A 72,089-nucleotide genomic window follows, 5' to 3' on the forward strand; every position below is an offset into this window, starting at 1 on the left:
GGCCCCCCTTAGTTGCTAGATTATCCCTTGCCAACCCAACACATTTGACCATTTCTTTGTATTTAATTAGTAGGATAATTCTTTTATTTTTGGGAGCACCTTTTAATTAATGATCAACCTTATCCTCACCTAGTCTAGATGGTATTGGATCGGCCACCTCACCCCAACATGCACCAACAAATCATTTGATATCAAACTAGAATTCAAAATTCAAAAGAATGGTAGACTTGGTCACCCTTTGTATCCCTTTATTATGGGATCTCCCCTCACTCCCCCAACCACTTAATCCCCTCCTCCATCACCGAAATCAGCATCCATTTCAGATTAAAAATCGTGACCTTCACAGCCTAGAACAAGAGAGAAAAGTCGAGAGCAAGAAAGAAAAGGAAAGAAGCGCTCCACCTCCTCCGCGCCGAGTCGTCGTATTCTTTTCGTTTTTATTTCAAACGATAACCAAGGCATGTCTAGATTCTTTCAAACCTCAATCAAGTCATATTAGCAATTATTTTTCAGTATGTGATCATGTTTTATCAAGAAAAAAATCGAGATGCATGTCCAAATATTTTCGAAACCATGGTGCAGATTTTTTTGACTTTCCTTGGCAAGCTTCACGTTTCCTCTTGTTTAGTGGTTTCAGGTGGATGGTTCGACTCCAGGCTCCCAAGGCGACATCTAAACACGTAATAGGGTGCATTAGGACCATGTTGGTCCATTCAAATCAGCCCCATGCATGATGGAACCGAAAATGACAGCAGCATTCCTCCACTGCCATTTTGTGCTTCGAAATTTCAGACTTTTCTATCAAGGGATTGAATCTGATCTTGGCTACCCCAAGGGTCTATAGCCATGGTTAGATCACTCCCCTAGCATGTCTAAGACGTGACTAAGTCACCCTTTTGGTGGCTTGGTCCATGGCTCATCGGTTTTTACATAAAACATCAAGAACAGCCCCCTCCCCTCTCGGCCCCTTCGGTTTTGACAGCACATGTACTTCGAGTTGGTTGGTTTGGTGTGGATCTTGGTTGGCCTATGGCCCTTAGCCACGGGTCATACCATGACCCTAGATGTCTAGATCGTGCCATAATCAATCAAATGGCCACTGGAACGACACGAGACAGCAATCAAAACAAAACACTACACACGCACGCATGAGGGCCCTCGGTAAGAGCTTTTGGTTGGTTGCTAGAATGGTGAGGATTGTGGCTGGCCTAGGGCCCTTAGCCATGGTTCAAATCATTCCTTGGGATGTTGGTAAGAGTCTCTGGTTGGTGGTTCATGCACCAATGGCCGGTAGTCTCGAAAACAACACAAGATACGCGATGGTATAGCTGCTGGAAATTTACAGCAAGTTGCTGTGTTGGTTCGGAGGCTCGTTTGAGTTCTTGATTGGCTTTTAGCCTGTGGCCTTGGACTGGACAGTGCCTCATCGAGTTAGGAAGGTCATGTTTTTGACCGTTTGTGATTCGGATCATTTTTGAGGTCGTACGAGAATTTACGGTGCGATGTGCCAAATTGACTCTCGAAAGAGCGTTTCTTATTTTGGCCTCCATTTCACCTAGATTTCGACCCTCATCATTTTAGGAGCATTAGTTAATAATTTTAAGCGTATTTTAATCATGACTATACGTCGGTTCAGTGTTGGTTCGGGTTGGTTTGGAGTCATGATTAAATACGAAGTCGTTAGACGTAATTGTCGCATTTTCAAACGTAAATTGCATAGTTGGTCAAGTTTAAGCTATTGCATATTTTTCATGACAGTTAGGTTGCAGCGAGCCTGGGGACGATCCAATCCAATCCAGTTGGTAAAATTACAGGATTTTTCATTATGCCAGTTAATTATATTACGTGCATGAAAATAGAAAATACTTATTTTTGAGATTTATGCGATATGGCTTGTGGTCAATTCACTATTATGGGAGCATTATTTTATACGGTCGCCAGTGACCGATCAGTTCAGTCTGGTACCACCCGGTCGCCAGTGACCGGCCAGCTCAATTCAGTTTTATACTCCCCGGTAGCCAGTTACCGATCAGTTCAGTTCAGTGCAGAGGCCACAGGCGTAGACCATAATCTCAACAGAAAATTTTTACTAGTTATTTCAGTACAGGGCTCCAAGGAGCAAACATTTTTACTATGATTTCAGTTCACTTATGCACATATTATAATTGCTCAGTACAAGTTATTTTCAGTATGCCTCATGACATGATATTTTATCCCATGCACATTTTACTTCAGTATTTACTCGTTACCTACGATATTTGCATGCTGAGTCTTTAGGCTCACTAGACTTGATTGTTGTAGGTAGTGATGAGGCCAGGGCCGAGGGCGGGGACTAGTGAGCCAGCTTGGGTCGGCAGTAGTGGCACCCGAGGAGCTCAGTTTCAGCACTTGCCATTTTTTTTTATGCTCAGACATTTTATCAGCTGTTGAATATTTTTAAATGGTTATTTTCGGCAAACTTTATTTTCTTCCGCTGCTATATTTTTTTTAAAAAACATTGAACTTGATTCATCAGTTGATTTTATGGTTGAGGCACTCCATTTATTATAAAAGAAAAATTTTTAATTTTCCGCAAATTTTCAAGCAAGGATTTTCGGGCCTCGACAGAGCATCTAACTGATTTAAAAGAATGATAGAAACTGATTTAATATATGCAACTATCGGAAGACAACTTGTAGAGCCCAAAATCAGTACACGTAAAACCCATGCATTCATTTAATTGTTAAATTATTTATTTAAGTTTAAAATGATTTTTGTGGTCATGATTTATTTAAAATGAGTTTTAGCGATGCATATATTTAAATTGCATTATTTTAATGTTTATGAGATGCACGTTAAAATGTTTTCTCGAGTTTCATGTTTCAAGCGATTATTCGATGTGAGATCGAGGAAAAGAGACCGGTGACGATTTTGACAATTTTAAAATGTGGTATTTTATTTTTAGTTAATGTTGAGGCATTTTAAATGAATTATTAATTTTTATCTTTTTAAAATCTAAATTATTTATTTAGGGATGTTAGAATTTTAAAACTTTTAAATTTTAGCAAGTGTGAATTTCATTTTAATTTAAGGGTTTTATTAAGTTAAATGTGGGTTAGTATTTTTTTAATTAGTTGTTAATTACCAATTTAGCACAAAATTACCCCTAATTACCTACACTAACTCACGCACACACCAACTAACACACACACACACACATTCTCGGTTACACACACACACAATTCCCTTTCTTTCTTCATTTCATTTTTAAAGAAAATATTAGGGTTCTTGGAGAGGGAGAGTAGCCGCCCCTATTCCCTTCAGTTTTCCAGCAATTTTCGTTGGCTTTTATTGCAAGAAAATCTTGTCACGTTCGTCCCGGATCGTCTCTCGCATCCTTCCGCTTCGGTGTCGTCGTTCGGTAACGTTAATTATCAAAAGGAATGTATATTCTGTTTTTCCTGCGTCGATCTAGTCATATTATGTATTGCGATGTTTTTATGCGAGAAAATTCATGTATGATGTTCATAATTTGAGCAGAAAATTGGTTGGATCAGTTTTGAAATAATTTTTATATCTAAATTTTTGTTTTTCATTGTATTTTGAAAACTGCGATTTTTCGGTCGAGAATTTGGGAAAACATTCAACATATGAAATGTAGAATTATTCGATACCTTCGATTTGATATAAAATTCGAAATATTTAAATAAAAATTGAGTGAGTTATGGTATTTTCGTGGGGCTGCTCAAACTGCGTTTTCTGAAAATTATGCTATTGATGTGCTCTTGAAGTTTATTTGTTGCAGGCTTCGTTGGGAACCGTCGGGTGATCGCTGCTGTGTTTAGGTATATGGGGTATGAGTTTGGATGAGTTTTGATGCTTCGTTTCGTGTCGATAGTCATTGGTTGCATTAGAAATCGTAGGAAACAATTGGTGTCAAAATTTGAGTTTACGGATTTGTTGCTTGTTTGGTGTGCGTCGTCGTTTGGGACGTTTTGTGGAGTCGAGTCAGTGCCGTAGTGTCCTAGGATGAGTCTCGAGGCGTTGTTCACTGTCTGTGTAATCGAATTTGGAGAGTATAAGTTTCTGAGTTGCGGAGTCCAGAAGACTCGGCGCCCGAGCGATAATATTTTAGCGCCCGAGCGCCATTCTTTCTGTCCGATGGTAAATTTCCAGACGACCTGGAGCTCGAGCGATAATTTGTTACCACCCGAGCGTGGACCCTTCTTTAAGAAATGTTTGGTTTCCACTTATTTTCAAGTTCCAATAGTGAGTTCATGTCTATTATTTTTGGGAAATGTTCATCACTTTAGGGATTTTTCGGGGTTTGATGTCATGGGTTAATACGATGATTTAACGATGTCAAGTCCCGAGTGATCTAAAATGTCATAAGCTATTTAGTTACTTCGGTGGTGAGCACGAGTACCTACGTCTAAGCTATGAAAGTTAAGTGCATGTAATCATGTTAGTATGTGCAACAGTGACCCCAAGAGAGATCCAACGAATCCCTCAATGCCAAATAAGTAAGTATGTTCGACGTGCAAATAACATACTTTTATGTTTTTGAGGCATGTTAAATGTCTTGTGACCAATTTATGTACGGGATTGGAAAGCGGTAAAGAATGACCAGGGACCAATCCACCCTGTTAAATCATGAACGAGTTTAGATCAGGATTGGAAAGCGGTAAAGCATGACCAGGGACCAATCCACCCGTTAAAGCATGAACGGGGATCTCATGTATGTGGCAGTGAATCTTCCCCGTCAGCCCAGTACTGTGGTTTAGTCTGATCAGACGTATTTATGTATGGGTCACTTGCTTTGAAACATGCCTCTACGCAAAATGATGAAGTTATGTATGTTCAAGTATGTACAAGTATGCAAGCATGTTTAAGAAAAATTTCACGTTATGGCACGTCTATGTAATGTATGTAAGATCAAGCTTTTACACGCAAGTTAAAGTTCAAGTATGTATGTTCTATTTTAAAGTTGCATGTGATTTTATTACGTATTACTTGCTACTTCCAGTTTATATGTGTTGAGTCTTTAGACTCACTATACTTGATCGATGCAGGTGCGGATGCATTTGAGGAGACGAGGGGTAAGGACCAGTGAGCTGGCTTGGACTGAGCTGGAGGCTAAACCCGAGGACCGCCATGTTTTTAAGAATTTATGAAAGTTTCAAATACTCTGATTTCATGTTTGTTTACGATGTTCTAAAACAAGTATTTTCGTTAGCAAAATTTCTATGGTGATCTTTTATTGCAAATACTTTTAGATGGTTGGCAAACTTGAGTATGGTTGGTTTATGGCAAATGTTTTTAGACGAACGAGTCATTTTAATGCAAATTCGAAAGTTTATTTTATATTTAAGAAAATTTTTATTTTTCCGCAAATTTTCAGTAGTGTAAAATACGGTACGTTACACAACTGAACCAGAAACTGAACTGAACTAAGAAGACAATTGACTGATCAATTAGAACTGGTCAGTTACTACAAACAGTTGTGAGCTTATCGACTACAATCAATCAGCTGATCCCTCAGCTGTACAAGTCAATAGTTAAGACATTCAACCGACAAAAGCTGACTGCAACAAGTAGTGGGATCACAACACTTCAGAAAAGCTGCAGTGTACGACTCTCAGAAGAATGTTGACGTGGCAAGCAACAGATAGAATTGTTCAAATTGTATTTAATATTACCGTTGGAGGGAAGCCTATAAATAGCAGAGAAGAGCAGCTGCAGAACAACTCTTGAACTTTTGAATCTTTGAACAACTATCGTTTTAAATACTCTGTTGAAATCCTTACAGACATCAAAGCTCACGCTTATTGCATACATTCATAGCTTTCAGGCTATACTTCGAGCTTTCAAACACAAGATGTATTACTTGATCTTGAAGAGATCAGTCGTGTTAGATTATTTCAGATCTTTTGTGTACTGTAAACAAGTTTGTTACTAAGAGTTTCAGTTTGGCATTGTTAAGTCCAAAACTGAAGTGAGTCTGTACAACTGATTGTATCGATCAAAGTCTTTTAGTGTATATCCTATCTTTGAGATAGAAGGGGTGACGTAGGAGTATGTGAAATCTCCAAACATCCATAAAATCTTGTGTCCTCGTATTTCAGTTTATATTCTATCTATCAGTCAGTTTGTTTCCGCACACTATTTGTTAACTGATTGATATTGACTTGCAAGATTCTTGAGTATCAGTTTATCACTAAACTGACTCATCAGTGGAAAAGGTTTTGAAAATCGTAAGTGTTTATTCAACCCCCCCTTCTAAACATTTTTCCACCTTTAACCGATCCTATCAATTTATATGAGAATCCATTTGAATTATGTTATTTTCAGACAGAAATACGCTTGGTATTTGTTGTTTTTGTCTAGTGCAGGAGTTGAATAACTATTGAATGTTGGATGGAAATTAGAGCTATTTTTGATCGTGGGTTGTTGGTGAACAAGGGCCGCAGCGCCAAGGATCAAGCACTGTAGCGCTAAGGCTTGAAGGACCAGAACAAGCGTGGCCGCAGCGCCTGAATTGCCGAGAAATGAGCGCCTAGGCACTGACCATCAGCGTCGCAGCGCTTGACTGCCGAACTATGAGCGCCTAGGCGATAAGAAACAAGCGTCGTGGCGCCACACTCTCGACACACGGGCGCCTAAGCAGAGCCACGGCGCTAATGGGTGCGAGAATCAGAATTGGGCTTTAAACTCATGGGCTCGGATGAAAAAATAAAAAGTAAAACCTAAGGAATAAGACGAGCAGTCGTTTTTGGAGAGAATTCGTGTGAGAGACGAGATCAAACGCTAGAGAAGAATAATCGGAGCAAAAAGATCGATCACGAAGACAAAGAACGACGAATCGAATATGGGGACAGAGACGCCACTTTTGATTTGTTATCTGATTCCTTCACCTTTATTTTCTTCACCTAATAAATAAATTAGACTTTAAAAATGCTAACAACTTAATAAATCATTTAAAATACCTCAACCCTAATTTTAAAATAAAATACCACAATTTAAAATTGCCAAAATCGTCGTCGGTCTCTTTTCCTCGATCTCGTATCGAATAATCGCCTAAAACATGAAACTCAAGAAACATTTTAACGTGCATCACAAAACATAAATAAATTAAATAATGCAAAGAAATAAATCATGCATTGCTAAAAAATCATTTTAAACTTGAATAAATAATTTAACAATTAAATAATGCATGAGTTTTACGTGTATTGAATTTGGGCTCTACAGCTGATCTGCATAACTCTTATATCGGCTCCGAGCAATTTTCATCATGTCTCGGATCTTGACCACTAACTCTGTAGTCTGACTGACAATATCCGGCCCCAACTCTGCCCTCTCTCCTACCTCATCCCAATAAACTGGTGACCTACACTTCCTCCTGTACAATGCCTCATATGGAGCCATTGTTAGAGTAGGTGCCCGACAAGCCAATTTATGGCTCGGGCTTTATTGACTCTAATGTAAAACAATCTTTATTTTAATAATATTTTACGATTTTATTCGATTATGGCATTATACTTTATCTGTATACCCATGAAATCAGCATAGATAAAGTCCTTGATTATACTTTAATATAAATGAATCGTAATTCGATGTTGAAACTCATTTGTAAACACTGTATAATTTAAATTTGTTCCTAGTCGATTCAGCCGCCTAAAACATGGATAAAGGTCGCTTGAGATCGAGACTATCATCTGTGATGTTGTGTATCACATTTCTTGGTAAGGGCACAGAGATGTCCAATCATGCAGATGAATAGTCATATGATGATTATACCGAACTACCCTCCCTCGGACTTTCCAAGTGGTTATCATTTATCGAGTAGAATAGTCCGCAGTTATGGTTGTACACCATTAGTCCTTTGACCCGGGACAATGTATGGGCTATACGTACTAGCATGCACTTTGATCCGTTTACCGACTCCATCGAGGGTCATCAGGTGGCAAAGTTGGGTGTAGTTTCGAAATTCGTAAGAGCAAATGAATTGTAGTCGGGGATTCATCGTTTGCCTACGGGTGAAGATATCCTATGTGATCTGATGAGTTAATAGTACAAGGAGTCTCTGACCAGAGCAAGAAATGTGCTTTAGGGAAATGTGTTTTCCTAGTTGCACATGCCATGCTACTATTAGTACTCAAAGATAAATCACATCGTTATCGAATTCATATGCAACTCTCGATATACCAATGGTTGCAGATTCGATCGGGATATATGTGTTGAAGGGACCGTACTGTACGCTAACCATGACTAATGGTTCTTATAGGCACTATCAGTGATACCTAGGGGATCATGGGGCGATGCTACTAAACGCTCTTACCATGATCCGATGGGTGCAATCAGAAATGAGTTCTGACATTTTTGATCAAGGAGTTGATGAAAAGAATGGGGTTAACTAGGGTAAACCCGAATAAGAATAAATGATATTCTGAATCACATGGAGATGTGAACACACGGCTAGCTGCTTCTCTGAACCATTGAGGGTCACACAAGTATCGGATTCTGTGTTTCCGTTGAGATAGTCAAATTTCAAGGAGTTGGAATTTTGCGACTATAGTTTGATGGAGATCAAACAGGAAGCTTATAAAGGAGTTTATGAGCTGATTCCATAGGATGTAAGAAATGGAAGTTAGAATGATTGCTAAATAAGGAAGGAGAGTGGAACTGCCTGTTTTGTGAAGGAGTTCACTAAAACTGGCAGCTGCCTAATATGATAAGTTCTAAATTTGGTAAGAGAAAATTTTGATCTTCGAAATTTTCGACTTTCATTATATGAACAAGAATTGTATCCTTGATACATCGGCGCTTTCGGATCGTCGATCGGGGTTATAATGAGTTCGAAATCATTTTTTTAGTGAATTTGAAATTTACTAATTAAATGATTGTGCTAGTAGTGTTGACTACTAAAATGCACAAATTTCCATAAATATTCTAGAGAAGTCTAGAATTATAAATTAACCAATGAGATAGTTTATAAATTAAATAATGGTTATTTAATTTAATATATATAATTTTATATGGTGATATAAAATATGTGTATATGATATTATTATATCATGTATTATTAAAGGTTAATAAATACGTTATATATTAATTATATGAGAGTTTAAAAATAATAAAATTATTAGAGTCCTTGTGGTAGAGGTACTCCTAATTAGATTGGGAGTCCCACTCTATTTATACACCACAAAGATTCATAATTAAAAACCCTAATTTTGCACAACAAAATCTCTCCTCCCTCTTCATTGAAACACACGGCCACCTCATGGAATTTGGAAAGAAAATTTGGTCAAAAGCAAATTAGATTTGCTTAATTATGGATTAAGAATCAATTAACAAAATATCCTCATCTTTTTGATGGAGAACTCTCGGCCATACTTTAAAGAAGTTGGGAAATTTTGGCCAAGTTATTTTTTCCTTCCACCACAGCGCTGTCAACGCTACACCATCTCCGGATTTTGGAAATTCGGAGGCTACAGTCTCAACGCACAAATCATTTGTGATTTCTAGTGCAATTCAAGCGAGGAACAAAGTTTCTTATCGTGAACCTAATTAGGCGATCAAAGGAGAAGAGTCATTCGTAGAAAATTACAAGAAGGACTATATCCGCCTCAAAATCGGAATAGATTAGAGTCCAGCGTTAAGAACGCAAAAGTATAATTCTAAACACCCTATGGATATTTTTAGACACACGAATCCCAAGAACAAAATTTTTAAACTTCAGCCGCGTCTTGGGTACGAGAAAATGATGTCCCAACAGCCATACAGATATACGTGAATTCCACGAGAGGTAGCTTCATCTCCCAGCTGCCCTGGAAGTCGATCATGCAACCTTTGAGTAGGTCCTCCGATATCTGAATCACCCTCTTTTGACTGACTGTCGGTCTGAGGATGGAAGGCAGTACTGAATAGTAGCTTAGTACCCAATGCCTGATGCAAACTCTTCCAGAATATAGACGTGAACCTCGTATCCCTATCTGACACGATAGATCCCATGCAGTCTGACTATCTCCCTGATATACAACTCTACGTATTGTCATGTTGAAAGTCTTCCTAAACGGTAGAAAGTGTGCTGACTTAGTGAGACGATAAACTATCACCCAAATGACATTATATCCTCCAGCTATCCTCGGTAGCCCAGCCACAAAGTCCATGGTAATGTTCTCTCATTTTCACTCGGGAATAGGGAGTGGTCTCAGCTTTCCTGCAGGAATCTAATGTTCTGTCTTGACCTGCTGACACGTCAAACACTTGGAGACGAAACCCAGAATATCTTGTTTAAAGCTCGGCTACCAATAAATAGTCTGTTGATCTTTATACATCTTTGTACTCCCTGGATGAATGGAGTACGGGGTGCTGTGGACCTCACTAATGATATCTGCTCTCAGGGAATCACTGCTAGGAACCCACAGTCGGTCATGATATCTGAGTATGTCATCCTCAACTGTATACAATCTCAGGCCCTTAGACTCATCCCTCTATCTCCACTTTTGTAACTGCTCGTCAGAAGTCTACCCCGCTTGGATCATGTCTCTCAGTGTCGACTGTACTGTTAGGGTAGAAAGACTAGGGGCATGAACCCTAGCATAAACTGCAAGCTCAAACATCTGAATCTCTGTCTGCAATGGTCTCTATACCGACAACTGAGTGATCACTGCATTCTTCCTGCTCAAGGCATCCACAACTACATTAGCCTTACACGGATGGTAGCTAATGTCACAGTCGTAATCCTTCACTAGTTCCAGCCACCACCGTTGTCTCATGTTCAGCTCTTTCTGTGCGATGAAGTACTTAGGCTCTTGTGATCAGTGAAAATCCTGCACTTCTCCCAATACAGATAATGTCTCCATATCTTCAGGGCTAATACCACTGCTGCTAGCTCGAGATCATGAGTCGTATAATTCTCTCATGGACCTTCAACTCTCTGGATGCGTAGGCTATAACTCTGTCATGCTACATCAGAACCACGTCCAAACCAAGCTTCGAAGCATCCGTGTAAAGCACAAACTCTCCTTGCCCTATGGCATAGCTAGAACTGGCGCTGAAGTCAATGCCTGCTTCAACTTGTCAAAACTCTCCTTGCACTCTGTTCCCAAAACGAATTTGACATTCTTCTTCGTCAAGGCAATCATAGGCACCGTCATAGAAAAAAGCCTTGAATGAACTTCCGGTAGTACCCAGCCACCCCAAGAAACTACGGATCTTTGTCACACTCTTAGGCGCTGGCCAATCTCGGATTGCCTCAACCTTTCTGGGATCAACCTCCACTCTATCTCGGGATATGATGTGGCCAAGAATACCACTCTGTCTAGCCAGAACTCGCACTCACTGAACTTGGCATACAACCGTCTATCCTATAGGGTCTGCAGTACGATCCTCAGATCCTGACTGTGCTCCTCTCTACTCTTCGAATAGATCAGGATGTCGTCTATGAAAACTATGAAGAACTTATCCAAATACGGCTTAAACATGCGATTCATGAGATCCATGGAGATCGCTGGCGCGTTCGTCAGTCCAAAGGACATCACCATAAACTCATAGAGCCCATAACGCGTCCTGAAAGTCGTCTTATACACGTCAGACTCTCTCACTTTCTGCTGGTGGTATCCTGATCGAAGATCTATCTTCCAGAATACCGATGCTCCCTGAAGTTGATCAAATAGATCCTCGACCCTGGGCAGTGGATAATTATTCTTAACTGTGACCCGGTTCAGCTCCTTGTAGTCAATATAAAGCCACAAGTTGTCATCCTTCTTCTTAAAAAATAGTACCGATGCGCCCCATTGAGAAAAGCTCAGGCGAATGAAACTCTTATCTAACAAAACATGTATCTGATCCTTCAGCTCTTTCATCTATGCAGATGGTAGACGATAGGGGGCATTAGATATTGGCATTGTACCTGGCATCAGCTCGATAGAAAAGTCCACCTCTCTGTCTTGTGGAATGCCTGAAATATTGTCGGGGAAAACGCTCGAGAAATACCTGACTACATCGACGTCCTCTAGCCTCTGACTGACTAGCTCAGTCACTGTCACAATACTCGCCAAAAATTATTGGCAGCCTCTCCTCATGAGCTTCTTCGCACAGATGCAAGAAATGATGTGAGGCATCTACTGGTATCTGGCTGCCTAAAAAATAAATGGCTGACCGCTGGGAGGTCGGACAGATACTGACCTCTGCCGAAAATCTATAGCGGCTCCGTTCAACGAAAGCCAGTCTATCCCAATAACAATATCAAACTCCAATAACGATAGCACAATCAGGTCTGCCTGCACCATATTTTTCTGCAACCGAAACTCCAATCTCTTCACTATCTGTGACGTATACATCTGATCTCCGGACGGAATCAAAACTCTGAATCCAAAATCCATAGCCTCCGGTATGATTCCTAGTCGCTTAACAAGTGAATCGGGTATAAAGTAATATGTAGCTCCGGAATCTAGCAATGCATACGTGGCTACATCTGAAATATATATCCTTCCGGTGACAAACATACCATCAAATCTGATCGTGTTGAAACTTAAGAGATTTATATCAATAATGATCCCGAAATCCTCAAAAAATCACTTATTTATTTATGTTGTTCCCTCAAAATTTCGAGATTAACACCCAAAGATTTTTGAAATTTCAATTTGACCCATAAAGTTTCGAATTTTTACCATTTGGCCCTTTAACTTTTCGAAAATTGCAATTTAGTCCTCATATATATTTGAATTTAGTCCATTTAGACCTTAAAATTTTCGAAAATTATTACCTTGGTCTCAAAACTTTCAAAAAATCAAAACAATCACACAAATTTCGAATTTTTGCAATTAGGTCCCTGAATTTTAGGTTATTGCATTTTTGGTCCTTAAAGCTCTTATTTTCGTCAATTCAACCCTTAAGTCCACCTATTAGAACATGCAACCTACTTTATTCTAGGTTCTCAAATCCTCAAGAATAATCATTCCCACAACCAATAATAATAATCCATGCAATGGAGGCGGTAAATGAATAAAAATTTTAACGTGAAGGCTACCGGTGATCAGTGTTGAGTCTAGCTCAGCCTCCGCCTCCTCTGCGTGCATCACGTAGGCCCTGCTAGTAGTGGGTCCCTTGTTCCTAGGGCAATCAGCTGCCTTGTGGCCATCTTCTTTGCATATGAATCATTTGAAGGTCCCCCACATACACTTGCCGAAGTGGAACCAGTTGCACTGCTTGCACGGCTGCCTCTCCTCCAGCTTAGGAGCCCCTGATGCCTTGGTGGCCCGGTGAACTGCCTCTTATGTGGCTGCGAGCTAGACTGGGCCTGATGCCTCTTCCGCTGCATCTCGGCATCGATAACCCGGAGAGCCTGTTCCGACTAAAAAGCACAAGCAGTTGCCTCATCATAATTCGTCGGTCACATCAGCATCACATCACGGCGCAAAGTGAGTCTGAGGCCATCTATGAAGTGCCTCAGCTTCTGAGCTGCATCCCTCGCAATAAGGGGCACAAAGCGACAGCCCCTGTCAAACTTCCGGATAAACTCTGCCACAGACAATTCCCCTTATCAGAGACTCATAAAATCCCTCGTATGGCGTCTCCTAACCTCTGCTAGAAAGTATTTTCCGTAGAAAACATCCTTGAATTGATCCCATGTGAGAGTAACCAAGTTCACCCTATGCGCTGCCCCTCCCACCAAAGGGATGCATCGTCCCTCAACATATATGCGGCGCATCTGACCCGATTTCTATCTCTCATGTCTAGATACTGAAAGTGCAGCTCTAGAGACCGGATCCAAACCTCTGCTAAAAACGGATCAGTAGTACCTTCGAACTCCTTCGGGTTGAGACGTCGGAACTGTTCATAAATGTCCGCCTGGGGCCTCGGAGCCTACTGTGCCTATTCCATCATTTTAACAATAATCTCAAGGACTCGGGTAGATGCATCTCCTGGCGGTGGTGGTGGTGGAAAGCCTCTATCGCCTCCAGAAGTATCATCCTGATGATCAGTGCTTGGAGCGCGTCTGGGAGGCATGATATCTAAATACAATCCAAATTTTAAACGTAACCCATTATACAATTTAATCTAGTTTTCAAAATATTTAATCCTTAAATCGTGTAAACAGCTAAACATGTACTGTAAATCGCTGAAATACATGAATCATGTAAACATGTAGGTGATAACATTAAAACATTTAAACTTACAAACTTGAGGCTTGAAGACTGAGTTACAGAAGCTGACGATGGCACAACCCTATAAAGGAACTTGACTCTGATACCAACTGAAACGTCTACTACTTAAAATACTACTAGAATTTATTTTATTTTTTTGCAAGCTAATTTTCGAAAAGTATTTTTTTAAGCATGCATGCAATAACAGCTGAAAATTATACATGTTAAAATAAAAGTATTCAACTAACATTAAAAACACTGTATTCAAAAAATTGGGACAACCGTCAAACCTTAAAATGTCGTTTAAAATAATTCACAAATGAAACCTGCGAAAATCTTGACAACCATCAACACATAAAAGAAGAGTATGAAAATGTCCAATATCATCACTCTTAACTCATAAACGTAATGTGCGGAAAATAAGGTCCTCGGGTTAGCGTGCGCAAATCCAGCCCCGCCTACTCAGTCTTTGGCGCCTCTAGTATCCTCATCAATATGCTCACCTGTATCAATCACACATAGTGAGTCAAAGACTCAACACACCATCAATTTTATACCAAGTACATATACATAACATGCAACTGTGAAAAGTACTGTAATCAACATACATTTCATGATCTTAAAAACTTTAACGTAAACATATCGTAACAAAGTATAACGTGTCAAAACGTGTCTCAACATATCATCATATACGTGTTCATTTTCTTTATTTGAATTCCGTTCATTAGTTGTGACTTTCGTATTAGCTCTATTCGATGGATCCATCTACGTATAACCATGGTACCCGGCGGCGAGGACATCAGCGACAGTATTACCCATCCACTGATCCTTGACCTTACATGTCATTGTATTATCGTGTTCGTATTAGTCACAATCAACTCTCATCCTTCAAAACATATCATTATATTCATCACTTATAAAAATCCTGCATATACGTAAATTTTTGTTAAAATAAAGAATGCGACGTATTTTTCATAATTCCAAAAAAAAGTCATGCTTATGATAACATATGCATTAAAACCGTGTAATTTTGTGATCAGGGCGCTATCAGGACTGCTAACTCGACCCGTGTGCAAAACGACCATTTTGCCCTTGGAAACCTTAATTAACTGTTTTACCCCTCGACCTCAAAATTTCGACCCGAAGCCAACCAAACTTAAAACACCTCAAAACATATTTATAAATATTTCCTAGACATAACCTTGAGTCTGTTTCAAAACTTATATGTTTCGCATTAAAACTTGAACCGGGGTCCCGGTTTTAACCCGAATCAACCCGAAACTTAACCGAACTTTCTTAAACTTAAATCATGACTTATTTACAAATGACCGGCTCTTAAATCACTTAATTCAGACCACATTAAACCCTCAAAATGACCAAGTAGTTGCTGACAAACTCAACGCTTCTACTTACCAAAACCCTAGTACCGAACCTTTGACTTACCGAACCTTGTGACTTTCGTATCAGCTCTATTCGATGGATCCATCTACGTATAACCATGGTACCCGGCGGCGAGGACATCAGCGACAGTATTACCCATCCACTGAGCCTTGACCTTACATGTCATTGTATTATCGTGTTCGTATTAGTCACAATCAACTCTCATCCTTCAAAACATATCATTATATTCATCACTTATAAAAATCATGCATATACGTAAATTTTTTTTTAAAATAAAGAATACGACGTATTTTTCATAATACCAAAAAAAGTCATGTTCATGATAACATATGCATTAAAAACGTGTAATTTTGTGATCAGGGCGCTACCAGGACTGCTAACTCGACCCGTGTGCAAAATGATCATTTTGCCCCTGGAAACCCTAATTGACCGTTTTACCCCTGAACCTCAAAATTTCGACCCGAAGCCAACCAAACTTAAAACACCTCAAAACATATTTATAAACGTTTCTTAAACATAAACTAGAGTCTGTTTCAAAACTTATACTGTTCTCTTTAAAACTTGGACATGGGTCCAGGTTTTAGCCCGAAACATAACTAAACTTTCCTAAACTTAAACCATGACTTATTTACACATGACCAGCCCTTAAATCAATTAATTCAGACCACCTACAACCCTCAAAATGACCAAGTGGATGCTGGAAAAACTCGACGCTTCTACTTACCAAAACCCTAGTGCCGAACCTTGGACTTATCGAACCTAGCCCACCCTAGACTGGACCAGCCCTGAACCAGACCACCCTACGACCGAGACCAGACCGAGAAACTTATCCTGCACATTCTTTCCCTCGAAATCACCAAAGCCGAACCCTAATAACCATTATCGACCTCGATCTTCTCCTAGCTCGAGACCAGCCATGCACGAGCTTCCCTAGGATGTGCCTCAGACCCACCGGGGTCTACTCCACGTCCAGGGAGCATCCCTTACACTGTTGCCCTCACCGTAACGTTCGATCGAGCCCCCAACCTAACCCGAACACCAAAAGCCCAACGATCTCCTCCTAAGCTTGACCCGTTCATGATTCTAGCACCATGACATCCTACCTCCCAACGTGTACAGCCCCTTAACCCACAGCCATAGCAGCCCTTGCATCATAGTCGAGAAAAACGTGAGTTACGTGAAAGGATGTAAGCATATTTCATGTCAAACTATGCAAAAACATTACCACAACATAAATCAAAAGATTTCCCATGCATAAATATGCAAACCAACATATATTAGTGTGAATGATGAGAAGAAAACATTTTTTGGCATGCCTTTACGTTTAAACGCTCGAAAACCTGAAGGTCTTTGCATAGAACGTGCACCGGAGAGACGGGGAAGGATTTCTTTGCAAAAGCTCGAGAGAATTTGAGGGTGGCTGCTGAAGCTTTTTCGAAAAAGATGCTGGAAATGAGAGGAGGGGGGCGGCCGACTGATTAAGAATTAGGTTTAGGGTTTAAGTGTAGGGTTTAGGTGTAATATTAAGTGTTAATGGGCCTTAGTTTAAAAATAATGAGGTTTAAAAGGATTTTAGGCACATTATGCAATAAAATAAACCCGTCATGCCCAAAAACACTCTCGAAAAATATTTTGGTTGGGTACGTTTTTTAAAATATTGCCCGAACCCTCGAGAAGTTTCCCGACTCGTTAAAATTTGCGTACCCGATTACAATAGGCCCGACGAGTAAAAATACCCAAACAAGGCTCATTTCCGTAATCCTCCCTTAATTTCATCATATATTAAATAATTAAAAATAATTATTTAATAAAAATATTTTTCCTAGGTATTCCCAGTCTTCGTTTCTCGTTCGAGCGCAAAATACCGCTTAAAGCCCTAATGCATGAAACTTTAAGTTACACATGCACGAACCCGCATATCATGCAATAAACATGCATTAAATACATAAATATAATTAAAAATTATTTTAAATAAAAACTCTAGATTGCATGCAGTCAGGTTACGTAGTTCAAATTTCCTAAACATTACAAGTAAAGTTTTGGTGCTCCAGGCGGTGGTGGATTTTGTTGTCCCGTCTTCTTCCATTGTCCTTGGGGCTTTTGTTGCCCTTGAGCTTTCGGAGGTCCCCTGAATTGCCTCTCGACTGGCTGAGAGCTTTGTTGGTGCTGCTGCCTCTTGCGCTGCATCTCAAAATCAATATCTCTCAGGGGTTGCTCGGCTTGGAATGCACAAGCAGTGGTAGCTGCATAATCCACCGGTTGCATCAACATCACATCACGGCATATAGTAAGTCGTAAGCCATCCAAAAAGTGCCTTAATTTCTCAGCAGCATCCCTAGCAATAAGGGGCACAAAGTGACAACCCCTATCAAACTTCCTAACGAACTCAGCCAGAGCATGTCTCCCTGATGGAGAGTCATAAATTCCCTCTTCAAGCGCCCTCGGACGTCAGCAGTAAAATACTTCTCGTAGAAAAAGTTATTGAATTGCACCCAAGTGAGGGTGGCTAGATCAACTTCATGCTCAGCTCCTTCCCACCAAAGAGTAGCGTCGTCTCACAGCATATACGTAGCACACCTAACTCGGTCAGCATCTACCATGTTCAGATAACGGAAATGCACCTCAAGAGATCGAATCCAACCCTCAACAGCAAATGAGTCGGTATTGCCAGAAAATTCCTTCGAACTCAGCCTTCGGAACTGATCGTACATGTCGTGTTGTGGCCTCGGAGGATGCTGAGCCTGCTGCTCAAAGAAACGTGTCATGTCCTCTAGAACACGAGTAGCAGCATCCCCATTAGGAGGTGGGGGTGCATTCCCTTGACGATCCCCATTATTCTCAACTTGCCTATCGGTACTAGATGCGCATCTAGGAGGCATTATATATGAACAATTTTCAAATTTTAAACGTAACCAACATGCATTTAAATCTAAGTATCTAATCATGCAGCATATACTAATCCCTTCTTGAGCAACTTTAAGCATATATATCATATAACTTCAAAAAGCTTTCAAACATGTAACTTAAATGTATAAACCATGTAAACATGCAAGTATCATCATAAAAATCATGTAAAGCAATTAAACTTACAGACTTGAGGCTTGACGACTAAGCTTTCCGGAATTGGCGGTAGCACAACCCTTTACAGGAACATTGCTCTGATACCAACGAAAACGTTCCTTACTTTTTAACTTTAAATACTACTAATTTTTTTATTATTATTAATCATAAAATTCGAACTCTCCTTTAAAATAACCCAGCATTTAAAAATCTTAAATGCATAAAAATTCATAACTCGTCAACCACCAAAATCATACGTCAACTTTTAAAATAATCCAAAACTAGACTTCAAAATAAAGCATAAAATCTTTAATGAAATAATCCTCAAAACATTTACGTTAAAACTTTAAATACTAAGTAAATGCGGAAAATAAATGTCCCTCTGGAGTGTGCTGCCGGATTCGATCTACTCAAGCGTCAGCACCTCCCTCAAAACCATCATCGCCTGCAACCATCCAAATCTAGTGAGTCTAATGACTCAGAATGTTCTAACAATACGTAACAAATAATAGATATACATCAACATGCAACCGTGAAAAATACTTTTAGTAAAATAGCTTTAATATGAACATGCATAACCTTTTCTTTTATCATATACTTTTCATTTCATCAATAAAAATTTTCTTTCATCATATACGTATATGTTTCCCTTTTTATTGAATTTGAATCGTTAATTGTGACTTTCGTATCAGAGGTAAGTCGATGGATCCATTTACGTGTCACCACGGTGTCGGGCGACGAAGACATCAGTGACACTCTCACCCGTCAACTGAGCATTGATCTTACATATCATCATATCATTATATCACAGTATTAGTCACAATCAATTCACCTCCTTCAACCTTTCATATTTCCATCACTTATAGAAAATTCATGCATATAAATCATTTTTCTTTTAAACTAAGCATGCAACATGTCTTTTAGCACTAACGTTTCATCATAAAATTCCGTAGACATTTGAAATAAATATTTTAACATTTATTACAACATTCAGGGCACTGCCAGGATGCTTAACATTTTTCAGGTGTGAAATGATTGTTTTGCTCCGAAACCCTAACTTTCCTAATTTATCTTTAGACCTTAATACGACGATCTAAATCCATCCAAACTTAACATAACACTTAAAATACACCCATAAATATTTCTTAGACGTAAAATTAAGCTCCTCGACTAATTTCTCAATTCGTTTTTAATGTTTAGATGTGTATCCCGGTTTTGACCGGAATGGACTCGAAACTTAACCAAATTTTACCAAAACTTGAACCAAAGTTTATTAACACCTAACCATACCATATACAATCCAAATCAAGCCAATTAAACCCTTGGACCAGCCTAGGACACCTACTGAATTTTTGTCCCTATCTTTTCGAAAATCCTGGTTTACATACCGTGAGTTTCTTCAAGCCTAAGCCCTTACCATCTTGTACAGCCTATAACCATCGACCCTAGTACCCTACTCAAGCCCTTGACAACATACTGGACCAGGCCTAGCACCCCAACCATGCCCAGCCCTTCAAGTCGTGCCCTAGGAGCCATGCGCGACGTCAAGCTTGCGTATCAGCCCCTAGCCTTCGCACCAGACATCGTGCAGCCACCCTAGGACCATCCTCCAGCCCCCTTAGGTCCCTTGGTCATGCCCTAACAGCAGCTAAGGCCATGCCCCTCCAAAGACCCCTAGCCGAAACCCTAGCCCCCAAATAAGTTACTTTTTCGTTAACCCTTGTTACCCTCCATGCCCAGCCCCTATGAAACCTTGTCTAGGTTCTTAAACCCTCTAAAATTCATCTCTTCCCATAGGACTATGATGGCAGCCCCTTCATGCTCCATTAACAAGAGTTTTAAATTACAAAAACATGAGTTCTAGGCATAGCATGACATAAAACCGAAAATAAACCAAAGGGTAATCTATTTTCCATGCAAGCATGCATCAAACATCTAATATGGTGTGATAGATGAGAAAAAGAGAATTAAGGAGTTTCTTTATGTTTATTACGCACGAAAAACTTAATGTGATGCCAGGAACGTTGGCGGAGATGGACCCTTGCTGAAATTCTCTTTAAAAACGTGACTTCCTCCTTCAAAATCTCGTGTGGTGTGTGTAGTGAGTGCTGATGGAAGAGTTCTAGTACTAATAGGTGAAGGGGGCATGTGTTGTAAGTATTTTGGGGAGGGTTTTTTGGCTTTTATTTTTAATTAAAACACGAGGTGCAAATTTAGGCCCATTATCTTAGTATAATAGGTCCATTAAGGCCATTAGATAATATTAAAATATTTTGTTTAGGAAAGTTTGTGAAAATAATAGCCGATTTATCAAAAAGTCCCTTTTTTCTCGAAAATTGATTGTCAGTTTAAAATACAACTCTGCGTATCAAAACACCTCATTTTCGAAAATTACATTTAAAATACACAAAACAGTAAACAATTAAAAATAATTATTTAATAAAAATATTTTCTCTCATATGATCCCCGGTCTCCGTTCCTCGATCGCGTCTCGAATAACCTTTAAACTCAGTTTTATGCATTCTAACAGAAAACCCTATTTTAAACATGTATTCATGCACATCATCATTAATTCATGCCACTAAAACCATTTAGTGAGTTATTTTCATTTTCCCAACATTTGCATGCACTAAGATTACGCCATCTCTTATTTTGTACTTACAAGTGAGTTACGGAGGAATTAGAAAAGTCAAAGTTAATCAGGTTAAAGACACTGTTGATGGACTGCATTGATCTTTGGAACATGATATAGGGATGTCCACAGGTCAGACATACAATCGTCAAAATGAAAACACCTTCATATCCATGTTGCAGCCGTATGATAAAGAAGATGGAAATGTCACATTAATGAGCCATTCCTTTGACATTAGGAATGCAAATATTAGATCGATGGGTTCGGTTTTTGGAAAAGGTGTTGATAATAACATATCCATGAATCACTCCTACAGTAAAGGGGACATTAGTCCTATATCTTTTGGTGGTTATCAAGATGAATCTGTTATTGAAGCCCTGACAAGGCCAACTGGTAGTTATAGCTTGTTATGTGAACAATCCTCAGTTCTAACATCGGAAACACAAAACAGAAAGGAAGTGAATTTTTCAAATGTTAATCCTACCTCGACCACTTCCCAGCTCCCTAAATCTCGACTCGCCTCTACATCTAAGAGTAAGATGGATACAAGACCTGCCAGGAAAGAAGCCCCAAACAGCTTTCCATCTATGTACGAAGTTTAATAGTGACTGGTATGCTTGATGGTGTGCCTGTGCGGTACATTTCCGTCTCTCGGGAGGTGAGTATCTCTTAAGTTTGATCTTCTTTCTATCATAAATTTTATTATATTTTTTGATGATTTATGGGAAGTATTCTCCCATGTAAAAAGGAGCTTCGTGGAATCATCAAACGCTCGGGCTATCTTTGCGGCTGCAAATCTTGTAACTTCTCCAAGGTAAGCAAGCCATCTATGTATTTGTCCTTCCAAATAGACAGTAGCTATCTTCTCTTCTGCAACATGTTACAATATTTCCTCTTCCAATGAAGGCACTTAATGCATACGAATTTGAGCGTCATGCAAATTGCAAAACCAATCACCCAAACAACCATATATACTTTGAAAATGGGAAGACGATCTACCAGATAGTTCAGGAGTTGAGCAGCACACCAGAAAGTATGCTGTTCGATGCTGTTCAGGCAGTGACTAGCTCTCCTATCAATCAGAAAGCGTTCCGTATTGAAACTGTCATATTATAAAACATTTCCCCACTTTCCCAATTCACTTTCCTTGTTGCTTATTTCTTAAATTCTGGCGCTAGAATCGTACCAAGCTGCAACACGCGAGCTTCAGCGTATTTATGGGAAGGAAGAGCTAAATCTATGACCATGTTTTTGTCTTGGTTAGTGGATTTAGATGTAAGATGGGATGTAATATGTCTTCCATGTGTACAGAGGCTAATACTAAACTTTGATAAGTTGGGGAAAATATAGAATTTATTTTGTTTGAGCTGCCAAGCTTGCGTTTATTTATAATCCTGAGTTTGAATATTTGAATTTCCATGAAGAAGTGTTTTATTTTTAATTTCACTCATCCCAGAGAGTTTCATTCTATTGCTCGAAATCAATATGTGATTATCTTTAAGGGAAGTAGGGCATTGGTTCATGCAAAATTTGTCTTGCTCCATTGTAAGGCATGTTTTCCCAGACAGCTCCGAATACAAAGCATTAACAATCAGCTAAGCATATTCGTGTCTTGTCTTGTAAATTCATTTGGATTGTGGGTTAAACCGAAACTCAGGCCTACAAAAATGAGAAGAAACACAATATGAAATGCAAAACACCCTTCGATCTCTCACACTCTAATCTTATACACCAATCCAGTTTCCTCTTCTTTCCATTCCGCGTTTGGCACCACACTGAACTTGTGGCTTTTTACTCCCCGGGAATGGCTGATTTCCGCTTCATATTCGCCCGTGGAACAACGATGTTTCAAACACGCCATTAGCGTCCGTGGTGTCTTGAACACCGTCTGCTGGAGTCAATGTCTGCAAGAACCTGTCGACCACATTGCCGGTGGGTAAATTCTTGAAGCTGTTGTCTGTTAAACACATGGCGTAGCATCCGCCAGGACTCCATGCCGACCAAATCATTATGCCTTGTACTGAGGCATGCGCGTGAATTTCCCTTGGAACTTTTGTTTTGATGCATGAAGGGGAAGAATGTGTATGTTCTTGTTAGCGTATGCTGTGTGTATACGAAGTGCAAATGTGCAGATTATTGATGATCGTTCTGGAAATTTTCTGGAGATATTATTCAATCAAAAAGAGCTCTAGATTTGTCATGTGACTTGCACCCATATCTGTCATAGCTTCAAATTTGTGAAGTTTCATCTGAAATTCCCTTCAAATATAATTTCCATCGAATTTTTACTAAATTTGAAATTATAGGATTACACATGGGAAAATTGGGTTAGGTCGATGCTACATGTGGGGCACTGCCCCACATGATTTGGATGGACAAGATTCACACATATGTTTTTAAAAAAAATTAGTGAACCCCATGTATGTGTGGCTAAATTTGGGCCCTTGATTCTATCATGGAGATAGTGCCCCTACATGTAGAATGGAATAACCGGAAAATTGTATTAGCAACCTTTGTAAAAAAGCAGAACGAGGACGAATCTTTATATAAAATTAAACAGTATTTTAATTTTAGAATATATATGATAAAACACTATTTTATCAAATCACATATGCATTTATCCTATTTATATTTCATTTTCAAGGGATTAGTGGATTTTTAAAGATACTGATTTTACATGCCTTTTGACAGTTCACACGGGCAACAAACATAATTTCCTCAAACATTTACAAACGGTCGATCATAAATCATCTTCCACCTTATGCTTTATCCCTTACCATATCCTTTTCTTTATTTAAATAAATTATATCCTATTTTATCTCCATTAACCAAATTTCAAGAAATCAACAGCACGTTAATTTTGTTCGATACACATTGATGATAATATTATCAAAATGTTGAGACTATTTTAGTAACGAGTTTTAGTAAAAGCCAAGAAACCAGCCACACGAACAAACAACTCTTGCCACTAAGAAACATTAGTTAAACATTTGTCTCTTTCCTTGATCGGAATTCAAGTCCAGTGAAACTTAGCCTAATGGGGGTACAGATTTGTACTAGAACACACTAAAAGTAAGAGAACACAAGACTACAAGCCCACATTTTAACAACCCCTTCGAATTTTACAATACATTTCACCTATCAAACAAACCGAATCGCAGCACGAACGAGCATTATATTTAAACGAAACCAAAAGCCAGAAACTGAATTCCGTATTCTCAAACGACAAGAACCCATTCATTGACGAGTGAGGCCACGTTTCAGAGGAGATAATTGCATTTTTTTCCCAATACAATTAGCTTCTATTTTTTTATTTAAATCGTTTCAAGAACCACAGCAAGCCGATCTCTGGGCTAGTTGACCAGCTCCAGCAGAAGGGTCTCCCGAATTAATCTTTATCGCTGTAGGCTGCTGCATGTAATCAAAATACCAAAAAAAACAAACATGAAATTTGAGCATTTTCCTTAAAAAATGTATATTTTGCTCCAAAAATACATAAAAATCACCCTCCTGCTAAATTCTTGTTCCGTTTCTTAACACTTGCTCTCAAGAATTATTTTAAACCAAGCTGAGTCAATAAATTCACCTCAGTTCTGGAGTCGCTGTCTGAAAGCCTTTGTTTTATATCTCTAGCTATTGAAAAGAACACTTGTTCCACATTGAGATTTGTTTTCGCACTCTGCAGCAATGCAATACAAATTTCATTTAAATATACATAACTGCATTTTTAAAGTATCTACGGAGGACACAAGGATTCTTACAGTTTCAAAGAATTTGATCCCATATTCATCAGCGAGTGCTTGGCCCTTGGACGTAGGTACAACCTAAAAGATATTCAACAGTAGAATAATCAGTTTACTAAAGTACAGAATCCAGGCTGACCAAATTAGTTCAGTGCATAAGAAACCTATGTCACTCTTTTAACATGGTTTTGTACCTTTACAAGGTAATAATCTTGACTTCTCTTATTACTTCACTGAAATATCCAAAAATATCTTAAAACTTTAAAGCTCATTGTACTGGTGATTTTAATACGCTTTCAAATTCTTAGGGAAGAGGATTGTTTTACAACAGATAAATGGATCATTAAAATAGTTTTTTATGTCACTATTGTGTAATACAGTAGTATCGATATACAAGGAATTATAAGTAAAAACTGAAATCGGGAACAGGGAAAATTACCCTTTTGCTTTCATCCATGTCTGCTTTGTTCCCTACCAGTATCTTGTTGACATTATCAGAAGCATGTTGTTCAATGTTCCTTATCCAATTCCTAATGTCTGAACACAGAACCGTGACTTTAACATGGGTTAAGAAACCAGGAAACCACCAAATCAAGCAACAAAATCCACATAATCATTTGGAAACTAGTTTTCATTGATACAAAAAATGTTAAAACAATTAATGTAAAAACCCATATTATCTATATTGTATACTAAATTAGACAACCTTATTGTAGCATTTTTTGTGACACACCAAAGAGACTATTCTTAAATGTTCTTTTTTTCAATCGGTGACTACTCTTAAATGTTCTTGCTATATATTAAACATCAATTAATACATGAGCAAATTTTTGTACATAAAATAGCTATTTTACAGAATATCCTACTTAAATTATCTACTGTCTGTCTTTAATATACAACTGAAATCAATATATAATGTAAATTATACTATACAAGTTCGTGTAAGTTAATTTTATATCTTCATAGTTTAAATTGCTTTTAATTAAAGTTATCGATCAACTTTATGATAAAACATATTATTCTAAAAAATATAATTATGCATAAGAAAATGATTCGATAACAAGCTACTAAATAACCTTATAACAAAAATATAAAAATACAATTTGTTATATATGCGCATCATTTGTGCCATATGGACAAACGGAAAAGAAGAAAAAGCAAAACACAATGAAGTGGTGATATAATCTTTAGGGAGACCTTACACTCCTCTTGTGATTCCATACACAATTTTCGGGAAAGTTTCAGAGTTAGATCGGAACTTTCAAGGGATTTAGGATACCATGAAAAGTTACCATTTTCACAAGGTGAGAAGGGAGGGGGGGCATTATAAAAATGGCAGGCAACACGAAAGAAACAAGGGGGGAGGTCATTCTTGTCGACACAACGCCAGAGGTTTTACATTAGATCATGCCATTTCGATTAAGCTATATCACTTAAAGGCTCACATTCACAACAGAACAAGGTCAATATATCTTAATACAAACCATTTGTACTGAGATATGCTTAAATTTTACAGAGGGAGAGAGGAGAGTACATAGAAAACTCATGTCAGAAGGATAACGTAAAAATGAAACCTTACTGTTAAAGGACGATTCATCTGTAACATCATAAACCAACAATATGCCCATAGCTCCACGATAGTAAGCTGGAGAAAATAATGGGATTGAGAATAACAACTTGAATAATTGTCTGCATCATATAACATAATTATGAGACTTACAAAAGGCTGAAATTTCACACGGACATATATTCATGGAATGATTACTGTTAATTTTTTAGAAGCTGAAAAGAATGTAACTCCTTTCAAGTGCCGCCATTGGGTACTAGTTATTTTAAATAATCTTTTGAATTATGACAGTATGCTATACTGAATTTTCTCGGTTAATTAAATGCCTTAGTCCTGATTTACCGCTCACATAGGCCTAAATGCAAACCAGAGAAAATTGTTTTTTTCTCAGCGTTAATGTTAAAAATCATTGGTAGGTCAACAGCCTTTATTGTTAAATGCGAAGAAAGTTGTAATGTTGAAGATAACAGGTGAAGACACTTGAAACATAATTTTTTTTCTCACAGACGTATTTATAGAAGATACTACAATTTTATTTTACTGTCTCCGAATTTCTTCTAATCCCACTGCCCGAAAAATAAAGAAAATGTATTGGTTTTCAAGTGAAATAAGGCCGAAAAATGAGCTTACCTGTAGTGATTGTACGGAATCGTTCCTGACCAGCTGTATCCCAAATTTGGAGCTTGATCTTCTTGCCATCAAGTTCAACAGTTCTTATTTTAAAATCAATTCTATGGAAAGAATCATGAGCACTGGATTAGAATCCCAAAAATAGGTTCATAGTATGTTCAGGAAAGAAGAACTCACCCAATGGTGGTGATGAAACTAGTCGTAAAAGAACCATCAGAGAACCGTAAAAGAAGACAACTCTTACCGACACCTGCTAGTAGAGCAAAACAGTAAAAATATTTGACAATCCGCAAATTTGAAATATCCTTTCAATATCAGAGCGTGAACTTGTGCAAGTAACTTTACACACTTGATTCAATTTTTTGAAAAGCGAGGTAGTGATGTACATAGTTGCTTGTGAGATCCATTACATAGAGACTGGCTCATACCAATGATTCTTGAACTTATTTCATTTATTCTTGTTTAAATGTTAATAAATGTCTTGGGCAATGAGCATTGCCTACACTAAATTATGAAATTGACCAAACATGATGCAGATTTGTATTGAGACAGTCCTGTTCTAAGTTCCAATTTAGTAAATCCAAATGATCCCATCGTTCATAACCCATGCCAAACCGGTTAATGTTCAGAGCAACCATGAGAATTTAAAATTTGTAATTTCCAACTGATGCTGACCAACAGGATGACAGATCACTAGCAATGATAATACAAAGGTGAAAGCTGTCATGCAAGCACAAATACAATTGTCACTCTAGCACTCTTAATCTAGTAAAATGAAAAAATACAACCTGATTCTTAGGAACAGATGAATTATATTTAAACCAAAATTTGATAAAAAATAGAAGAACACTCCATTTATTACCACTTGTTGCAGCTCTCAAGCTCAAGCACACGACATATCCTCACAAAGCAATTCTAACACCAAAGAAAATGTTTCACACTTGAATTTATTGATAATCATTTAGAAGTTAGAAAATCTTACTTTCACTGTAAAGGAGGACTTAACTAACAAAGGTCTTCAAACAAAATCAATTAAAAATTCAAACCCTCTGTACCATAGAAGCACTTAACACATTATTTCAACATTTTTCAACACAGTAATAATGAATATACCATGAATCAAGATCCCATAAAATTACCAGTTACAGATCCGAAAACAGACACCTTTTCCCAACAAAAAAGCAGCTTCATAGGACCAAATAAAGCATTTTATATAAACAATGTGAATTTATCAAACATGAAAAAAAATCCCAAAAGTAAAACTGAAGGACTAAGAACACTAACCGCTGTCACCGATGAGAAGAAGCTTAATAAGGTAATCATAATCTGCTCGAGCCCTCGCTGGTGCTGCGGCCATTGACCCAGCAAATCAAACTCCACAAAGTGGCACAAAATCCCTTCTCAAAACTTTATCTCTTACAACTCTTGAATATTCATCTAAACATGAGTAAATATATCATTCAAACAACTAAGCGTGCGTAAAATCGAAGAAAATAACACAAAATAAAATGAGATCAAATTTTACGTGTTTCTTTAGTGTGGAGGGAGAGAGGAACGAGTGTATGTCGACACGGATCGACAGATGCGCACCGTCCGATGAGTGGTGCCAATTACGCTCACCAATAACTAGGTACGTTGAATTGGCTGTCATTTTATAAATAAATCGACGAAAATGTTCCCATTCAATAATTTATTATCAAGCTTTATATATCATCCATATTTTTATATTATATTATATTATTATATACATGTAAACTAATCAAATTTTGTTCGAAATCCTATATTAATCATATCGAGTCGAGCTTAATCTTGATTTCGAGCTCGACTCGGCTCATTTATGTTGCTCGAGCTCGAGTTCGACTAGTTTTTTGGGTCTTAAGTGTATAATAATAATTAGTATTGTCTTACATCGAAATTTGAGAGTAACAAAAGTGAATGAACGACTATAAAATGAGAAGTATACCCTCTTAAATTCTTATATTTTAGTCGGTCTTTTTGACTAAGAATGCTCGACGACCTCGAAAACGATCTTGTTGAAGGAGCTCGAAAATGAGCTTATTTAACGAGCCGAGCCGAGCTCGAGTCAAACTCGTTAAACTGGATAAACAGTTGTTAATGAACCCAGCTCGAGTTATTCGCTAGCTTAATTTTAAAACGAGTCGGGCTCGAGTGTCATGGTAAAAGCTCGAGCTTGATACTATTCGGCTTGCCTCGTTTATATACCGAATTAGTATATAATTTAATATTATGTAGGATTATTCAATCTCCAAAAATTAATTATTTTTTAAAAACTTAATAATAATCAATTTAAATTATTTAAAACTCTATTTTAGTGGCTTTCAAGTTCTGTAGAGTTTTTAAAGATAATTTAATTTTTTTGAATTAAAATGTATTGTAATATTTAAAATTTAGCAGTATACAAAATTTCAATAGACTTTAATGGTTCATGAAGTTCGTATTATATACATTAAAATATAAAGTACAATAATAAAATGTCAACACTTATTTTTGATTCAGTCTAAATATTTATATTGACTTTTAAAAAATTTAACCCACATATATACTATTTCTCTCTTTTTTTTCATCTTTCAATTTTTTAGACAATTCAGGTACAATATTAATAAATTGATAATTAGTTTGAAATTAAAACCAACATCTTAGAAAGTTTGTCAGGATGGGGATATGCTTTAGCGGCTATTTTCTTTTTTTTTTTTTAATGACCTCCGCTTGTGTTAGTAGTAGAAATATGTTAGTAGAAGAAATATAATCTTGACCTACAAAGATCGGTAGCCAATGTGTAGTGTGGAATGAGGCTACCGAAACTTGTTAACAGTAATGGTAGAAATAACAAGAACACATTACTTGTTTATGTGAGTTTGAAGAATGAATGTTCGAAAAATAAATACCTCTACATCACTCATTCTGTTTCCAGAAGGTATCTACTAAAAGATTTTGATATTTACAACTTCTATAAATACCCACTTTGTCGGAACTTTTGAAATTCGCAATCTTAATTTTGATTATAACAAAACTTGTTAATTTGTGTTACTAATAATCTACCTTAATATGCACAAGCTAGGTTCATTCACGAGCTGTTTACATCGCAAGCTGAAGATCTAACTGATCACAAACTGAATCAGTCTAACTGATTACGTCAATTGAGCAGTCCAGGTGATTGTCCAGTTGATAGGTGGTTCAAGCAGGAGAACCTCAGAAGCCTGGTCAGCCGAAGGAGTGTTCAACTGATGAAGAAACACAGCTTATCAGTCCAACTGAACGAGAGTGAAATCAGTTCCACTGACGAGCCAACTGATTTCACCAGCCCAACTGAAGATCAGTTCAGCTGACCAGTTCGAAGCATCAGTCAGAATGTTTCAGTTGGAGATTAAGACAAATTTTTTCAGTGGATTCCAGCTATGCATGAAGGTACAAAGCCATTGTCCAGTCAAAGGACAATAATGGACGTTGCATCAGAGCATTAAAGACAAAACTTTTCAGAAGGGCAGTCGAAAAGTCCAGAAACAAAGTTTAAGAAACGAATTCAAGATGCAACGTATACAATAAATGAGTCTCACTGTACGTTCAGTTTTCCCGCTTATATAAAGAGAAGATCAGTGAAGACTCAACAAGACATAACAAGATGAAGCTGAAGAAAAATAAAGATATACAAAAACAAAAGCTTCTTCTAGAGAGAAAAGAAAGGGCACGCACATTGCACATCCGCTTTCAGAAGCAATCAACCCAGAGTCACACTTTAACGTGTTATCTTCTTAGTTTAGAAGCATTTTTCCCTCTGTGTGTGAGAACATTCTTGTTCAGTTCTCACACACAAATTTCTCTCAACCACTCAAATTCAGTCTTACACAAAGACGTTAAACTTCTGTATGTAGTCTTTGACACATAGACGTTAAAGAAGTGTTGGCTGTAAGGTGCTGCCTTCAGTCGTAGCTAGGAGTTCAGTTTAGACAGTAGTGTAAGTCCTAGCTGAGTGGATTTGTACAAAGTGTTTGTATAAATCAAAATCTTCAATTGGATCCTACCCGAGGCGGTAGAAGGAGTGACATAGTAGCAGTTGAAGTCTCCGAACATCCATAAACATATATTGTGTATTTAACTGATTAACTGTTGTTTTCAAACTGTTTGGATCAGTTGGAGTATCTGTCAGTTCAGTTGTCACCATAACTGAACTGATGAATGCAAAAACTAATCTATCCCTTTTTTCGGTTATTCATTTTAAATAAGTTAAAACGTTTTCTAATATAACAGTTTTCTTCACGAAGGATTATTTCAATTTCTTCCTCTTGGTTTTTAACCAAACTCGATTTAATTCATTGGTGTTAATATTCTTATAACACGAGCTATTGCAGCTCATTGGAGAATATAGTGTTCGAAATGCCTTCGAAGGCACTAGCACACTCAATCCTTCAATTGGTATCAGAGCGGGTTGTTCTAAAAAGAACATTTAAAGAAAACTGTGTTTTAAAATTTTCTACTTTAAAATAGTGTTAAAAGCTATTTAAAAGTATTTCATACTATTTTCAAAACTATTTGAAAATATTTATAAGTCGCTTTTTAGTAAAGAGTTGAGAGGATTGGTTCTGCAACTAACGTTGTAGTCACTTCTCTAGATTATTTACTTCGGGGTTTTAATCAGCCTGCAGCGGACTGAGAATCATCTGCAAAGATGCAGAGCTTAATTGCTCGTTGAACAAGTTTCCAGCTGCAAACCTACCAGGTCAGCTGTTCTTCAGACGAAACTCATCCATGCTGGGATGTTGGTTGATTAAATCACCAGCTGTATTCCAGTGGAGCCTAGTCAGAGTCTGCTCGACCAGTTAGTCTGCGAAGAAGTCAAGTTCAAGCAGTTTAACTCGTTTCTCTAGCAAATTGAACTCACAACCGATGCATCATTTCAAGCAGTCAAGCAACCAGTTGATGGTATATCCAGTTCTGTCGTATAAACCAACTGACTGATGTTGTTTAAAATATGTTATTGTTGTAGTAATTTTTCTTGTTCAATTGATGTATGTACTCAGATGTAAATACAATGAAATTTATTTAAATAAACATCATATTTGTTCAGCTGTGTTTCGTTGTGACTAAATGGATATTTCCTAGATCTCTTGTCTACATTGCTGGAATGATTATATAAATATCTTTCAGATACGGGTTTTTATTCAGTTTCTGAGGGGGAGTTTTTCGTTTTTCTCTCAAACTGAAATTATTGTCAATCAGATTTAAAATTCAGTTGTTGAGAAAAATTCTTTCCTTTTCGTCAAATGAAAAGTATTTTCTTAATTTTGATTATCTCTCTTAAAAAGGTATTCAATTCAGTTTTGGAGAGGGAATTTTTGTTTTTTTCGAAACTTCTTTAAATTTAGTTATAAAAGGGGAGCTTTTAACGATGTTTGAATATACTAACCCTTGAACTGAATATATTGAGCTTAACTACTCAAGTTTTTTTAATCATAAAAAAGGGGGAGATTGTTGGAACTTTTCAAGTTCGCAATCTTAATTTTGATGATAACAAAACTTGTTAATTTGTTTTACTAATAATTTACCATAGCATGCAGAAGCTAGGTTCACTCACGAGCTGTTTACATCGCAAGCTGAAGACCTAACTGATCACAAACTGAATCAATCTAACTGATTACGTCAATTGAGCAGTCCAGCTGATTGTCCAGTTGAGAAGTGATTCAGCAGGAGAACCTCAGAAGCCTGGTCAGCCGAAAGGAGTGTTCAACTGATGAAGAACTCAGCTGATCAGTTCAACTGAACGAGAGTGAAATCAGTTCAACTGACGAGTCAACTGATTTCACCAGCTCAACTGAAGATCAGTTCAGCTGACCAGTTCGAAGCATCAGTCAGAATGTTTCAGTTGGAGATGAAGACAAACTCTTTTAGTGGATTCCAGCTGTGCGTGAAGGTACAAAGCCATTGTCCAGTCAAAGGACAATAATGGACGTTGCATCAGAGCATTAAAGACAAAACTTTTCAGAAGGGCAGTCGAAAAGTCCAGACACAAAGTTTAAGAAACGAATTCAAGATGCAACGTATACAATAAATGAGTCTCACTGTACGTTCAGTTTTCCTGCCTATATAAAGAGAAGATCAGTGAAGACTCAACAAGACATAACAAGAAGAAGCTGAAGAAAAAGAACGATATACAAAAATGAAAGCTTCTTCAAGAGAGAAAAGAAAGGGCACGCACATTTCACATCCGCTTTCAGAAGTAATCAGCCCAGAGGGACACTTTAACGTGTTATCTACTTAGTTTAGAAGCCTTTTTCCCTCAGTGTGTGAGAACATTCTTGTTCAGTTCTCACACACAAATTTCTCTCAACGACTAAAATACAGTCTTGCACAAAAACGTTAAACTTGTGTATGTAGTCTATGACACATAGACGTTAAAGAAGTGTTGGCTGGAAGGTGCTGCCTTCAGTCGCGGCTAGGAGTTCAGTTTTGGCAGTAGTATAAGTCCTAGCTGAGTGGGTTTGTACGAAGTGTTTGTATAAATCAAAGTCTTCTAGTGGATCCTACCCGAGGCGGTAGAAGGAGTGACGTAGGAGCAGTTGAAGTCTCCGAACATCCATAAACATATCTTGTGTATTTAACTAATTAACTGATGTTTTCAAACTGTTTGGATCAGTTGGATTATCCGTCAATTCAGTTGTCACCAAAACTGAATTGATGAATGCAAAAACTAATCTACCCTTTTTCGGTTCTTCAATTTACATAAGTTAAAACATTTTCTAATATAACAGTTTTCTTCACGAAGGATTACTTCGAGTTTCTTCCACTTGGTTTTAACCAAACTCGATTTAATTCATCGGTGTTAATATTCTTAGAACACGAGCTATTGCAGCTCATTGGAGAATATAGTGTTCGAAATGCGTTCGAAGGCACTAGCACACTTGATCCTTCAATTGGTATCAGAGCGGGTTGTTCTAAAAAGAACATTTGAAGAAAACTGTGTTTTAAAATTTTCTACTTTAAAATAGTGTTAAAAGCTATTTAAAAGTATTTCATACTATTTTCAAAATCATTTGAAAATATTTATATGTCGCTCTTTAGTAAAGAGTTGAGAGGATTGGTTCTGCAACTAACGTTGTAGCCACTTCTCTAGATTATTTACTTCGGGGTTTTAATCAGCCTGCAACAGACTGAGAATCATCTGCAAAGATGCAGAGCTTAATTGCTCGTTGAACAAGTTTTCAACTGCAAACCTACAAGGTCAGCTGTTCTTCAGACGAAACTCATCCATGCTGGGACGTTGGTTGATTAAATCACCAGCTGTATTCCATTGGAGCCTAGTCAGAGTCTGCTCGACCAGTTAGTCTGCGAAGAAGTCAAGTTCAAGCAATTTAACTCGTTTCTCTAGCAAATTGAACTCACAACCGATGCATCATTTCAAGCAGTCAAGCAACCAGTTGATGGTATATCCAGTTCTGTCGCATAAACCCACTGATATCTGATGTTGTTTAAAATATGCTAATGTCGTAGTAATTTTTCTTGTTCAACTGATGTATGTACTCAGATAAAAATACAAGGAAATTTATTTAAATAAACATCATGCTTGTTCAGCTGTGTTTCGTTGTGACTGAATGGATATTTCCAGATCTTTTGTCTACATTGCTTGAATGATTATAACCTCTGAATGAATGATTAAATAAATATTTTTCAAATACGGGCCTTTATTCAGTTTCTGAGGGGGAGTTTTTCCTTTTACTCTCAAACTGAAATTATTTTCAATCAGTTTTAAAAAAATATTCCTTAATTCTGTTTCTCTATCTTAAATGGTTTTTCAATTCAGTTTTGGAGGGAGAGTTTATTTTTTTATTTTCAAAACTTCTTTAAATTCAGTTATAAAGGGGGAGTTTTTATCGATGTTTGAATGTACTAACCCTTAAACTAAATATATTGCGCTTAACTGATCAAGTTTTTGTAATCATCAAAAAGGGGGAGATTGTTGGAACTTTTCAAGTTCGCAATCTTGATTTTGATGATAAAAAAACTTGTTAATTTGTGTTACTAATAATCTACCTTAGTGTGGAGTAGCTAGGATCATTCACGAGTTGTTTTACATCGCAAGCTAAAGACCTAACTGATCGCACAAACCGAATCAGTCTAACTGATTACGTCAATTGAGCAGTTCAGCTGATTGTCCAGTTGACAGGTGGTTCAGCAGAAGAACCTCAGAAGCCTGGACAGCCAAATGAGTGTTCAACTGATGAAGAAACCCAGCTGATCAGTTCAATTGAATGAGAGTGAAAGTAGTACAACTGACGAGTCAACTGATTTCACCAACCCAACTGAAGATCAGTTCAGCTGACCAGTTCGGAGCATCAGTTAGAATCTTTCAGTTATAGATGAAGACAAAATCTTTCAGTGGATTCCAGCTGTGCGTGAAGGTACAAAGCCATTGTCCAGCCAAAGGACAATAATGGACGTTGCATCAGAGCATTAAAGACAAAACTTTTCAGAAGGACAGTCCGAAAATCAAGACACAAAGTCCAAGAAAAGAATTCAAGATGCAACGGATACAATAAATGAGTCTCACTGTACGTTCAGTTTTTCCGCCTATATAAAGAGAAAATCAGTGAAGAATCAATAAGTTGAAGCAAGAAGAAAAAGAACGATATACAGAAACAAAAGCTTCAACGCAAACAAGAGAGAAAAGAAAGGGCACGCACATTGCACATCAGCTTTCAGAAGCAATCAGACCAGAGGGACACTTAACGTGTTATCTGCTTAGTTTAGAAGCTTATTTCCCTCAGTGTGTGAGAACATCCTTGTTCAGTTCTCACTCACAAACACTCTCAACCTCTCAAATACAGTCTTGCACAAAGAAATTAAACTTATGTATGTAGTCTTTGACACATAGACGTTAAAGAAGTATTGGCTTAAAGGTGCTGCCTTCAGTCGTAGCTAGGATTTCAGTTTAGGCAGTAGTGTAAGTCCTAGCTGAGTGGAATTCTACAAAGTGTTGTATAAATCAAAGTCTTCTAGTGGATGCTACCCGAGGTGGTAGAAGGGGTGACGTAGGAGCAGTTGAAGTCTCCGAACATCCATAAACATATTTTGTGTATTTAACTGATTAACTGCTGTTTTCAAATTGTTTGGATCAGTTAGAGTATCCGTCAGTTCAGTTGTCACCATAACTGAACTGATGAATGCAAAAACTAATCTACCCTTTTTCGGTTATTCAGTTTACATGAGTTAAAATATTTTCTAATATAAGAGTCTTCTTCACGAAGAACTACTTCGAGTTTCTTCCGCTTGGTTTTAAACCAAACTCGATTTAATTCATCGGTGTTAATATTCTTAGAACACGAGCTATTGCAGCTTATTGAAGAATATATTGTTTGAAATTTCTTCAAAGGCACTAGCACACTCGATCCTTCTCATGTAAAAATAAATAAATGCATGTTGGTTACGTGGTTTGGACTATGTCGCTAAACCTTATAAGGATGTATTCATTTAGGGAAATGTTTAAAGTTATTAATAAACAACTCGTGATGTCATAAAATAGTTATTTCTTTTGATATTATGAAATTGGGAATCTAAGCTCTAACTGGTGATTAAAGAGTACAGTTGTTATTAGGAGACATTTAATTTGGAACCAATTGAAAATATGCATTGGGATTATGTAGTAAGTTTTAGTAGGTAAATAATTTTTGATTTTATGATGCCAGGTTCTGTGTACTATGAGATTTATAGTAATAGATGGAACTGAAGCCTCATAGATCAATTTTCGAGTTCCAATATAGGAAATATTATTTTTGGGTCAATGGTTTACCTTGTGAATATTAAGCTTGGATTTTAGAAATGTTAAACAATTAAATCGGGATATGTAGGACCTTGAATTATCTTGACTACAGTAAGTTAAGGAATGACGTTTCTGGGATAAGGAAATTACTCTACTTTGGGAATAACGATTAGATAACCACCTTACGTTAAATAAGTCAACAAACATAGATAAACATCGAGGAAGAAGTAGCATAATAAGTTTTGCATTCATACGATATTAAGAAAAAAATTAACATTGGAAGGTGGATAAATTTTTTCTTCTGTAGGACATTATCTTGAATTCCGAGGTTTCATATAAGTGTTAAATTGGATAGTGGGATTTAGAATTAAATCATTATAAGGAATGGTGATTCGGTAGGCTTGAATCGTTTTTGGAATGCTAGATATTTAAGAAAACGAATTGGTGATAGGGTTAAGGACAATATGTTTGGCATATACAGAAATGAGGTTTTAGTAAATACCAGTCATTAAGGGTTCTATAATCATGGATACTATACTTATGGATCGGAACTGGGTTTGGAAATATGAATATATTTTGGGGAAAATAACTTATACGATCAGGATCACTTAAGGAAGAGCCAATTACGTAAGTAATCTTTGGGAAGATGAAATAACTTAAGGTAACTTAGGATTTATAATTGACAGGGATTTATAATTGATAGGGGATGTAGAGTTAGTTAAATCTTTGAGTTCCTTGAGATCAAGAAATTTGGCATAAATATATAAAAATGGAAGATGGAATATCAGAGTACACAGCAAAAGCGTGATATAGTGCAAAATTTAAGCCAAATGGATTAAGCATGAAGTGAATGAGGGAGCCTAAGCTTTTCCATAATCAAGACTAGCCAAATTTCGAGGGCGAAATTTAATTTAAGGGGGGAAGATTTGTAACGCCCGGAAAAATCAGTCCACGTAAACCGCATGCATGCCAATTATTTGAATTGCTTATTTATTTTATTTAATTGATTTTAAATGCTTAAAGATATATTTTACATGCTTAAATGTTTAAATTGCATGATTTGATGAAAAATTAAGATTTTATTTGATAATAGGCTGGGGAAAGGAGATCGAGGACGACCAAGATAAAATATTTTCAATAAATATTTTCGAAGGCTTATTAACATGATTAAATATGATTAATTTTTCTAAAAATAGTAAAGTCCAAATTATTTTACTAAACAAGCAAGATTTTATCCGGGAAGCCGATTTTGGGTACACGAGGGACTTTTAAAATATCAAAATTATTATTTTTGAAAACTAATTTTTATAAAATTTTATTTTTCAATTAAATAGGTATTATTGGGCCTAAATTACCTTAGATTAATAGGCTCAATTGCTCCTAAACACAAAGGCCCAAAACCTAAGCCCATTAACATGCAAATTTTAAATCTATAAAATAGAAATATAGGGTCTTTCTTGAGGGATATCAGTCAAAAATTTCACACACAATACACACCATATTTTCGGAAGGAGGAAAAACAAGGAGTCTTCGTCGACCGTTCGTCTCCCTTCGCAATCCACGCCGAAGATCGTATATTCAAGCGTTATAAAACGCAAAGACACGCTTCTAAACTCTTTTGATGCACCATTCAAATAATAATATGCATGTTTTACATATTTTAGCATGAAAAATATTTGAATACAAACCACTTAACGTTTGGATGATTATTTTCAAAGTTTTGATAATTTTACGCTTATTGGAAGCACATTATGAATTCTAAGGACACGCTGCCATTAGGAAGTGTCTGAGGGATGGGAAAAAGGGACGTTCAGGGATGAGATGAAGGTTGGACGTGAAAAATAAGGAGCCGTGCATGGTGAAGGGTAGAGTCTTAGGGATTTTTTCTAGGGTTTCTCTCGGGTGAAGGCCACGACCATGAAGGATACACACAAGGGCTGGTCCAAGGCTGGGTTCGCGGCTCAGAGACGTGGCTAGGAAGAGTCCTAGCATGGTTGGACTTTAGGTTGCACAAGGAAACACGAGGAACTAGGGTTCTCGGATTGGAGGAGGCGCGTGACTGTTGTATCTTCGGGGGAGGTGTGTGGCTCGGTTAGGATATGCTATGCTGGTCCAGTATGGTCTAGGGAAGACGGCTAGGGGTTGGGACAGGGCCTGGTGCAGCCGGGGTTCGTGGTGGCTAGAGTAAGTTGGGGACGCGAGTTAGAGAAGGTAAGACAGGTACGCGCGGGTTGGCAAGGATCTTGGGCTGGTTCAGTGCTGGTCTAGGCCAGGTCGATTAGGGCAAAGAGGGTCTTGGAAGGGTCTGGTCCATGGCGGCTCGAGGATGGTTCGGGTTTAGGGGGAACGGTGGCTTGATCTAAGGGGTAGGGTTCGAGAATGGCTGTTAGAAGTCAAATTTAAGCTTAAATAATTATTTGCAATTTTTTCGAGTCAATAAAAGTGAGAAAAATCGAAATCGAGAAATTTTGGGTCCAGGGGCAAAACGGTCATTTTACACCTGGGCAGTACAAAAAGGGTTGGCAGTGTCCCGAAAAATCATAACGCATGCTAAATTATATTTTTATAATGTTTATGATGAAAAAATATAGGATTTTATGATTTATGATAAAGCTGTGCAATTTTTACTGTTAAAATGCTATTTTTCGAATGTGGAAATGACACTATATTTTATGATTAAAAAGAAAAAATATATATTTTGAAGGATATGAATTAACTGTGACATAAAAAATATGATATATGATTTTTGAGAATATCATGAGGGAGAAGGTCCCAAAGAGAGCCCGTTTACGGGAGAAGGCCCAAAGAGAGCTCAACGATCGTATTTTCATTTTACATCGGTGCCTAGTGCCCGTCCCCATGCGCAATGGTGAGCTAAGACTGATCAGTCGACCGGAGGATATATTTAGTCACTTTCAAAAATCAAATTTCACCCAAAATGATAAATGATTGAAAGCTTTACGATTTGACGTTTTATGATTAAATTATTCTTACAAATTAATGTTAGCTTATTTTTAATAAAAGTATGATTTTAATGCATGTGCGTGTATATGTATTATTTTGTACTCATGTTTAGAACATGCTGAGTCATTAGACTCACTAGGTTTGAATGTTGCAGGTGAGGTTGAGGGAGGCGCTAACGCTTGAATGGATCGAGGCCGACAGTATACTCCCGATGGATACTTATTTTCCGCATTATCTTGATAGTTAAAGTTTTAAAGATTTTGATAATGATTGTTAAAAAGTGGAAGTGGATTTTTGTTAATTGATGACGAGATTTTATGCACTTGAGATTTTAAATGTTAGATTAAGTTTTTGGTTATGGAAATGTTGAGTTAATTTAAATGTGAAGTTCGAATTTTATGCTTCAAAAAAATAGTAGGATTTTAATGTTAAAAAGTAGTAAACGTTTCATAAACTCTACATGTTTTGCTAACAGAAGATTATCCTAAAAATACACCAATATAAAATTTAACATCAAAATAGGTTAAATGAGTATTGTCATTATTGTAAATGAAACACTTACAACCGAATATGCGAAAATATTAAATATCGGGTTGTTTGTCAATCCTTATCTCATATGGGGTCTTTCCATGCCTCTTGTTTATCAAAGATCTGTTCTGAGTAGGGCATGCAGTGTTCATATCTTCTACCCAAAACCTTTGAGAGATCCTAGATGCAGCTAGCATGGTTCGAGCAGCTTGTTTGAATGTTCTGTTCCTTCTCTCAGCAAATCCATTTTGCAGAGGTGATCTAATAGCTGAAAGCTCATGCTTAATGTCATTTTCTTCCAAGTAGGATGTGAGGAGTCTGTTGATAAATTCAGTTCCTCTATCACTCTTTATAATATCTACTACTACGGTTCTCTCCTTTTGCAACCATTAGAGGATCTTGATAAGATGGGCAGTGGTGTGATTTTTTGAACTAAGAAAGATTGCCCATTTAAACCATGAAAAGTCATCAATAATCTCCAGGGTATACTTCTTTCCCCCTAGGCTCATTATGGGAATTTGACCGAAAAGATCCATATGAAGAAGTTCCAAACATCGAGCCGTTGAGTTATTTCTCTTGATCTTGAATGTTGATTTCACCTTTTTTTCTAACTAACATGCAAACAAATCTTATCATTCATTAAATCAACACTAGGTGTAACCCCAAAGACAATTTTTGTTTACTCAAACTGGCAACATATTTGAAATTCAAGTGATTGATCCATTTATAACATAGACAACTTTTATTACAGTGTAGAATAACAAAACACATAGGAGCAACAAGATTTTCATCATTTCAGCTTATTTTATAGGTGTTTTGTTCTCTTAATCCAGTAAAAATAACATCTTCATTTACAGATTTAATTGTGCATGTGTGTTTGTGAAACTCAACAGTATAATTATTATCACATAGTTGATTAATGTTAATCAGATTGTAATGCAAATTTTCAACCAATAAGACATCTTTAATAATTATCTTGCCACGGATAATCTTAGCTTTACCCACAGCTTTATCCTTAGAGTTGTCACCAAATGTAATTCTTGATCATTTGTTATCAATTAATTCATATAACAACTTGGTATCGCTTGTTATGTGGCTTGAACATCCGCTGTTCAGAAATCAAATTGATTCTTTGATGATGTTTTTTTAACCTGCAATTAATCAACCAAATTTTTGGTACCCAAAGCTAGTTGATTCCTGAACATATTAATCTCTTCGTCACCCATACTTGAATTAGCCTGACCTACTTGCTCGTGTGTGTATCCAAAAGAGTGCAAGCATGTATATAAAATGGTGAATTTGTGTGTTGTTTTTTCTCTCTCACCGAATTTTATTTAGAAAACATTCATCCTTCTCATTCAGTTTGTATATCTTTTGAACAGACCTACAATTGTGGTAACGACTAGACTTTTCCTTCATAGAGTAATGTCCAATTCGACTTGGCTTTCTTTGAGACCAATTTCAGCCAGTGGGACCAGCTTGACTTTTTCTACATTTAAGCTATGTATGTTTGTACGTAGAACTCTCCGGCTCGATGTTGCCTAAGCTCCTATGTTTGACCTTATTCTCAAAATATACATTCCGTTTATAATAGTCTTCTGGGTGATCATGTTTATATATCATGCTAGACAAGACAAAGTTTATCATATTGCACTGGCCTTTGTTTAGATCCGATTGAGTACCCACCTCAAAAGTTCTCAGTCGCTAACATATTGATTTTTACTCTTATACTGTCAAGTTCATTTTGCTACGAACAGTTTGAGTAGCTTGACTTGTCTTTTAGGTCCTTTTCTCTATCTTAGCTTTCTCGAACAATTGCGAAAGTCTTTTATACTCATCTACCATGCTATGCAGTCCCCTTATATTCGATCTCATTCTCATCTTCATTCCTAATTGAAATGAGGGTAAATGAATGAATAATATGGTTGTCACTCAGCAAGCAGATGATGCTTTGAAAACAGTACATATATAATAGTAGTTTTTTTTTACAGAGAATAAAGTAATTTTTTGTAATAACAGTCAAAAATTCAGTAATCAATAATAACAAGAATAATATTTCACAAGCGCACTGAAATAATTATGTTCCTCATGGCTAAATTGATATCAGCCTCCTATATTTTACTACTCTAAAGGGTTGAAGCCAATTATCAATAGTAAATAGTATTCACTAATCACTAGTATTCAAAAATTATATATATATACCATTCGATTCATAATTTCTTAGTGGACAAAGTTATGTAATAAGTAATATTTTTTTAAAAAATCATTCTTTAAAATATTCATATAAATATATTTTTACATAAAATATTCATTCTTAATCAGAAGTGTCTTCAAAAGGTGCCAACAAATAAGATCAATGTGTTATTCTGAATATCAACTTGCTTATGGAGTGCTTTAGCACTGTCCTAATTAGCCTAAGCTAAAAGTATAACACCTGTGAAATTTTCAAGAATGTTTGAAAATGTCTGTGTTAGATAAAGTGATATGTTGCAGGGTATTTATAGGGATAAAAATTTGAGAGTTAAAACGTCATTTCCATCATAAACTACCATAATCATTCATAAACCTCCATTATCACCCATTTAATCACCATAATCAGCCATAAATATCCTTTATCACCCATTAATCATCATTAGTCGGCAGTTAAAAGCTCATGGAGGTGAGAGGTTTCATAGATATATCGATTCTATAGTGATGCTCGACGGTAAAACCTTTAGTCAGTTGTCTTCCACCTGATCGATGAGGATCACGTGTATCTGAATTCTATCTCATGTTTCTCACAAGAACACCTTACTTTATCAAATAATTGATCTCACCATTCTCTCTAAATTTTTGAATAATTTATTTGTGTTACCAACTGCATCCATGGAGTTTATGAACACAAATTCATATGACACCATTACATAATAAACCCCATCATTTGTTTCTCTACCAGATAATTTTTTTTTCCATTGATGATATCATTTAAAAAAAGTAGAATGAGATCAAACAAAACAAGCAAACTATGAAGTGCCTCAAGTATGAGCTGTTGGATCAATTTTATTTAAATGAGCTTATATGTGAATAATTATACGTTGCAGATTATATTAATTTAAGTCCAAAATAAAGTAATCAACTAAGGTTTCGGGTTATTGGGCTTTAATGTATCTAATAGGTTGTGAGCTTTTAATGTGTAGAGACATAAGTGTAATTTCTATTTTTATGATATGCTAAAAAAGAAATATCACGAGATAATGATTGAAATTATTTATATATGGGTCATGGTCCCCAGATAACGCGACATTAGATTCTCTATTCTCTTCCCCATTAAGAAAGTAGTTTAGAAGATAAAACTAAAGGATTCTATCCAGGAAAAGACCGTGTAGATCTGCAAGATCAAGACACATTCTAAAGAATACAGAATTATGGCTTCAAGTACACTTCTGCTTAAGTTTTCAGTCAAATTCTTAATGATTTAACATGATGAATTCTGCGGTTTATGGGTTTTCCACAACAAGTTGTATCAAATCCACTCATGCTTGAATCATTGAGATTTATTTAAAGTTTTTCGATATAATTTGGTTCTAGATCTGAAAAAGAAATTTTTGTTTAGATTTTTTTGGTTTGGGTTTTGATCTAGAAAATATTTTGGTTGAAAACAAATATTTTAAAGTTTCGGTTTTGGTAAAGAGATTTAGGTTGAAAATTTTAAGGATTCGGTATAAGACTTCGATTTTATTTCCAATTTAGGTTCAAAAAAAATATTTTAAAGGAAAATCGAAAATTTGGGTTAAAATTTTTCATCAAAATCGATATATGGCGCGCCCAAAAAGACATAGATGCACAGAGGCGCCTTTTTTGGGGCGAACCGCGTGCCCAGAACTGGCCAGGTAGTGGAAAGCGCACAGGGGCGCCCCACGTGTCTAGGACGTCCGGGCCAAAGCAGGCGCGCCATGTCTGTGTACGAAATTTCGAATTTTTTTTACGGTTCAAGTTTATTTGATTTACGGTTAAATATTCAATTTTTTAAATAATGGTAAGGTTATATGTATTTTAAAATAGATTGATTATCGTCAAAGTGAACTCATTTATGAAAATTAATTTCATTTTAAAATACAAAAGATTTTGGTATATGTGATTTATATGAATATTAATCGACCCAAAGGACAGTTAATATTTAATATAATTACATATGCACTTATGATGGTAAACATGTGATAGTTGTTTAGTTTTTCATATGAATAATAAATCGGCCCAAAGGAGGATTATTATTTGACATGATAGTTACTATCAATGTTTGACTGCTGCACCAGGATCTCACTTACAAGTTAATCTTTTGTCCAAAGATTAAACATTAATAGAGTGCTTGATATCCTGTTTATGGGGTTTAAATTATTCGAATTTATTGATTATTTTACTTGAATATTTGGTTGAGCATGTAAATTTGGTTTTTTTTTATTTTCTGTTCAGATTTAACTCCTAAAAATATTTATTTCAACATAAAGTATATTCATATGTTAAATGGGTCAAATTTTAAACGTGGCAAAAGAATTAATTGATAGTTCTCGGAGTCATGGATTTGGACCTTGTGATAAGGGTTGACTCTTCTCCCACCATTACAAATAAGAGTACCTCTAATTTGAAAAGTGGGAGAGGTGGAATCGCATTTTGTTAGAATTAAAGGTTTTGGAGTTTGACAAATAAAGTATCGTAGTTTCAAAACTGATAAGATAAACTGAAACCATACAACTGAAGTTATTCAAACTGAAATTATCTGAGATGAAATTATCCGAACTGAAATAGATTAATGAGATAAGTCATCGGATATAATGGAACTGAAAAAAGATAAATGAATTAGTAAGTCAACTGAATGGAATACAGTTGGAACTGAACATGAAGCTTTAAATTAGTTCAACTGATCAATTTGACATGTCATTAGTTAAATCAACTTTAAACCGACAAATCATACTAAGCAGACTGAAACTGACAGAAGAGGCGCACAACAGACTACAACATCGTACTATTGTCAGAAGAATGTTGACATACTTAGAAAAGACGAATCAACGGGTATGTATTAATTAATGCATTCAATGTTACCGTTTGAACAAAACCTATAAATAGCATAAGAGTTCCGCAAGGAAAAGATATTTTGGTAGATCTTGATTTTGAAAAGAAGAAAGAGTAATCGAAAATTCATGATCAATTGCGACATTTACGAAGACAAAAGCTCACACTTAAGAGTCATATTCATAGCAGTCAAGCTATTATTTGAGCAAAAACTCTAGCACATTACATTATTGTATTCAATCTTTTAAGGTCACTTGTGCTACTTCTCTCTGCAAGTTAATCAGTTTGAAATACTGATAAGTTAGCAAAAACTAAGAGTTTCAGTTTGGCAGTGTTTAGGTCCAAACTGAAGTGGATTATTACATTTGTTATAATAAATCAAAGTTTTTTAATGAAAACTTATCCTTGTGATAGAAGGGGTGACATAGGAGCGTTTGAAGTCTCCAAACATCCATAAAAATCTTCGTGTTTAATACCTTATTTATTGCTTGAGTATTCAATCTATCAGTTGGTTTATTTTCACACTTCAAACAAGTTAACTGATTGATATTGACAACAAGATTCTTTAGTTCAGTTTATCACCAAACTGATTCATACTTTGAAAAGAGCCAAAAATCACCAAGTGTTTATTCAACCCCCCTTATAAACACTTTAACCCATCAAACCGATCCTAGCAAGTGGTATCATAACGGTTTCAATCTTGTTTCTGAATACTTTCTATTTATACGCTTGATCACCATGTCTTCATTCAACAAAATCCCTATGGTCTCAAGAGAAGATTTTGATGATTGAAAAATCAGAATGCAGGCTCATTTAGCTGCATAAGATGACGAAATGTGGTACGTTATAACCGACGGACCTATGAAGATTATTAAATCTAACACAACTGTTGCTCTAACTGAAGGAGCACCTCATCGTATTGAAAAACCACGTGAAGAGTGGACAGCTGAAGGGAAAAAAAAAAGAAGCAAACTTGGATAATGCGGCCAAGGATACATTGTATAAAATATTGGACAAAAATACTTTCAGCAAAATCTAGATATGAAAAACTGCAAAAGAAATTTGGGAAAATTTGATTCAGCTGTGCGAGGGCAATAAGCAGAAAAAGGAAAATAAAATCTTAGTCGTAGTACAAAAGTTTAATAATATCAAAATGAAGACTAGAGAATCAATGAACGAGTTTGACAAACGAGTTAACAACATTATAAATGAACTGAATGCACTAAGAAAAATGTATTCAAATAAAGAAATTGCTTTGAAGGTTGTTCACGGTCTTCCCAAAGAATGGTACGTTAAGACAATGACAATTAGAGAATCTAAAGATCTCAACAAAATGGAATTACACGATCTATTTGTAGATCTCAAGGCATACAAATTTGAACTAAAGACGAGAGAGGGATAACCATCTACCCCACCAATTACAACTGCTCTCAACGCTTTAAAACTTGAACCAACTGGTTGAACTGAAAAATCTGTTGAACAGATGAACAATGATGCCATGTCATTTTTCATCAAGAAGTTTGGAAAGTTTATGAAAAAGAACCCGGGATTCTTTCAAAGACATACTCACAAGAATATTTCTGAGGAGAAACCAAATGCTTGCTACAACTGTGGCAAAACTGGACATGATATTGCTGATTATCCTAAGCCAAAGAAAGATAGTCGAAGTTCAGTCAAAAAAGAAAATAAATCATTTGAGCGAAGAAGAAGAGCTAAGGATGACAAAATATTATTCAAAAAGAAAATCCAAATGGGCTGAAATTGACTGTAATATTTAGGAAATTCGAGCTATGTAACCTTATTGCATGCAAGCTAGGATTTTACTAAAATAGGTGTTTAATCATTTTACTACATGATTATTGCAGGGATATGTGGCTTAGCTCATGGTTTATTTAAAGTTTCATGCTTTAGGATTTAAGTTGTATTCCGCGCTCGAACGAAGAACGAAGACAACTGATAATTAGGAAAAATATTTTTATTAAATATTATTTGTAATTATTTAATGTATGCTGTAATTAAGTGAGAATTTTGAAAATAGGCCTTGAAGGAGTATTTTTACTCGCCAGGTCATATTTTAACCGGTACGTAAATTTTAGCGAGTTGGAGGACTTTTTGAGGGTTCGGGCAATATTTTCGAAAATGTACCTAAACGAAATATTTTTCGGGAGAGTTTTTGGGTTTAATAGAATTATTTAATGCATAATGGGGTCAAAAATCTTCTAGACTTCATTATTTTAAATAATAGCCCATTATACACTAACCTTTTTATTTAAAAGCTACATCCCAAAAAACCTAATCTCCCAACCATAACTTCGGCCCCCCCCTTCTCCCATCAGCAGCCATATTTTGAAATAATTTCCAGCAGCGACTATCGAAATACTCATAGGTTTTGCAAATAAATTATTTCCCGTCTCTCCGATGCAAGTTCTACGCGTTGGCATCAAGGTTTTCGAGAGTAAAAATGCAGCACGCCCTATACATCATTTTTCTAATCATTCACATCAATATATATATATATATATATTTTGTGTTTATGCATTAAAAAATATAATCTCTACTATGTTATATGCATATGGATCGAATTTGCATGGAAACACTTCACTTTTCTTTATGTAACTCACGTTTTTGTTGATATGGTCATAGGGGCCGCCGGGTTTGACGTTAAGGGACGATTTACAGAAGGTTTAGAGAAGATTAAGTGTTGAGATCAGACCTGGAACATGTGGCTTAGGGACCGATCGATTATTGGGTATTTGGTGGAGGTTGTGTTCGATCGGGTGGAGTAAAGGGGGGGCGCGGCTGGGTATGGGTCGAACCAAGCAGTGGTGCAGACCTTGGTGGGTCTGAGCCGTGGTCCAGAGAGGCTCAAGTAGGTCTAGTCGTGACCCAAGGGCAGATCGGGAGGCAATTACTCGAAGGGGGCTCGCGTATGGCTTGTTAGGGTGAACCGTGCACGTCCACGTGCATGGGGCTGTGGTATGTGGTTAGGTAAATCCAGGGGAGTCAGGTCACGTCCTAGGATGGTCTAGTTCGGGTCTGGTCCAATCTAGGTTGGGCTAGGGCCGAGGGTTAGCGCCGAGGGTCAAGTAGGGTTTGGGGGATTATGTGTGCGGTAGAGTCCAGAACCTAGCCAAGGGTTTCGAGGGTCTTAGATGGACTGAAATAAGTAATTTAAGGGCTGGTCATGTGTGATAAAGTGATGGGATCGGTTCGGGCACCTTTGAAGGTACTTCAAACACAATACTTTCAATGAGTTGCAATAGCTCGTGTTCTAAGAATGTAAACACCGATGAATTAGATCGAGTTTCGTTTTAAACCAAGCGAAAAATACTCGAATAATCCTTCGTTAAGAAGCTAATCAGTTTAATCCTTCGTTAAGAAGCTAATCAGTTTAAAACTTTTAAGTTGTGTAAACTGATTAAATGATATAAGAGGGATCGGTTCTTGCATATATCAGTTCAGTTACGATGAGAACTGAACTGATAACAGGTCGAACTGATCAAATCAGGTTGAAAACAATAATTAAACAGTTAAGTACACAAAATATATTTTTGGATGTTCGGAGACTTCAACTGCTCCTACGTCACCCCTTCTACCACTTTGGGTAGGTTTCACTAGAAGATTTTGATTTATACAACTCCTTGTACAAACCCACTCAGCTTAGAACTTACCCTACTGCCTAACTGAACTCCTAGCCTTGACTGAAGGCAACACCTTCCAGCCAACACTTGTTTAACGTCTATGTGTTAAAGACTACATACACAATTTTATTGTCTTTGTGCAAGACTCACTCAGCTATTCAATAAGCTCAACTCTCTGAATATGTGAGTGATTGTATGTGTGCATATGTGAGAACTGATCTATGAATACAACACGAAAGTGTTCTCACAAACTGAGAATTTTGATTCTACACTAAGCAGTTGGCATACCCTATTTTTCTCTTCTTTTCTGATCTTCACACACTTGTGTGTTTTCCACACTTTTGTATATTGATTATCTTGGTCTGGTATTTATAGAGGCACTGAGACCGTACACCAAGACTCATCAAATATGAACGTTGCAGTTTGAATTTGTTCCTCGAAATGTGTCTGTATTTTCCGACAGCCATTCTGGAATGTTTTGGATTTAAGCACTGCTGCAACGTCTATTATTGTCCTTTGACTGGTCAAAAGATTTTCCTTAGTAAGCACAGCTTGATTCCACTGAATAAGCTTGTCGTGTTCTGCAAACTGGCCGGCTCCTAACTGATGTTCTGAACTGGTCAGTTGAACTGATTTTGAATTGGTGTGGTGAAATCAGTTGGCTCGTCAGCTGAACTGATTTCGCTGCTTCAGTTGAACTGGTCAGCTGGACTTTTCATCAGTTGATCTCTTCATCAGCTGTCCGGGCTTCTGAAGGTCTTCTGCTGAACTGCCTTTCAGCTGGACAATCAGTTGAACTGATCTTTTGATATATCAGTTGAACCGATTCATTTTTAGCGATCAGTTGGGGCTTTAAGTTTGCGTCTCGATATCTTCAGTTTTGGCTCGATAACTGATCAGTTTGAATCCTGATCAGTTCCAGTTTCTGCGCACTTAGGTAAATTTATTAGAAACAAAATAACAAGCTTTGTTAACATTAAAATCAAGATTGCGAATATGAAATGTTCCAACAATCTCTCTTTTTTTATGATAAAAAAACTTGAGCAATTAAAGTGATTTAAAATTTTAAAATTTTAAAATTTAACTGATTCTTCTCTTTTGTATTATACATTAAGCACACCATTGTATATAAGGGAAATGTTTTACAATAGTAGATTTTAAACAACATCAAATGTCAGTTAGTTTATACATAATAGAACTGAATGTACCAATAACTGGTTGCCTTGAATGCTTTGAAATGCTGCATCGATTTTGAGTCTCCTTTTGCCAGAAGAGCAGCTAATTTGCCTTGGACTTGATCTCTGTGTTGGCTAACTGGTCAAGCTGACTCAAACTGGACTCAACTGATGCTGAACCGCATTGATCATCTACTCTGATCTTAAATGACAGTTAAGCGGCGCTATACTGCTGATGATTAAGCTCCACTTTAATCATCCAGCATTTTAGCTTACCTGGGTTTCGTCTGTTGAGCAGCTGAACTGGTAGACTAGCAACTAAAATCTTTTCCACCAGTCAGTTTAACTGTTCTGCTGTTAGTTGAACTCAAAACCCTGCAAGTTGCTAAAACAACAAAATCTGGAGTCGAGAGAAGTGGCTACAATGTTAATTGCAGATCCAACAATCTTTCCTCTTCCCACGGTAAGCTCATATAAAATTTTTAAGAGATTTTTGAAAACCATTTTAAATAAAATTTTGAAACATATTTTAAAATATTACCTTTGAAATATCCTTCTTAGAACAACTAGTTCTGATACCAACTGATGGGATCGGTTCGGGCACCTTTGAAGGTGCTTCAGACACAATACTTTCAATGAGCTGCAATAGCTAGTGTTCTAAGAATGTAAACATCGATGAATTAGATCGAGTTTGGTTTTAAAACAATACTCGAAATAATCCTTCATTAAGAAAGCTAATCCGTTTAAAGATTTTAACATGTGTAAACTGATTAACTAATATAAGAGGGATCAGTCCTTGCATATATCAGTTCAGTTATGGTGAGAACTTAATTGATAACAGTTCGAACTGATAAAATCAATTTGAAAACAATAGTTAAACAATTAAGTACACAAGATATGTTTCTGGATGTTCGGAAACTTCAACTACTCCTACGTCACCCCTTCTACCACCTCGGGTAGGTTCCACTAGAAGACTTTGATTTATACAACACCTTGTACAAACACACTCTTCTTAGAACTTACCCTACTTCCTAATTGAACTCCTAGCCTAGACTGAAGGCAAAACCTTCCAGCCAACACATGTTTAACGCCTATGTGTTAAAGACTACATACAAAAGTTTATTTTCTTTGTGCAAGAGTCACTCAGCTATTCAATAAGCTCAACTCTCTGTATATGTGAGTGATTGTATGTGTGCGTGTGTGAGAACTGATCTATGAATAAAACACGAAAGTGTTCTCACACACTGAGAATTTTGCTTCTAGACTAAGCAGTTGGCATGCCCTATTTTTCTCTTCTTTTTTGATCTTCACACACTTGTGTGTTTTCCACACTTTTGTATATTAATGATCTTGGTCTAGTATTTATAGAGGCAATGAGACCGTACACCAAGACTCATCAAATATGAACGTTTCAGTTTGAATTGGTTCATCGAATTGTGTCTGTACTTTCCGACAGCCATTCGGGAACGTTTTGGCATTAAGCACTGCTGCAACGTCTATTATTGTTATAATGTACCGTACTTTTAAAATATTTTAAAATTGGCGGAAAAATAAAAATTTTCTTAAATAAATAGAAATCATTCAAATTGCGATAAAAAATTATGTTCGTCTAAAATTATGTGACATAGAAACAGTTATAAACAAAGTTTGTAAAAAGGTAACATTTAAACAACGTAAACGATCTCGTAGAAAATCAGAGTATTTCAAACAACATGCATGAAGTTCTTAAAACATAGGTGGTCATCGGGTTTAGCCTCCTGCGCAGACCGAGCCGGCTCATTGGTCCCCACCCCTCGTCTCCTCATACTCGTCCTCACCTGCATCGATCAAGTCTAGTGAGTCTAAAGACTCAACATGTATAAATTGGAAATAACAAGTACTATATAATAAAACCACATGGATTTTAAAGTAGACCATACATACTTGAACTTGAACGTAATTACATAAACATAGACGTTCCATTGTTTCATAAAACTTTTCATGGACATACTTGCATCATACATACTTGAGCATACATAAACATCATCATTTTGCGTAGAGATATGTTTCAAAGCAAGTGACTCATACATAAGTGCGCCTGATCAGACTAAACCATAGTACTGGGCTGGCAGGGATGTCCACTACCACATACATGAGATCCCCGGTCATGCTTTACCGGGTGGATTGGTCCCTGGTCATGCTTTACCACTTTCCAATCCTGATCTAAACCCGGTCATGCTTTACCGGGTGGAGGGGTCCTCGGTCACGTTCACCGACTTCCAAACCCGTTCATAATTTGGTCACAAGACTATTAGAATACCTCAAAAACATAAAATATTTTCTTTGCATATCGAACATACTAATACATTATGCATGCCTCCCCAAGACAAAAATTTAAGAAATTTTTTTTTCTAGAGTGTTTGCCGCTCGGGCGGTAAAATCTTACCGCTTGAGCTCGCCCCGTCCAGAAGGTCTGGCGCTCGAGCGCTACCCTGCGCGAAATTTTTTGAAACTAAGCAGTCACACGAGAATGATCATAATTCTCTCATTTCTTGTCCAAAAATTACGAATTTACTGTCAAATCGAAGGTATCGAAAAATAATATGTTTTATATGTTGAAAGTTTTTCCAAAACGTCGACCGAATATTCACAGTACTCGAAATGACAGCAGACTCGTCTTTGAGATCTAAAATCGTTTCAAAACATTTTTACTCAAACTTTTGCACAACATACATGAATTTTTACACACAATTAACATAAAAACGTATACTATGACAAGATTGATGCAAAAATGAAAGAATATACATGCCTTTGCGTCGAAACGCTCGAAGATAACGAATACTGATGCGGTGGATCGCGGGGAATGACCGGGAGACGATGATGCACGATTTTCATGCGTGAAAATGAGCAGAAATCTACAGAAATTAGCAAGGAATGGGGTGGCTGCTGTTGAAAACTCTAAGAACCCTACTTTTTCTTCTCAAAAAATAAAGAATTCACAAGTGTGTGCAAGTGTGTGTGCAGCTGTGTAAATGTGCGCGCGTTAGAATGTGTGTGTGTGTGTAGAAAGTGTTAACGTGTGTGTGAGTTTTAATTAGGAGTAATTTAGCTTAATTAAATAATTAACATAATAATTAAAATGCTAATACCCCAAATGTAATAAAATACACATGTCTCAATTTCAAAGTTTAAAATATCCAATAAATCAACTTAATATTTTGAAAGGCTCAAAATCTTAAAATCGCCTAATAATTAAATTAGGCATTAAAATGCTAAAATTAAATAAATCGCTTAAAATGACACTATCAAAACTTGGAATAAAATACCACATTTTAAAATCGCTTAAAAATTGTCATCGGTCTCTTTTCCTCAATCCCGCATCGAATATCCGCCTGAAACATGAAACTCAAGAAAACATTTTATTGTGCATCACATAAACATAAATAATTAAAATAATGCAATTTCATAAATCATGTATCGCTAAAATCATTTTAAAATTAAATAAATGATTTAAAAATTTAAACAAATGCATGGGTTTCACGTGTCCTGATTTTGGGCTCTACAATTGCCTTTTGACTGGACAAAAGCTTTTCCTCAGTGCACATAGTTGGATTCCACTGAATAAGCTTGTCGTATTCTGCAAACTGGTAAGCTCATAACCGATGTTCTGAATTGGTCAGTTGAACTGATCTTGAACTGATGAGTTGAAATCAGTTGGCTCGTCAGCTGAACTGATCTCGCTGCTTCAGTTGAACTGGTCAGCTGGACTCTTCATCAATTGATCTCTTCATCAGCTGTCAGGGCTTCTGAAGGTCTTCTGCTGAACTTCCTATCAGCTCGACAATCATTTGAACTGGTCTTTTGATATATCAGTTGAACTGATTCATTTTGGACGATCAGTTGGTGCTTTCAGTTTGCGTCTCGATAGCTTCAGTTTTGGCTTGATAACTGATCAGTTCGAATCCTGATCAGTTCCAGTTTCTGCGCACTTAGCTAAATTTATTAAAAAAAAATAACAAGCTTTGTTACCATCAAAATTAAGATTGCGAACATGAAATGTTCCAACATAAAGTCATGGTTTAAGTTTGGAGAAATTTGGTTGAGATTCGGGTTAATTCGGGTTAAAATCAAGACTCCGATCTAAATTTTAAAACGAATTATAGAAACCAATGCTTGGGCTTGAGTTTATGTCTAAGAAATGGTTATAAATATTTTTTAAGGAGTTTGGTTGACATCGGGTCTAAATTTTTAGGTCCAGGGGTAAAATCGTCAATTAGGGTTTCCAGGGGTAAAAATTGTCATTTTGCACCCGAGTCGATTTAGGAGTCCTGGCAGCACTCCTGATCACAAATGACATGTTTTAAATGTTTATGTTATCACCAACATGACTTTTTATGGAAATACGAAAAATACGTTGCATGCTTGGTTTGAAGAAATTTACGTATATGCATGATTTTTATAATTGATAAATACGGTGACATGTTTTTGAAGGAATGGAGTTGATTGTGACTAATACGAACATGAACATTTCTAAAACACATATTGTCTCATTTGCAATTACAATTATTATAATTATAAGCTTTTTTAGAAAAGATATCGGATGAACAACCAGGTGAACAAGGCTAAAACGCATATTGTCTCATCTGCACACAGAACATCAAACACACACAAACCGAGAAAAACTATCTGTAACACAAGAACTGGAAATTAAGTTAGACTGGTCCAAGTCTGATTTCCTAAAGGACTAATTAGTGTATGACCCAAATAGATGTGGGTACGAAAAGTTATTTATTATGTGTGACTACATGTGACAGGTATATCAACTAAAAATTCAATATGGTACCTAGATAGCGGATGCCCAAGACATATGACAGGGGATGCTGATTTGCTATCCCACCTGATCAAATACTCTGGTCCAAAAATCAGTTTTGGATATGCTTCTCAAGGTAGAACCATAGGTAAGGGTAAGCTTATCCATGGTAATATTATTATTGATGATGTTCTACTCGTTGATAATTTAAAATATAATTTGATTAGCATAAGTCAGTTATGTGATAATAATTTCTCAGTTGAGTTCAACAAGTACACCTGCACAGTTAAGAACTCAATTGGTAACATCATCATGACAGGAAATAGTTGTGGTAACACTTATAAAGTAAGTTGAACTAATCAACCTAATGAACTAGTTTGTCTTGTAGCTTCTAATCTAAACAAGAATTGGTTATGATATAAAAGGTTGAACCACTTGAATTTCAATTCCATCACTCATCTGAGTAGTCATGATCTTGTAACTGATTTGCCTAAGATTGAATTTTCAAAAAATAAAATATGTTCAGCATGTCAGTTTGGTAAACAATTAAGATCGTCTTTTAAAAATAAGGGGAGTAAATCTTCCTCTAGATGCTTAGAACTGTTGAATATAGATCTTTTTGGTCCTATACCAGTCATGACTTTATGGGGGATGAAATACACCTTAGTAATTGTCAATGATTTTTCAAGATTTACATGAGTTATTTTTCTCAAATCAAAAGACCAAACTGCTGCACAACTGATTAAACTTTTCAAAATACTTTTAAATGATAAATTAGTTGGGATTTACAGAATAAGGTCTGATCGAGGGACTGAATTTGTCAATCAAAAACTTTCTCTATTTCGAAAACTCTGGAATCAAGCATGAGTTCTCAGCCGCAAAAACATCTCGGCAAAATGGTGTAGCTGAACGAAGAAACCGAACTCTTAAAGAAGCAGCTAGAACAATGCTTGCTGATTCCGGTATATCTCAGAGATTTTGGGCAGAAGCAGTAAACACTGCATCTTATACTCAGAACAAATCAATTATTAATAAAAATCATTTGAAAACGCCATATGAGATCTGGCATAGAAAGAAAAGCGTAGTATCTTACTTCAAAATATTTGGTTGTAAATGCTTTATTCATAACAATGGCAAAAATAATTTAACAGCATTTGATGCTAAATCTGATGAAGGAATTTTTCTTGGTTATTCTTCAATTAGCAAAGCTTACAAGGTTTTTAATAAGCGTACTTTTAATGTAGAAGAATCAATTCATGTTGTAGATTGATAAGAACGAATCATATAGCTCTTTTAGGACTTTATTTTGTCGTATTTGTGCTTATCTAGCAATTTATTCCGAGTTTTACGCTTAAATCATCATAATTTTTTATTGTTTGTAGGCTTGACCAAAATGTGTAAAAAGTTTAATTTTGGAGATAAGGTCAAAGAGTTCAATGTCAAGTAGAAAAGATTTCCTAGAATGAAGGAAATAATTGATGAAGAACTTTTCCTATCATCCAAAAATTCTTATGATAAGATTGAGGAAGTTTTGCGATCTTAGAATAAATTTGGGCTAGAAATGTGATTTCTATAACATTTGAAGTTGCTAATATGAAGTTATGGAAGAAGGAGAAAAACAGAAGAGGTACTGGAACAAAGCATGATCACGCCTTGTGTTTGCTTCACTCCTGCCTTGACAAAACAGAAGAGGTCCTGGAATAAGACGTGATCACGCCTTATGTCTGATTCACTTCTACCTTTTGACAACATGGAGCTCGAAGTTAATGCTTAAAATACCATAATTAAAAATCTTATTTGTAGTATTTTATTTGTTGAATATTTTGAAAAAATAATCTTTTAAAATTAAGAAAAGGAAATATTTGATAGGGTTTTTATGCTTTAAAAACTCAATCTTCCTTATGGATAAGGGAATCCTATCAAATAAGGAGAATATTTTATTTGGAAGAATATTATTCTCTATCCTCTCTCTCCCATACACACAAGAAAAAGACTACAATCTCGGAAGAGACTTTTGGGATCATCAAGAAAGGGAAGAACAAAGAGAGAAGACGCATTGGACGAGAAAATTCACGCACCATCGCTGAGATGTCTTATTTTTATTTTTATTTCTTTTATTTCATGAATTCAAACATTAGATTGTTGTCTAATTTTGATTTTATAGAGTATTCGCCTTATGATTGGGACCACGATAGGACCAAACTTGTGATTGTTGTTTGCATATTGGATCGATCAGATTTTTGATTTATTTTATGTTGTTGATTGATATTTGCGTAGATCACTTGCATTTAATCTGGCCAATTAATTGCATGTTTGTTCTTTGATCTTGACTCGAAAGAGAATAGATTGAAAATAACTTCAAAAATATTGATCAACACATGGTTAAACCGACTAGAAATAGTATTCGGTTTCAGTGTGCGATTTTAGGAAAAAAATTGGAATTTCATAGTTTTTGAATTCGTTTTTAATTAATTAAATTCAATTAGAAATAGTTGGACTGTTAAATAAAAATAGAATTATAAATTCTAGAAATAGATTAATAATTAAGATAGGGAATTTCATCGTGATTTTAAAATAATTATTATTAGATCAAATCCAATACGTGTCAATAATTGATATTTGGTACCGTTGTGTGTTCCCGGTCATTTATTTGAATTTCTCCTAAACTTAATCTGTTATTTAATTGAATTGTGTTATTTTCTTTAGAATAATTTAATTTATTTTAACTATTAACAAAAATCACTTTTTCTATTTAGCCTAAATTAAATTAAATAATTTATATCCTAGTAATTCGATAATAGTCTATGTGAGAACGACTTGGACTCTATCCAACTATATTATAACCTGATCTAGTGCACTTGCTAGTTTTCCCAACCGAAATCGTCGGTCATAGATGATGAATCTGCTCTAACTGATAACCCACTGATCAGGTTAAGCTGACTGATCGCCTAACAGAAATTAGCCTGAGGATGATTTGGAGAAGAAGTTCACATCAATAGAAACATCCTTCAAACACCTGAACTAGAAGTGGTGGATCAAACAGTTGAACATGAAACTATTTCTAACAATCAATTTGTGGAACAATATATACGATGATATTCAAATACAAACTGAAACTATTGCAATTGAAACTGAAGAAAATATTAAGTTACAACTGGAACCAGTCACGCAAATTGATCCAACTAGTTTCAATTACAGATGGAGTAAATCACATCCATAGAACTTGGTGATAGGAAATCCATCTGATCCGGTAAAAACTAGAAATCAACATTTAATTTATTTCTAAACTCTACATTTATTTCTCAATTTGAACCTAAGACAACTGGTGAAACTCTAACTAATCCGAGCTTGATAAATGCTATGCAAGAAGAGCTAAATCAGTTTACCCATAACAAGGTCTGGACTCGAGTTCCAAGACCACTTTCAAATTCGATTATATGTACAAAATGGTTAAACATAAACAAACTGAACAAAGATGGTTCAGTTGTGCGCAAAAAAGTCAGGTTGGTTGCACAAGGGTACAGGCAAGAGGAAGGAATCGATTATGACAAAACTTATGCACCAGGTGCTCGAATGGAAGCAATAAGAATATTCATAGCCTAAGCCTGTTTCAAGAACTTTAAAGTATACCAGATGGATGTTAAAAGCGCATTCTTCAATGTTCAGTTACAAGAAGAAGTCTACGTTGAACAACTACCATGTTTTGTAAATAATTTATTTCTTGATCACATTTATCATCTCAACAAAGCATTATATGGTCTCAAACAAGCTCCCCGAGCCTAGTATAAGGCATGATCAAAATTTTTAACTGATCATGATTTCAATATTGGAACAATTGATAAACTCTGTTCAAATTTACAAAAAAATATCATACTTTACTTGTACAAATTTATGTTGATGATATTATTTTTGGGTCAACTAACCCCAACTTATGGGAGAAATTTGATAAGTTAATGCAGGATAAATTTGAGATTAGTATGATGAGTGAACTGACATTCTTTCTTGGATTTCAAGTGACGCATTGGAAACTGGTACATTTATCAGTCAAACTAAATATACGAAGGAACTGCTTAAGAAGTTTGGCATGGAAACATGTTCAGCTGCAAATACTCCCATGAGTTCATCAATTAAATTAGATAAGATGAAGGGGGATATCAGTTGAGATGACACTCTACAGAGGTTTAATAGGTTCCTTACTTTACCTAATTGCTAGTCGTCCTAATATTATGTTTGTTGTCAGTATGTGTGCTAGATTTCAAGCAAATCCTAAATAATCGCATTTATCAGCTTCCAAACGAATATTGAAATATCTTAAAGGAACACAAAATGTGGGCTTATGGTACTCATCTTTCAATCTAGTTGGCTATTCAGATGTAGATTATATAGAATGTAAACTTGATCGAAAACGTACTAATGGATCATGTCAGTTTCTGGGAGACAGAATGATTTCCTGGTTCAGCAAGAAGCAAACATCCATCGCAACTTCCACAACTAAAGCATAATATTTAGCTGCTGGAAGTTGTTGTGCTCAACTACTCTGGATTCAGCAACAACTAAGAGACTATGGTGTCATCGCAGAGGATTCACCAATATTTTGTGACAACACTAGCACAATTGAGATTACATATAACCCAGTTCTTCACTCCAAGACAAAGCATATAGATTTCAGATATCACTTTAACAAAGCTCATGCTCTTAAGAAGAACATTATACTAGAATACATATCAACTGAACAACAAGCAGCAGATATCTTCACAAAGCCACTACCAGAGATTAAGCTTTCTTACTTAAATATTTTAGGGCTTACTGTTTTATCTTAATGCTTAATTTAGGTGGAACATTGAACTATGGTTAGTTATCTGATAAGAAAATTATCAGTTAGTCCTGACTGAACTGACTTAATTTCTAACTGATCAATCAATTTTTTATTAAACTGATATTATCATATAAGTTTACTGATTATCGATTTAGTAAAGATTCCATGACAAGTTTTGTGACTTTTAAGATTACTTCATTAATTATATCATTTAATGAATATTAATAGAAATTTGGCTACAAATAGTTCAATCGATTTACATTCTATATTTACGGTTGAAGTAAATGCTATTTGTACGGTTTGACATTGGACTGACACGTGTCCAAAAATTTGAATAGTCACAAACACATATATTCGTGCCGCCTTTCCTTGATTTACTTTATTCATTTTTCAAACAATTAGAGCAAAAAAATTTCCCATAAAAAAAAATTTACGCAAATGGCTAGCCAAACCCCAGCCTTCCTTCTTAATGCTATGTCAGTCGATTTTGACTCTGTTCTATCTATTTCGGATGAATATGTTCGAAGCATATTTTTGTTGATAGAAGATACAAGTCTGAAGAAATTCTTGGGAATGGCAACTCAAATTGTTTATCAACAGAGATTCAAGCAATCTATGCAAGAAGCACAGTCTCTGATGACGAGAAAATCACCATAACCGTCAACAACCAAACCAGATTATAAATGAAGAGTTCATCAAAAATCTTTTCCAACTACCAACTGAGGGTATATCCCATTTCTTTGAAGTCACTGTAGCTGATATCGAAGAAATGTATACTATGCTTTCAGCTGATGGCAGGAAAATCAAAGTCTCCGACCCCAAGAAGGAACTGAAACCAGAGATTCAGTTGTTGTTAGCTGACATTGTTGCCAAAGGAATTCTTGCCAAAGCAGGTTTGTTTGCTGCTCTTACGCTGGAAAAATTTCCAAGTAATGACTACGATCATGAAGGGCACAAGTTTGAACTTGTCAGAAATCATTTTCAATATCTTGAAGAATATGGTTCAATCGTCGAAGCAGTCAAATGGATTCGCTCTGCAACTAAAATATTTGATGGGGAGCTCAGGTATTCTCATTGATTCAGCTGAGAAAATTTCCAAATTCAAGGTGTTCAATGCCAAGAATGTTCAGCCAATAAAAACAAAACCGGACATCTCTCCAACCAAATTTGTGAAAATCAACCAGGAAATCCGGATGATAGCAGCTCCAAAATCTGTGAAGACTGCTAAAGCCAAAGCTGTGGCTTGCCAGCTGACAACCAAAAGGAAACTGGTTGTCAAAGACAGTGATTCGGAGAAAATTCCCTCTCCAAAAATTCTGAAGAAACCGAGGTCTCGGAAAACCAAACCAGATGTTCTTTCAGGAGCCATTCCAGAGGTCTTACTGATGTCTACTGGAGCTGAGGCTCCCATTGCTACCGTTCCAATCCAGTCAGTTCTAGTCATGCAATTAGTTGAAGAACCTCAACTGAAGAAGACATCTAATCATCCTTTGAAGATCATCACCAATGCTGGTGAAGTTTTAAAGCTTGTTGGTCTCCGCGCACCTCCCACTACATTGATCCATCCTATTGTCCTTCCAATCGTGCTACCTAAGGGCATAGTAATTCACAAAAGAGTGGATGCAATTGCTTCAAGGCTAAATATTTCTCATGATCTAACCGATGCCAAAGGCAAAGATAAGATGATTGAAGAACCCAGGACAACCAACTCCATTCAAACTCAAATTGATCTCATTTGGAGTGACATTAACGAGTTTGTTGAACTAGAGTCAGAGAATTTTGATGAATGAGTTCGATTCAGAACTGTAGTCTTTGTGAAGCGTCTGAAGAAGAAATCAGTTCTACAGAAGTATATTGCTTCGGAGTCTGCAGTTTTGAAAGTAGTGAAAGCCATCACAATCGCTCAAACTCTAGAGAGAAGAGCTTATTTCTTTAACATCATAAGGATGAATAAGCTCACTGAAATGACTGCCGAGCTAAAACTGAAATACAATCCCACTGGTCCAACTGCCTACAACGACAGAGCAGTTTTTCAGAAACTGATTTCAGATCTTATCTCCCTTCAAATGAAATTGAAACTCTAGGAGATGGATCAACAGTTATTTGTATCAGTTGAAACCAGCAGCAGTCCAAAATCAGCTGAGCAGGATCAGCAAGCAGAAGGTCAGTCTAAAAATTCAAGAAGAAATCTCTTGAACAAGGTCACAAGCAAGTGACCTATATGTTCCTGAGGACATTCAGCCATCCACCTCTTCTGCACCTCCAAGATCTTCACCAGCTGGACGTCAGTTGGACTGATCCACCTTATTCACCAGTTTGTTTTATGGCCTCCAATTCTTCTAAAAACTTGTTGTGACATAAGAGGTTGAACCACCTAAACTTTATATCTATTGCATATCTTAGTAACCATGATCTTGTAAGTAGTTTGCCAAAAATAGATTTTTCAAAAGATAAAATTTGTTCAGCATGTCAGTTTGGTAAGCAAGTAAGATCTTCATTTAAAAACAAGGGTTTTAAATCATCTTCCCAATGCTTAGAACTGATACATATGGATCTCTTTGATCCTATACCAGTCATGAGCTTAGGGGGAATGAATTACACCTTAGTAGTTGTGGATGATTTTTCAAGATTTACTTGGGTTATCTTTCTTAAATCCAAAGATCGAACTGCTGCACAACTGATTAAGCTGTTCAAAAGATTATTAAATTAAAAATCAGTTGGGATTGATCGAATAAGGTCTGATCGAGTACACAGATTTTGAGTTATCACTGGCCAACGTTGACGAAGTGTTCAGATCTGTAAAGGCCCGTATTTTTGTATTCATAATTTTGCGGAATTATTAAAAATTTTCCTAAATAAATAATTATCTTCTCTTGTTTAATTAAAATAAACATGTAAATAATTTTTAACTTTAAAATAACAGCGGAAGCGAATAATGTTTTCAACCAACAATTTAAGAATAATCCAACGTAAACATCAATTTAAAATAATCCAACATATTAAAACTGAGTTTGCATAATAAAAGGTTCATAAATTAAATCATGAGGTCCTCGGGTTTACTACTACTGACCCAAGATCGCTCACTGGTCTCCGCCCGCGGTCTCGACCTCATCAATACCTACAACAATCAAGTCTAGTGAGTCTAAAGACTCAACATGTATATATCGTGAATAACAAGTAATATATATCATAAAAATCGCATGCAACGTAAAATTTAAGTCTCGTAAAGCGTACGATGAAAATAATATCATGAATAATTATACCTACGTGCATATCTGAAAATCATACATAAAAGCTTTGCTCAATGGAGCTCTGTCATAACATATCATAATTTTCTGGTAGAGATAATGTTTCTAAGCAAGTGGCCCATAACATAGCGTAAGCGCCTGATCAGACTAAACCACAGTATACTGGGCGGGTAGAGATCAATCACAGTCCTTGGACTGGATGTCCGTACCCATACATAATCATAAACCGGTCGTAAGTCACCGGGCGGAGAGGTCCTCGGTTATTCCTACCGACTTCCAAACCCATAAGCAAAAGGTGGCCACAAGACATATAGCATATATCTCAAAAATAAACATTTTATATTTTTATGCACGTAATATAATTATAACCTTATTTTTACCGGATGAGTTGGATCGCTCCCAGGCTCGCTGCGACATAATTCTAATATGTGACACATGCAAATAATTTTGACTTGACAAAAACTTAACCACTAAACCAAAAACGAGACGATTAGGACCAACAACTTTATTTTTAATCATGGCTTCGTACCAACCCGAACCAACATTAAACCGACATTTAACCATGATTAAAAATACCCCAAACATACTGAAAAAAATGCATAAGAATTGCACACCACGAAAATAGGTGAAAGAAATCCAAAAACATAAAACACTCTTTCGAGAGTCATTTTGGCACATTTCACCGTAAATTCCCGTACGACCTCTAAACTTGACCAAATCACAAACGGCCAAAAACATGACCTTTCTAACTCATTGAGGTACTGTCCAGTCCAAGGCCATGGGCTAAAAGCCAACCAATAACTCAAACCACCTCCTAAACCACGACGCAAAGTTGCTGTAAAAAGGCAGCAATATCAGCTTGTCTTTTGTAGTGAAAATCCTGAATTTTATGACTATGGGCTTGAACCACCGCCCAAGGACTCTTACCAACATCCTAAGGCATGGCTTGGACCATGGTTAAGGGCTAAATGCCAACCATAAACCGAGCCAACACCTAGGACAATGCATCATACTAGCCGAGAAATACAGCATGCTGTGTCTTGAGATGTATTAACTTGTTTTACTGTCTTGGGTCGTTCCAATGGCAATTTGATCAACCATGGCTCGACCTAGACATGATGGAGTGTTGTATAAACCATGGCTATGGGCTATAAGCCAACCATAATCCAAACAAAACACCCAAAACCGAAAGTGTGCTCATGCAGAATTTTGAAGAAACATAATGCAGCTGTATTGTTTTGATGAAATTATGATGGATCCATGAACCAAACTTGGAAAGGACTCCTTAGCCACATCCTAGACATGCTAAGGGAGGGTTCTAACCATAACTCCTTGAAATGTTGCTGTCAATTCTTTGTTGTGCGTGTATGGACTTGAACCATTGCCTCAAAAACACCCTAACACATTCTAATTCATGCCTAGTATCAGCCAGGTGAGCCTGGAACCGAGAAACATCCTGAAAGCAACAAAACTTAACAAACCCATGAAGTTGGAAACAAAAGAGTTTAGGAAAAATCTGTGCACATTTTGCTTGGTAAACCTTGCTGCAATTTCGTGATGTCTCATGATTCTTGATCATATATTGTTTTAAAATAGCTAGTATAACTTGATTGAAGAGCAAAGAAGTAATATATACATGCCTGGAATTTGTTTTGAAGAAAACAAATCAATACGACGCGACGGAACGGAGTCGAATTCTTTTCTCTTGTTTTTGCTACTGTTTTTGCTGTTGCTTTCACGATTTTTCAGCAGATGTTTTCTTCTGATATTTCGTGCATATGTGTGTAGGGTATGTAGGTAAGGAAGAGGAATATTAATGGTGGGGTTAAAGGTGTCTTGAAGTGCATTTAGGGGAGAGTTACAAGTGATGAAGTTGGATGGAATTTGAAATACACTTTCATTCCAATTTTCTGCCGATCCCTTTCCCTTATTCTTGCTGCTAATTTATTTTATTGTTGCTGATATTTTTGAGTATATAGGATGTAGGGGTGTTATGTAAGGGAGATGAGGGTTACAAGAGTTGTTAAAGATGCCATAAAATGCATTAAGGTGGGGGTTACAAGTCAAGAATTTGAATGGGTTTGGAATTGTTTCTTATTTCCTACTGCATGCACGTTAATTTACTTAGATAATGGTTTGAGGAAAATAATGTGGATTATAGTATTTGAATTTACTACTACTTAGTGAATTAAAGTTGGGACATGAATCCTCCATGAAATGCAATTAGGAGTGGTTTTAAATGAGGTGTTACTAACCTTTGAATTATTTTAAATGTTGGACTCAAAATTATTATTACTAATTTGTATGGTATTTTATTGTTTAAATCTTGTATTTTAATTGGTTAAAGTTTAGCACCCTCATTATATATTTTAGTGAGTTTACACATTAAATTTAAGTTAGAATATTGCATGGCATTCATGACCTCAAATTTAAATATTCAAATGCTATGATTAATTTCTTGAATGTATTATACTTAGATTAATTTATCCCCATTTGTTTACATATTTTAATTTAAGCTTTAATTAAATATTAACCTAAAGAACTTATTTACCAACTTAGCTCTAATTAATTTATTAAATCCCAAGGACATTCTTTTTCTTTAAATTAAATTATTCCTTGACTTAGATTAAATTTAGGGATATTTTTCTTATTATTAATCTTATTTCTAATTTTCAAACTCCGGTCCGTCCTCGCGTATTTAAGTGAAAAAATAAAACTAAACTTTTGCTTTTAAAATAAATAGTTATGACTTGTCAAATATCAAAATGAATTAGACCCTTCATATATATTTATATATATATATATATATATATATATATATATACATAAAAATCATTTTTAAATTTAAATAGTAATAATTATGCATGGCTTATACGTAGTCTGATTTTTGGGTCGTTACAAGATCATTTGCCACTGATATTCAGTTGAATTTCAAAATTGTCCAACCAACTGAGCAGGATGCAAAACCAAGCTCCTCAGAACAAATAGCCTTGGAGGCTATGATTAAAAGCATTGAAGAAGAAGAAGTTCAGTTGGTTGTTATGACTGAACAACTATCCAAAGCGGCTCAGTTACAACAAGAAGCAGTAATCATTGAAGAAAATGCGACTGAAGCACCATCCACTTCAATTGCTCCTCTGAATCATCCTTCAGTTTTTGATCAACAACAAGATGTAGTTGAAGAAGTTATTGCTGAATTGGAAAAACAAACTGAGACTGGATCCCAAGCCTTAGCAATGGTAACTTTCAGTGAGAAGGGCAAAGGCAAAGAACCAACAATAACTGAAGTCTTATCTCCTGAAGTACCAATTACTGCTGATATTATGTGAAACGATCCTTACTTTTTACTTTGAAATTCTAATAATTTTTTAATACCCATTAATTTGGAAACCACAATTAAAATAACATAACATATTCATAAATCAAAATTATTTAACAATTTAAATATCAAGTGCCTAAAATCGTCAATTACCAAAATTCGACTTCAACCTTTAATATGACCAAAATAAAATTCAAAATAAAGCATAAAATCTCTAATAAAATTCTTAACAAAATCTTTTAAACTTTGCCTATCAATCTAGTGCTGAAATAAATTTCCATCGAGAGTGTACTGATGTACTCGATCTACTCAAGCGTCAGCGCCTCCTTCAATATCATCCATCACCTGCAGCATTCAAACCTAGTGAGTCTAATGCCTCATCACGTTCTAAACATGAGTAAAAAATAATACATATACAAGCACATGCATTAAAATATACTTTTATTTAAAGTAACTTTCAAGCATAAATAAATCATAAATCGTAAAGATTTGCATCCTTTATCATTTTGGGTGAAGTTTGATCTTTAAAAGTGACTATCCTTTTATCCTCTGGTCGATTGATTACTTAGCTCCCGTTGCGCAAGGGGATGGGAACTAGGCACCACAATGGAAATACGATCGTCGGGATCTCTCTGGGGCCTTGTCCCGTAAACGGGCTCTCTCTAGGGCCTTTTCCCTTATGACATTCCCATAAAATTGTAAGTTCACTGTTCCTTCTTAAAACGGATCCCCCACATATCATCTATCCTTTTGTCACAGTTAATTCACATCCCTCAAAACATTTTTCCTTTTTCCTTTTTAAAGCATAAAATATCACGACTTTCCAAAAATAGCATTTTAATAGTAAAAATTACACAACTTTACCATAAATCATAAAATATTATATTTTCATCAAAATCATCATTTTATATCGTTTATAATGCGTTATGATCATTCGGGACGTTTCCAACACTTTTAGTACTACCTAGGTGTAAAATGATCGTTTTGTCCCTAGACGTAAAATTTCTCGATTTTTGACTTTTTCTTTCTTTTATTGACATGCGCTTATCCCAAATAATTATTTAAGCTTTAATGTAATTTTTAATAATTTTATTTAGCTTAAATTCATGGGTTTCGATTTAATTTCATATTTAATTATTCGTAAATCGTATTAATCTCGAATAAATTCAAACTTCAATATTTTAATCCCAAACTTTAGACATGAACTTTTTACTTCCAAAACTACACTTAGCGGAGAATTGGTATTTTAATTATCATGTAAATTGCTTATTATTTATTAAATTGAACTAATTAGCCCCTCATTACCCCTTATTAATCACACACACACGTGTTACACACACTCACACACACTTACATGTTTTTACACACACCATCAGCACACACATTTCATTCAATCTCATTTCAGATTTTTGAGAGCAAAATAAAACCTAGGGTTCTAAGAAAACTCAGCAGCCGCCCCTCCCTTCAAATATTTCAGCAATTCTCGCCACTTTGCTTCAAGAAAATCGTGTCACGTTCATCCCAGATCGTCCCTCGCATCTTTGTTCGATCATTTTTAAAGATCAAAGGCATGTATATTCTTTCATTCTTGCATCGATCTTGTCATATTATATGTTTTGTTGTTTATTATGAGTGAAAATTCATGTATGTTGTGAAAAGTTTGAGTAGAAAATTGTTGGATCGATTTTGAAACGTTTTTGGATCTCAAAACTCGAAATTTGCTATCATTTTAAATACTGCGATTTTCCGGTCGCTTTTCTGGAAAAACGTTCAATATATAAACGTAAAACTTTTTGATACCTTCGATTTGACAGTAAATTCGAAATATTTGATAAGAAATGAGTGAGTTATGATCGTTTTCGTGAGACTTCTAAAACTGCGTTTTTCTGAAAAATATGTTCTTGATGTGTTCTTGAAGTTTTATTATTGCAGGCTTCATTGAGGATCGACGGGTGATCGCTGCTGCATTTAGGTATATCGAGAATGATTTTGGGGTGATTGTTGGTGTTTCGATTAGTGTCGTTAGGCACTTGGTTGAATTAGAAGTCATAGGAATGGTTTTGGTGTCAAATGTCGTGTTCACGGATTTGTTGCGTTGCTTGTGATGCGTAGTCGTTTTGGGGCATTTGTATAGGCTTGAGTCAGTGCTATAGTATCCTAGGATGGGTCTCGAGGTGTCGATTCACGGTCGGAATGATCGAGTTAGGGAGACTAAGTCACAAGCATAGGAATTCTCGTTGGTTTGCTTCTGCCGCAGGTTCACGGACCCAGGTCCGGACCCTTACACGGAGTCCGTGCCCTTGTTTGTTCCGAGGTGTCATAATACAGAGCCTACACGGACCCTGACCCGAAGGCGTATACGGGGTCCGTGCCCTTACTTCTTTTCGTGTATATTTTTATAGAGCCCACACGGACCCATAGCCGGACCCGGGCACGGGGTCCGTGTACTTCGATTTTGGGAAAATATGTTAATTGCTTTGGGGTTCGATGTCATGGTTTAGTACGATGATTAAACGAGGTCAAGTCCCGAGTGATATAGAATGTCATAAGCTATTTATTTGCTTCGGTGGTGAGCACGAGTAGCCACGTCTAAGCTATGAAAGATTAAGGGTTTGAACTCATGTCAGTATGTGCAGCAGTGGCCCCAAGCGAGATCCAACGAATCCCTCAACGCCAAGCAAGTATGTTCGACGTACAAAAGAAAATATTTTTAAGTTTTTGAGGTATGCTAAATGTCTTGTGACCAAATTATGAATGGGTTTGGAAGTCGGTGAACGTGACCGAGGACCTCTCCACCCCGATAAAGCATGACCGGGTTTAGATCAGGATTGGAAAGCGGTAAAGCATGACCATGGACCAATCCACCCGTTAAAGCATGAACGGGGATCTCATGTATGTGGTAGTGTACTTTCCCTGCCAGCCTTGTACTGTGGTTTAGTCTGATAAGGCGTATTTATGTATGGGTCACTTGCTTTGAAATATATCTCTACGCAAAATGATGAAGTTTATGAATATTCAAGTATGTATGAAGCAAGCATGTTTATGAAAATTTTTATGATGATGGCATGTCTATGTTTATACTATTACGTTCAAGTTTCAAGTATGTACGCTCTACTTTAAAGTTGCATGTGGTTTTATTACGTATTACTTGTTATATCCAGTTTATACGTGTTGAGTCTTTAGACTCACTAGACTTGATCGATGCAGGAGAGGATGACTTTGAGGAGACGAGGGGTGAGGACCAGTGAGCCGGCTTGGACTGAGCGGGAGGCTAAACCCGAGGACCGCCCATGTTTTACGATTTTTCGCACGACAATTTTATTAATCTGATCTCATGTTATGGTTTACGATGTTTAAACAAGTATTTTTAGCAAACTTTATTCGCGATCTTTTTATTTCAATTATTTTTTGATGAACAGTTTATTTTAAATCGTAGTGTGAGGGTTTATTTCTTATTTAAGAAAATTTTTATTTTTTCGCAAATTTTAAATAGTTTAAAAGTACGGTACGTTACACAAGCCATGTAGACATATAATATGATTGTATTTTTCCTTTGATTTCCCTTTTTTAATCACCGCCTTCGGGCCTTTATTAATGAAATCTCAGTTTCTCTTTAATATTCTGTGTTTCCAATTATTCATTCATGTGTACCCGGCCTTAGAAATAATTAAATCATGAATTTCTTGTAATGGTAAAATCCAAAATAAGTGCTTGAAAATAACCGAGAACTTCAATAAGTAGTCGGGATGTTGAGCTCTGAGTCGGACAGAAATCCCTGTGATCAATAAATGATTGAGGTGTAAAACACCTAAGTCAAGGTACGGAGCCCTGTATTTTATAAATAACCAGAGTATTGAACCCTAGGCTGGGGATCATGTCTCGGGACTTGGGAATGGTCGAGGTGCGAACCCAGAGTTAGGGTGTAGAGCCATGGGCTTATTAATAACCAAGGTAAGGAGCCTTGGGCCAGGGATCATGTCCCGGGACTTGGGAATGGTCGAGGTGCGGAGCCTCGAGCCAGGGTGTAGAGCCCTGGGCTTATTAATAACCAAGGTACGGAGCCTTGGGCCGGGGATCATGTCCTGAGACTTGGGAATGGTTGAGATGCAGAGCCCCGATCTAGAGTGTAGAGCCCTGGGCTTATTAATAACCAAGGTACGGAACCTTGGGCCGGGGATCATGTCCCGGGACTTGGGAATGGTAGAGGTGTGGAGCCCCAAGCCAAGGTGTAGAGCCCTGGGCTTACTAATAACCAAGGTACAGAGGCTTGGGCCGAGGATCATGTCCCGGGACTTGTAGATTAACCGGGGCTTTGTACCTCCCGGGTTTAGATATAATACTTATACACTTTTGAGAAAAAAATATATTTCATTATATATTCAAACATTAATTACATCTTTCAAGTGTAATATTTTTTCATATGAAATACATTCCATGGTCGCTTGAGAGATCGTCCTTGAGAATCCTCTAAATAAAAAGCTCCCGAGCTAATCTTCCGGGTTATTTTAAAAGGTCCTTCCCACCGAGCTTCCAATTTTCCAACGTTTCCGACTGGATTGACTTTTTTCATCACCAGATCTCCTATTTGAAAGTTTCAGATTCGGACTCGCGTGTTGTATGATTTCATAACTCAGCCTCAGTAAGCTTCTATTCGAATTATAGCATGCTCTTTTTCTCCTCCACCAGATCCAAATCCATTGCTTGGCTTTGATCATTGTTATCCAGGTAAGATTCTACCCGGGCAGAAGATTGTCCAATTTCCACAAGAAGAACCGCTTCAGAACCATATACCAGATTAAAAAAGGAGTCTCTTGAGTAGGTGCTCGGGGAGTGGTTTTGTATGCCCAGAGAACAATAGGCAATTCTTCCACCCAGTATTTTCCTTTGCCATGTAGCCTATTTTTCAAAGCTTGCACAATAATCCTGTTCACAACCTCTGTCTGGACATTTGCTTGAGGATAGGAAACAAAAGTGAAAAGCTGAGTGATTTTCATTTCCTGGCACCAAGCCGTGATCTCTTTTCCATGGAACTGCCTCCCATTATCCGAAATTAGTATCCTAGGAACTCCAATCGGCATACAATATCCTTCCACAGAAACTTGAAAACTTCCTTCTCTGTAATTCTGGCCAAGGGCTCGGCCTCTACCAATTTAGAAAAATAATCAACTGCCACCAAAAGGAATTTCTTCTGAGCCCAAGCAACTGGAAAGGGACCAACAATGCCCATCCCCCACTAATCAAAAGGGCAAGATGCCCAGATGGGCTTCATGAGAGTGGCCAGGCTGTGCTGAAAATTAGAACATGTTGACAACCCTTACATGCCCGGACCACTCGAGCAGAGTCTTGGCTAACAGTGGGCCACCAAAATCCGGCTAGCATTGATTTACAGGCTAACGCTATTCCTCTGAGATGCTCTCCACAACAGCCTTCATGAATCTCCCGGAGGACATAATCCACTTCTCTCATAGATAAGCACTTTAACAGAGGTCTCTGAAATGATCTCCTGTATAATATATTATTTAAGAGAATAAACCTAGGAGCTAGTCTCTTGATCTTCTGAGCTTGAGTTTTGCCTTCAGGGGTAATTCAATGTCAACAATGAACTTGATCAGGGATGTCATCCACGAAT

General features: G+C 36.5%; 1 protein-coding gene and 1 long non-coding RNA gene across 3 annotated transcripts; one reads left to right on the forward strand and one right to left on the reverse strand.

Moving 5' to 3' along the window:
• Positions 1–21,262: 21,262 nt before the first annotated feature.
• Positions 21,263–22,851, forward strand: LOC142541547 (uncharacterized). The gene is made up of 3 exons (XR_012819382.1): positions 21,263–21,883; positions 21,974–22,039; positions 22,132–22,851. It is a non-coding gene; the product is annotated as an uncharacterized LOC142541547 (long non-coding RNA).
• Positions 22,852–24,166: 1,315 nt separating this feature from the next.
• On the reverse strand, positions 24,167–28,587 carry LOC142543073 (ras-related protein RABE1c-like). Of its 2 annotated transcripts, none has more exons than XM_075650079.1 (8): positions 28,450–28,587; positions 27,343–27,415; positions 27,166–27,266; positions 26,548–26,613; positions 25,408–25,505; positions 24,987–25,049; positions 24,812–24,904; positions 24,167–24,633 (listed from the first exon to the last, which is right to left on the reverse strand). In XM_075650079.1, the coding sequence occupies exons 1-8, from the start codon at positions 28,520–28,522 to the stop codon at positions 24,550–24,552; spliced, it is 651 nt and encodes a 216-aa protein (XP_075506194.1). In that variant the 5' UTR covers positions 28,523–28,587; the 3' UTR covers positions 24,167–24,549. The 2 variants fall into 2 exon arrangements, with proteins under 2 accessions (XP_075506194.1, XP_075506193.1); XM_075650078.1 differs by having other exon boundaries at positions 24,167–24,636.
• Positions 28,588–72,089: the final 43,502 nt, after the last annotated feature.

The sequence above is a fragment of the Primulina tabacum genome, chromosome 4 (assembly GCF_025594145.1).
Source record: "Primulina tabacum isolate GXHZ01 chromosome 4, ASM2559414v2, whole genome shotgun sequence".
In the NCBI taxonomy this organism is placed as follows: Eukaryota; Viridiplantae; Streptophyta; class Magnoliopsida; order Lamiales; family Gesneriaceae; genus Primulina; species Primulina tabacum.

Bases quoted from the DNA above. Each gene is read 5' to 3' on its own strand.
- LOC142543073 (XM_075650078.1), bottom strand. From the start codon at position 28,522: ATGGCCGCAGCACCAGCGAGGGCTCGAGCAGATTATGATTACCTTATT. The intron at 27,267-27,342 runs GTGAGTTCTTCT...TTCTTTCCATAG, and splicing joins AGTTTCATCACCACCATTGG to AATTGATTTTAAAATAAGAA. The intron at 25,050-25,407 runs GTAATTTTCCCT...AATATCTTTTAG, and splicing joins ACATGGATGAAAGCAAAAGG to GTTGTACCTACGTCCAAGGG.